The sequence below is a fragment of the Benincasa hispida genome, chromosome 6 (assembly GCF_027475165.1).
Source record: "Benincasa hispida cultivar pf3 chromosome 6, pf3_genome.v1.1, whole genome shotgun sequence".
Classification (NCBI taxonomy): Eukaryota; Viridiplantae; Streptophyta; class Magnoliopsida; order Cucurbitales; family Cucurbitaceae; genus Benincasa; species Benincasa hispida.
In genome coordinates this window covers 54,683,642-54,755,730 of record NC_143483.1, presented here as the reverse complement: position 1 = coordinate 54,755,730, position 72,089 = coordinate 54,683,642, and the positions used below count along the sequence as shown (strand labels likewise).

Genomic DNA, 72,089 nt, shown 5'->3' with positions numbered 1-72,089 from the left:
ATTCAAGGTAAAAAGTAAGTGTTGAGTAGAAATCTTTGAATATAATATATAGAGATCTTCATTTTCTTGAAATAATCCAAGATTTAACTAATTGTTTTCTTAAATAAAATAATGCATTTTAAAATAATTCTATTTGTAATCTTTAAGCAAACTAAATAAATCTTTGTTCGACAAATATTTTCCCCTAATTTTTAGGATTTCAAAATAGAAAGGCAATATTTCTTGTTTATCCCCATCAATTAAATAATAAGTTTAAAAATTATCAACCATTTAAATACATTCGAAGAATGATAAAATTTATGAAAAAAAAAAAAAGAAAAAGTTGAAGAAAGAATGAGAGTCAATGAAAGATTGAAGGCTGCTGGAATAGATGAATAGTCTATGTTAACAATATGTATTCATAATATAAATGAACATGGAGAATGTGAGAAAGATCGTAGACAAAAAAAATATATATATATAAAGGGAAAGAAAAAGAAGGATATAAAGAGGGAAAAAAAAGGATATAAAGGATGTATGGGAAGAAGAGGAGCAAGAAGAACAAGAAGATACTAGAGTATGACATGCACATTTTATCAATAACTTATTGAAACTATAGTGTATTTGTTAGAGCGGTTGAGGATAGAGCGGGGTGCTTGGGTCACCAACATCAGTATACCAACTCAATGTTTAGCCCACTAACTTTAAATATTGGTGGAGTTGAACTGATATATTTTATCAACTCACCACAATTCTCCTTTCTTCCAATATTTTTATTGGCTTTAAACTACGAGCTCTGATGATAACTCTGACAACCAACTTCGGGCTCTGACAACTGCCTCTGATGAGAACTCTAGCGACCAACTTCAGGCTCCGAGACCACCTCCGAAACCACCTCCATAACAACTTCGGGCTCCGACACCGACAGCTACCTTCATGAAGGGGATCACAGCATGTGATCGCTTTCTTTTATTTCTTGAAACAATTCAAAATAAAGTAGACAAGAAAAGGTCAAACAACATACTTTTGCTAATCCAGAATTGCAACAAAATAAGATTCAGTTTGTGAGAACCGCTTCTTGAAAGAATAAAAAGAATGAAAAGAAGAATTTAATTGGGAGAAATATTAGAGGGAGAGTTTTAGAGTAATTATAGAGATCATTCTTGTAGAGAATGTGTTCTATGAGGGCTTCCAAAAGCCCTATTTATAGAACTCTATGGATTACTCATAATTCTATTAGGATAACACTTCTACAAAGATTTTAAATGAAATATTTAATAATATTCAATATTAATAAATATCTACCCAAATAATATTTCATATTAAATGATTTAAAATATTTAAATCATATTTAAATATTTATCTTCTCTCTAATCAATCCAAATTAAATGATTAATTATTTGAATCTGATTTAAATAAATAAATTAATTCTCCATCTAACTATTTAGTTCAATTTTTATTTAAATTAAATAACCTATTTATATGCATCTCATCCAAATAATTAATTAGTTATTTGAATTTTATTCAAATAAATCAATTCTCCCATTATCCATTTAATTTAAATCTTACTCAAATTAAATAATTTATTTATTTATATGGATCTCATCCAAATAATTAATTAATTATTTGAATCATATTCAAATAAGTTAATTCTATATATTATAAAATTATAATTTGAATCTCATTCAAATAAACTTTATAGTAAATCATTGTAAATAATTGTATCCAATACAATTAATATTTTCCGTCATAAATTTGAACATTTCAAATTTTCTTTCAACGTAGTTGATCCTTGTTGGTCCATAGTAGGCTAGCAAGGGGATCTTATGGACCTACCGATTATAAGCTTTGATGATCCAAAATTAATTAATTAAACTTTTTAATCAAATTAACTTTTATTCATCAACTACAGGGCAAACCATTATATCCCATAGTTGAACTCTTATGCACTGTAGGACAAGTTGTCCATGGATACAATCAGTATAAGCAAGTCGATCCTTCATGAGTTGTTCATAATTACAGTTGGGTCGAGTATTTGTTTTACCCCTGAAAGTACATCTTTTTCTTAAGTACCACTAATTCCTCTAATAAACAATTTGTTTATGATCCAACCATAAACTAAGTCTCTCTCGGGCTAGTGAGAGGGTAAGACCCCTTTTAAGATCCGAAATCAGCACTTAAGAAAACTACTCATCTACTTAGCCAATGCGGAAGGAAGCGAATTTTACCTTGTGAAGTTATGTTTCCAGCTCCCCATTTAGTCAAGTCCCCAAAATAGTAGGCTTATTAAGTCGGAAACTTGAGCCATTTTCACCCATGGAAATCAAAAGACTGACCTCACAGACAGGAGTTCATAAATTACTTAGGATTAAAATCGAGTCGCACATGACCATCCTATGAAATATTAATCTCATCAATTAAGGATTTATAAAGAGAGATTAAATATTCATGGTCCAGTCTTATACAAACTCTTTGTATAGGATAACCCCATTCACACGTCTATATATGGATGGTTTGGATCAAACGATTTGTAATTATTACAAAGTGGATTGTATCCATATTGTCACAAGGATAAGGCAGCCAACCTTATCTATATACATATAGACTTTTAGGTTATTTTTTTAACATGATTCACCTGTATGTCAACTACATATATGTTCACGACTTCATGCAATAACCTTGGATTTTTCTAGTTAATGGATAAATTATTATTGCTAAATTAATAACTAAATCAACCAACTAAAAAATTATGACGCTTTATGGCACAAATCTCAACAATCTCTCACTTGCACTGAAACTAGTAAGACATGTATCCTAGGGCATACTCTATACACAATATGATCTCCCACTTGTCCTAGCGAAGAAGAGACATGTCTTGTAACCCTAGATATTGTAGGTGTCTGTCATATATTTTATATAAATCACACCATATGTCATAGAAAGTCATCTTGGTCACTACCATGATACTTGCTCTCAATATGTCTTACTCTAGACATTGATGTTTACTAATATCCTTAGTCGTAGTCTTCACATCACTATTATCTCATAGAAGTGTGATAGACTAACTCAGAACTGAAACATTTTCAAATCTTTAAGGATATTTTATGGCTACACAAAGTTTTGTTTCACAAGCAAAAACAAATATCTTGTGTACCAATCTCCACCATATAGGATAAAATCAATCTTACTATAGATTTCTCTAAATCTCTGTAAGATCTAATGTATCTTGTGAAAGATCATATCTTAACACTATACACAAAATTTCTCATTATCCAAAGATACTTTGAGAAAAATTTTAATTTTGCACTCAATGGATACACCATTGATACAACTAATATAACTAACCAATTAAATGTTAATTCTCATTAATGCATTAATTCTCTCCTACAAAGAGAAGATAATTAATTATCTGTCATCAACACTTGAGGTGTCTTAGGATACTCTTCCTTAGACTTAACTTTACATTAAAATGATATATTTGTTAGGTTATTAGAGAAAAAGAGATAATTATCCAATAATTAATATTATTATAAATTTATATGATAACTAACTTACCATAGTATATTTATAACCTATAGTTTTATATTTCATCTCATTAAACATATAAACCATAGCTCTTTTTTTATTTCTTGGTACTTAATGTAAATCTCATTCACATTAATCCTCCACTTGATGCATCTCATACATCACACCGATCATATCATATATAATCGAATTTTCTCTTGTTAATTTGAACATTTCAAATCAACACCAAAAACTGAATCCATTGAGCTACCAAGGGGACCTCATGGATCTGTAGCTCGAAGCTCTAACGATATGTGAATAACTGACTAAACTCTTTAGTCACGGGATCCATCATCCGTTAACTGCCAGATACTCCACTAAAGACCGACAGTTGAACTATCCTTACTATAGATATATTATGTGTCCATCTCAACCAATGAGAAGTGCGATAACCTTTCTCAGATCGCTCGTAAGTACAGCTGGACCAATAACCATTATGCCTCTGTAGTTACATCTGTCTCCTTAAGTACCACTGATCCCTCTAATGAACATAGGTCATAATCCTACTATGACTGAGTCTTCTCTTCCAAAGAGAAGTTGTGACCACTATATTCAAGCCCTAGAATCAGCCCTTAAGGGAGCAATCTCTCTACTTATCCCTGCTTCGGGAAAGGAGTGAATTCCATCTTATGGATTGAGTTCCCAACTCCCAGATCAGACAAGTTCCCAAAAAGGTAAGCATGTTGAGTTGGTAATCTAGCCACTCTCACCCATACTAATCAAATGACCGCCCTCAAAGGCAGGAGTTCCCAAAACACTCAGGATTGAGGTCGTGTCACCTATGGTCGTTTAGGTGAGATTCAAGTCTTTAGTATCAACAGCGTTATACACAGAGTCTAGTCATCTCGTGGTCCAGGTCTTATACAAACTCTTTGTATAGGACACTCCCGCTCGCACGTCTCTTCATGAATGGTCAGGATCTATCATCTGTAGTAGTTCACAACACTTGTAAATCTCTACAAAGCGGGTTGTATCCGTAGTGTCACCAGGATCATGTATCCTTCCTTAATCCTTATACTACAAACCTATTTAAGTTATCACTTAAGGCATGATACACTTGTATATCTCATATACATGCTTAATTTTTCATACAATAACCATGGAGCTTTGTTTTTGGATATGAGTAAATGCCAAATAAAATAACTCTTATTTTATTTATAACAATGTGTACATTTTACAAACTACGAGATTTCGGAAGAATTAAGACACCAATCCCAATAAAACCGTCATATTAAATGAGAATGTTGAGGATTTGTCGTCTTACAAGAAGGCAATGGTTGATGTTGACAAAGATGAATGGATCAAAGTCATGGATCAAGAAATGGAGTTTATGCACTCTATTCTATCTGAGAACTTGTAGATCAACCTGATAGAATTAAACTCATAGGTTGCAAATGGATTTACAAGAGGAAACTAGCTATAGAATGAAGGATCTCATATCTAAGAGTTTCATGAGCACGTTCGAATCGCTCCGATCTCACAATGACCGAAATACAACATTATAAATTCAACACATACAATTATGCAAATAAACTTTGATTAACAGCATGCTTTGAACAACAAATTAACAAAGGGACAGAGTTCCATACCAGTTGAAGACAATCTTCAATCTTCGAAACTCCAACGCAGCAGAAAACCTCCATGCGATCTACCAACGCCCAGTGGATACGTTGACTGCAGCAGCACGAACAACGCGAACTCACAACCGCAACGGGGACGACATCACCACTAAAGAGCCCCAGGTATTCTCGGAGTGAAAATCCAAAGGGCGGGCTTTGGTGAATTTGGTAAAGGAAGGAGGAAACAAAAATCGTGTAGGCGATAAGTAAGTGGGAGGGAAAACGACGCTATCGCATAGCAGAAGTGCTTATCATTTAGGAGGAGCTACACGATCGTGTAGGATTTACTGAACGATCGTTTAGAGAAGCTATCTGATCGTGTACGAAATAGCGTGCGATCGTTTAGGCGCGAGGTAGACGATTGTTTAGGCACAATGAGCTATCGTATAGTCTTTTGAAATGCTTGAGCGATCGTTTTGCTTTCTACCAATGCACACTCTCACTTTTCTCTTCGAGTGATTGAACGACGGGCGATTCAAAATGAAAACCATTTTCATTTTAACTCATCAATTACAATAACCAACGTTGCCCACTAACCCACGTCCGAACGTGAAATTTGGGTTAATTATCATATAATTAACCAACTAGTTAATTAATAAATATAATCATATATGTACTATAGTATGTTCTCCTCTACTTAATATAAATCATATTTATATCTAATTTCCTCCAAAATAAAATCATATTTATATCTAATTTCCTCCAAAATAATGTATCTCATACATTTAGCTAATTATCTCATATATAATTAGCCAGTCCAATTATATCATATATGATTGAACTTCCTCTTGTCAATTTGAACATTTCAAATTAACCCAAAAACTGGTTCTTGACTTTATCCAAGCTACCTAGGGGACCTAATGAACCTGTGGCTCGAAGCTCCAATAGTATGTGAATAGCTGACTAAACTCTTTAGCCACGAGATCCACCATCCATTAACTGTCAAGCATTTCACTAAAGACCAACAACTGAATTCTTCTTACCTCAGATATATTTTTGTGTCCATCGGATATAACCAATCATGAGTACGATGACCCTTCACAGATGCTCGTAAGTACAATTAGATTAAATTACTGTTATGCCCCTATAGTTACATCTCACTCCTTAAGTATCACTGGTTCCTCTAATGAACAATACAACATAGTCCAACTATGTGTGAACACCTCTCGGGCCAAGAGAAGATGTGTGGCGCCACATCGTTCAAGCCCCGGAATCAGTCCTTAAGGGAGCTATCTATCTACTTACCCCTGCTTCGGGGAAGGAGTGAATTCTATCTTGTGTAGTTGAGTTCTCAGCTCTCAAATCAGACGAATCCCCAAAATGGTAGGATTGAATTGGCGAATTGGCCACTCGCATCCATACAAATCAAATGACCGCCCTCAATGGTAGGAGTTCCCAACTCACTCAGGATTGAGGTCATGTTACCTATGGTCATCCTAGTGAAGTGAAGTCTTTGTCATGAACGGTGTTATATAACGAGACGTTAACACTTCGTGGTCAGGTCTTATACAAACTCTTTGTATAGGACGCCCCTGCTCGCATGTCCCCAACACGAATGATCAGGATCAGACCATCTGTGACAAGTCACAACACTTGTGACCATTCCACAAAGTGTGCCGCATCCGTAGCGTTACCAGGATAAGGTTTCCCTCCTATATCCATATACTACAGACCATTTTGGTTATCACTCAAGACATGATCCACTTGTATGTCACCACATACATGCTTGAGTCACATACAGATAACCAGGGATTTTATGTTTATTGGTTTGTGGTAAAGTAAATAAAACAAATAACTGAGTAAAAAAACAAGATGTGAAGTAAATATCATATATTAATAACACAAGCATTCGTACAAATGTTTACAAACTACAGGACATGAGACTTTAAGGCATCAACCTCAACAGGAAAGATGCAAACCTTTAAGGCTAGACTAGTAGTAAAGGGTTATTCCCAAGTTGGAGGAGTGGACTATGAAGAAACTTTCTCAACTGTTGCAATAATTAAGTCTATACAGATTCTCTTATCTATTGCCACATATTATGACTATGAGATATGACAAATGGATGTCAAGACTGCCTTTTTGAATGGTTATCTTGATGAAACCATCTACATGATCCAACCAGAGGGATTCATTGAACAAGGTCAAGAGAAAAAGGTTTGCAAGCTTAATCGATCCATTTATGGATTGAAACAAACATCAAAATCTTGGAATATAAGGTTTGATGTTGCGGTCAAATCTCATGGCTTTTACCAAAATGTTGATGAGCCTTGTACAAGAAGATAATCAACAGCTCGGTAGCTTTTCTTTGTTGTATATGTATGATATCCTACTCATTAGGAATGATGTAGGTTACTTCACTATTATTAAAGAATGGCTAGCTGCTCAATTTCAAATGAAATATTTGGGTGAAGCACAACTTTTTCTAGGGATCCAAATTATAAGGGATTGAAAGAACAAATCACTAGCCTTGTCTCAGGTATCCTATATTGACAAAGTGCTTGTCAGATATTCGATGCAAAATTTCAAGAAGGGTGTGTTACCTTACAGACATGGAATTATCTTGTCTAAGGTGTTGGGATTGGTGTCCTAATTCTCCCGAAGTCTTGTTGTTTTATAAAGATACACATTGTTTAATTAATGAAATAAGAGTTATTTTATTTGGCATTTACTCATATGCAATAAACAAAACTCCATGGTTATTGTATGAAAAATTAAGCATGTATATGAGACATACAAGTGGATCATGCATTAAGTGATAACCTAAATAGGTCTGTAGTATAAGGATTAAGGAGGGATACCTGATCCTCGTGACATCACGGATACAACCCGCTTTGTAGAGGTTTGCAAGTGTTGTGAACTACTACAAATGATAGATCCTGACCATCCATGTGGAGACGTGTAAGTGGGGGTATCCTATACAAAGAGTTTGTATAAGACCTGGATCACGAGATGACTAGACTTTATATATAACGCCATTGATACTAGAGACTTGCATCTCACTTAAACGACCATAGGTGACACGACCTCAATCCTGAGTGTTTTGGGAACTTCTACTTTTGAGGGCAGTCCTTTGATTAGTATGGGTGAGAGTGGCCAGATTGTCGACTCAACATGCCTACCTTTTTGGGGACTTGTCTGATCTAGGAGCTGGGAACTCAATCCACAAGATGGAATTCACTCTTTTCTTGAAGTAGGAATAAATATAGAGATTGCTCCCTTAAGGGCTGATTTTGGGGCTTGAACATAGTGGGCACAGCTTCTCTTTGGAAGAGAAGATGACTTATGTTCATCAGAGGGATCGGTGGTACTTAAGGAGACATATGTAACTATAGGGGCATAACAGTTATTGGCCCAACTATACTTACGAGCGATCTGTGAAGGGTTGTCACACTGCTCACTGGTTAAGATGGATACATAATATATCTGTAGTAAGGAGAGTTCAGTTGTCGGTCTTTAGTGGAGTGTCTGGCAGTTAACGGATGGTAAATCCCGTGACTAAAGAGTTTAGTCAGTTATTCACGTACCGTTGGAGCTTCAAGCTACAGGTCCATGAGGTTCCCTTGGTAGCTCAATGGATTCAGTTGAGGATAAGTTCTTGGTGTTAATTTGAAATGTTCAAATTGACAAGAGGTATTTTGATTATATAAGATATAATCGGTATGATGTATAAGATACATCTAGTGGATGATTGATGTAAATGAGATTTACCATGGAATAGAAAAAGAACAATGATTTATATGTTTCATGAGATGAAATATTAAAACTATAGGTTATAAATATAGTATGATAAGTTGGTTATCATTTATATTTATAATAATATTAATTATTGGATAATTAATTCTTTTTCTTTTAAATAATCATATGAGTGGGTGGTTATTGGATTCATAGTAACTGTGAGTTTAAAAGGAAAGTGGTTGTCATATTTTCGGAAAGGAGTTTTAACAAACGATTGAAAATTTTTTGGAGATTTTTCTCTCGGTGCAAAGGATCTCACAGTAGTTGTCAAGTAAATACAGATTTACTAAACGATGGTTGGACGAGCTAAACAATCGTGCAGTGGCGAGCTAAACGATCGTGTAGTATTTACTAAACGATCGCATAGTTTTGCTAGATGATCGCTTTCCTAAAGTAAACGATCGTGTAGAGTCTGTAGGCGACAGACCGAGCTAAACGATCATATAGCTTTATCTAAACGATTGGGCATCGACCTATATGATAGGTCTCCGCCATCTCCCATTTGCCCAGTCATGTACGTGATCGGTGTTTCCTTCTTCGTCTGTCTCATACCAAGTCCGAACAGAGCCCACCCTTTGGATTCTCACACCGAGAATACCAAGTAGCCTTGTTGATGGTGTCAGACTCAACTCGACACCGTCGAGGTTTTCTAGAGACCGTTTGTGGTGCTATGGAGGTCGTTCGTGTTGCTGAGAAGTTCGTGACCGAGGCGATCATTGAGGAAGAGCATGAAGTGTTCGTGCTGTGTTCGTTGTGGTGTTGTGGTCGTGTAGATCGAGCGTTCAAGGTTGCTGTTGTTTGATCGTTCGTACGAAAGGGAGCGTGGAGACGCTTCTGCCAATGTTCGTGCAGTTTTTCCTTTTGTGCATTTGTAACTTTCATGCTATAATTTTTGTATGAATTATATAACCATTTGTTTGAAGTCGACTGTAAATGTTTTGTTCATTCATGATTGTGATTTGGAATTATCTTTCTTCCGCTGCTCATGGAAATCTCAGATCCGATTTCCTTCATAAGGAACAATGTCCTAAGACACCTCAAGAGGTTGAGGAGATGAGACAGATTTCCTAGGCATCTGTAGTCGGTAGCCAGTATGCCATGTTATGTACTAAACCCGACATCTGCCATGCAGTGAGAGTAGTACGTAGATATCAATCCAGTACAGGATTTGATCACTGGTCAGCAGTTAAAGCTATTATCAAGCATTTTAGGAGAACGATAAACTATATGCTTGTTTATGGTGCTAAGGATTTGATCCTTACAAGATACACTGACTTTGATTTTCAGACTGATAAAGATTTAAGGAAATCCACATCAGGATCAATGTTCACTTTGAATGGAGAAGTTATAGTATGACGCAACATTAAGCAAGGTTGTATAGTGGATTCCACCATGGAGACTGAGTATGTAGCTATCTGTGAAGCTGCCAAGAAAGCCGACTGACTTAGAAAATTTCTCACAGATTTGGAAGTTGTTCCAAATATGTTCTTACCATCACACTTTATTGTGAATCGTGATAGCAATGGTGTTATGGCAAACTTCAAGGAGTCTCATAGCCATAAACGTGGAAAGCATATAGAGTGCAAGTATAATCTTATTAGAGAGATTGTGCAATAGGAAGATGTGATCGTCACAAAGATTGCCTCATCGGAGCATAATATTATTGATCCATTTACAAAGGCTCTTATAATTAAAGTTTGTTAGCGTCACCTAGAGGGTCTAGATCTACGAGATATGAGTCACCTAAGCTATGGCAAGTGGGAGATTTTATTAGGTATATTGTATGCCTTAGTTTATTGTATTGTATATTGATACTATTGAGGTTGATGCCTTAAATCTCGTAGGGTATTGTAGTTTGTAAACCTTGTATGAACAAACATTTCAATGATTAATAATATTTGATATTTTATTCACTTTGTCTATGAAAATATATGATATTTTAGTTGCATTAACTACAAACCAATAAACTAACATCCAAGATTATCGTTGTAACTTAAACATGTATGTGGAGACATACAGGTGGATCACATTTAAGTGATAATCTAAATGGTTTGTAGTATATGGATAAGGTTGGGTACCTTATCCTGGTGACACTACGAGTATGGCCTGTTTTATAGGTGTTACAAATGTTATAAAGTGCTACAAATGATATGATCTTGATCGTTCATATATTAGACATGCGAGTAGGGATATTCTATACAAATGAGTTTGTATAAGACCGGACCACGAAATGTTTAGTCTCATTATATAACGTCGTTCATAATAAAGACTTCCATTTCACTAGGATGACCATAGGTAACATGACCTTAATCCTGAGTGAATTATGAACTCCTGCCTATGAGGGCGGTCCTTTGATTTGCATGGGTGAGAGTGGCCAAATCCCCGACTCAACAAGCCTACCTTTTGGAGACTCGTCTGATTGGGGAGCTGGAAACTCAACTACACAAGATGGAATTCACTCCTTCCTCAAAGCAGGGGTATGTAGATAAATTACTCTCTTAAGGACTGATTCTAAGTCTTGAACAATGTGGCGCCACACCTTCTCTTGGCCAGAAAGGGGTTTAGGCATAGTGGGACTATGATTTATTGTTTATTAGAGGGATCAGTGATACTTAAGGAGTTAGATATAACTATAGGAGCAAAATGGTGATTTGGCCTAGCTGTACTTACGAGCAATTTGTGAAAGATCATCGTACTGTTGATTGGTTATATCCAATGGACACAGAAATATATTTGTAATGCGAAGAGTGTAGTTGTCGGTTATTAGTGGAGTGCTCGACAGTTAACGGATGGTGGGTAATGTGATTAAAGAGTTTAATAAGTTATTCACGTACCATTGGAGCTTCAAGCTACAGGTCCATAAGGTCCACTTGGTAGCTCAATGGATTTAGTTGAGAATCAATTTTTGGGTTAATTTAAAATGTTCAAATTAATAAGAGGGAATTTAGTTATATATGATATAATTAAATTAATACAATTATATATGATATAATTGATATAATGTATTTGATACATTATAGTTTAATTTGAGGAACAAATATTTGAATATGATTCAAATATATTTTATATGAATAAGATTTATAGTTGTTAAATTTAATATAAATATGATTTATATTAAATACCATAAAATAGAGAAAAAGAACTATGGTTTATATAATGTATATGATACAATATTAAAACTATAAATTATAAATATAATATGCTAAGTTAGTTATTATATTTATTTATATTATTAATTATTTGATAATTAAACCCATTTTCTCTCTAACCACCTTTAATGGAAAGTTATTCGGTTTTATGGCAAAATGGAATAAAATAAAATTTTATTTTATTATTAATCATGTGGATTATTAGACGATTTGAGTGACTACATGATTTCAAGAGAGCCTATGCGATAGCCTCACTTTTTCTAAACGATCAAGAGACTTATCTATGCGATAGCTTTGTCTTCTGAACGATCGTTTTCCTCCTCCAACTCCAAACTTCCCCTCCAACCAAAATTAGCCAGAGCTCACCACTCCTGGATTCTCACACCGAGAATACCAAGGTCACCAAATGGTAGTGTCCTTCTTTGGTTCGAGTTTGTGTTATTGTTTATTGTTGTTCATTTAGAGTGTTCGTGACTTGTTCACGTGTTTGTGAACGAGTTTGAGGGATTTACTTGAAGAAGAGTTCTTCAAAGGTATAATCTCTGAAATCTTATTTATTTATTCAAAAGCATGTTGTAATTCATGTCTTATGAATAATCTTTTTGTTTTACTGTAAATATATGCGTTCAATCGAAATGGGATTTGGACGATTCGCTTCCGCTCATAGGTTCTTTATCAAAAGAGTTCATTCAGATACTTTACCTTACATTGTATATTGATACTTTACTTTCTCAATCGTCTTTTATTATACTTTGATACATTAGCTTTGGATAAGTGGGAGATTGTTGGGATTGATGTCCTAAATCTAATATATCTTGTTGTTTGTAGTTATGTTAACATAAATTATTTATCTAATAAAATCAAAGGTATTTTATTTGACACTTAGACGACATTAATTCGATCTAATAAACTAAGATCCAAGGTTATATGATGTCACTTGAACAGTATGTGGTTGACATATAGGTGGTTTATGTTCAAGTAATAACCTAAAAGGCCTACAGTAAATGGATGAAAGTTGGATGCCTTATCCTGGTAACACTGCGGATACGGCCTACTTTGTAATTGTTACATGAGATGTAAGTGTTACAAACAATATGAACCATATTGTTCTTGTAAAGACATGTGAGTGGGGGTATCCTATACAAATAAGTTCATACATAGATTGGACAAATAAAATAATTAGTTTCTCTATATAACACCGATACTGAAGAAACTAATATTTCACTAGGATGACCATAAGAGACTTGACCTTAATCCTGAGTGAGCTGTGAACTCCTGTTTATGACAGGAGTCCTTTGATCTATATAGATGAGAGTGGTTATGATAGTCGACTCAATAAACCTACTATTTTGAGGATTTGTCTTATTAGAGAGCTGGGAACACAACTACACAAGATGGAATTCACTCTTTCCCGTTCTTTGGGAAAGTAGATAGATTGCTCTCTTAATAGTTGGTTTCGGGTCTTGAACAATGAGGCTTCAACCTCTCGTTGGCCCGAGAGGTGTTAGTTTATAGTTAAACTATAAATTGTTTGTTCATTAGAGGAATTAGTGGTACTTAAGAAATTAGATGTAATTGCAACAGTAAAACGGTATTTTAACCCACTTGTAGTTATGAGCATTTGTGAGGGATCATCGGTCTGTTGATTGGTTATATCCATAGACACAAAAATATATATACAATGTGAAGAGTGCAACATCGATCTTTAGTGGAGTGATCGATAGTTAATGAATATTGATTAATTGGATTAAAGGAGTTTAATCAATTAATCTCATATCATTGGAGCTTCTAATCTATAGGTCTATAAGGTTCCTTTGTTAGCTCACTAAATGATAGTAATAAGGGATGATTTAAGTTGTTCAAATCAAATAAGGGAATTTTATATTAATGAGATTAATATATAATAGTTAATTATAGATATGGTCTATAATCCAAATCATGTAAGAGAAATATATTTGAATAAAATTTAAGTATTAAATATGTATGAATTGAATAGATGTATATATATATAAATATGTGATATTTATATGTTCATTAACTCTATATTAAATATGATTTAATATAGTTATTTAATTGATTAATTAATTGTTAATTAATTGATTAAGAAATAATGGAGTATAGAGTTTAGTATGCCATATGAATCGACATCGGCCAAACCAAGAGCTCCTATTTTTTCTTTAACGAAAACAGGAAAACCAACATCTTTTAAAGGAGTCACTCCAAAAGGTAACGGAGGCATGTAAAGGTTTCCTTTACATATTTATATAAATATCCTCTTTATCTTTACTTGAGATATATGACATTTATGATAATTAATTAAATGTATATTAAATAGGAATTAATATCCGATTATTTAATTAATGTGTCAATTAATTAAATTTTGATGATTTAATTAATTAGTACTAAGAATATAAAGAGAAATACTTAGAGAAAGGTTTAACTCTTCTCCATATAAATATATCTTTATAGCCCATTTAGGGCAAGAGATTTTTATTACACAAAATCTTAACCTCCAAGCCTCCATCTTCTCTCTAACTTCTCTCTAGAAATTCTCTACCTTTTTTCTTCTTGGAGACCACTCTTCCAAGTTCTTTAGAATCCTAGAGAATAGTAAGGTAATTTTGTTGTGGTGTCCTTCTTCTTGGAGAAGTTCGAGATCGTCGATAACGGTGGAAGAGGAAAGCTAAAAGAATTGACAAAGGTGAGTTTTGATTTCTTATCTTTTTCCTCTTTTATAGGATGCTCATGATTTGTTTGAATGTTTATTCAATAGATGCATGTTTAATTTTATTGTTTTTGTTTCCATAAGAAATGAATATCTAAATTCAAGGCGTTCACATGCTTCCGTAGGAATTCGATTATTTTACTATTTACATAAAATAGCAAATTTAATGTTCTTTGATAGAGACTGATAGAAGTCTATCCGTGTCTATCAGTGATAAAAACTGATAGAAATCTATCATTGATACTATGTGATAGACACTGACAGACTAGTCTATTAGTGTCTATCAAATTTTTATTTTTTATTTTTGTAAATAGTTAATTTTTGCTATCTACATGTCCCACAATATAATATAGATTTACGATATGTGTATAAAAAAATCTATGGAATCCAAAATAATAATAATATATTATTTTATCGATATACTAATATAATAATAATATGTCAGGTGATAAAATGTGATAACAATTTTAAATAAATAAAATCAATAAGATCATGTAAAATCTGAAGATTTACAATAAATTAAAATTTAAATTGAGAGTGAAAAATAAAATATTAATTAATTTTGAATCTGTTCAAAAAGTGGTTAAACAAATCTAATACGATAGAAAACTGCCAATTCAAAATTCAAATGGAGCATAAAAATCGCCACGTTTTTCTAACAATTTTGTTAGTTGAAAATGTGATAATTGACGCTTGTCCATTTACATTGTACATACTGTTCCTGATGGATGACCATGTTAAGGGTAGATTGGAGATTATAAAAAAGGACTTCACGTGCATGGCATATATTTTGCCAAAAATCTTATTATTTCCGTACTCTTGCCATAATCCCAAATGAAACATCAAATCTTGCTACTTTAACCAATTTCCCAAAGAAGGAACCGTGGGCTTGGTAATTTGTTTCTTAATGGGCTGAGATGAGGCCCATTTCTTCGCAAAGTCTGAAAGGGCCGATAATACGATTGGTTATTAGGCCGGGTTGTTATTTATTGTAAGCCCAAAACCCGACCCAGTTTAGCATCCTATCCACGTGACAAGTCAGGCCATACCCTAGCCACTGCAAGCTTTTCATTTTGTCTCACCGGCGCCCTCGTCGCCGTGTTCCTCTTCTCGCACCGCCACCGTCAACACTGCCGGCCATTTTTCACTACTGATCATCGCCATCCGTTACTAACGCATACATTCACACCGCTTTTTCTACCGTCGTCGGTCGTCGTTTGTCGCCGACAGTTGTCTGTCACCATCCATCGCCGACGGGAGGGTCTTCGAAGCACTTGTTTCAGCTTGTAAGTTTATATACTTTGTATTTCAGTACAGAGTGGTTATTTTTTGGTTCCTTTCGAGTCTTTTGTTACAAATTTTAGTCTCTCTTTGGCTTTCCTTCAATTCTTTAGAAGAGAATCTACTCCAGTCACTTTGCCCTCATTTCCTATAGGGTAAATTGAAGAATTCATAGTTCGTTACTTTGTACTTACCTCTTAAAGGGCACAGCAAAGGATTTCTGGGTCAGTGTAGTCGGTTCTTACTTTGGAGTTTCTGTTGGGAAGAAATAAAAGCATGTTTAATAACGAGTTAAATGGACTGGGTAGATGTTTTTTATCTTGTCAGGGTTCTTTTTTGGTTCTTGTTGAATAGAATTTCTGTACATTGTTTGTGGATTTAGCAGTTACGCTCACAGTGTGGTTAACACTAGGGGTGGGTTCTTGTAAGCTCTACTTGGGAGTGACTGATATTGTAGTTCTGGCTTGATTGATTTTTTATTACGTAACTTCTCACCACATCAATGAAAAGTATTTCTTGTATAAAAAAAACTACGGAAAGGGTTGTCTTTCTGCTGGTTATTTATTTCCCTCGCAAATGTAAAAAATAGACGTAAATCTCAGCCTGTATTTAGTAACTACATTATTGAATTCCAAGCCTTTTTAGTTAAATGGATTGTAATATTAAGTTAGTTTCCTTTTGTATTTGCAGCTTTGAGATTACCAAGCATGGATGACAGCTTGTATGATGAATTTGGAAACTACATAGGGCCAGAAATTGATTCTGATAAGGATAGTGACATTGAAGATGAAGATGAAGACCTTATGGAGAAGCCTGATGAAGATGAAGGTGCATCAGATGGTGAAGATGCTGGTCCTTCAAATGGTTGGATTACAACTTCCAATGATGTTGATATGGACAACCAGATTGTCCTTGCAGAGGACAAAAAATATTATCCAACTGCAGAAGAGGTTTATGGTGATGATGTTGAGACATTGGTTATGGATGAAGATGAGCTACCACTAGAGCAACCAATTATTAAGCCTGTTAGAAATGTAAAGTTTGAGGTTGGGGTAAAAGATTCTAGGACTTATGTTTCAAATCAATTTCTGGTGGGTCTTATGTCCAATCCAACTTTGGTCCGCAATGTTGCACTTGTAGGCCACGTGCATCATGGGAAGACAGTCTTCATGGATATGCTGGTTGAGCAAACACATCACATGTCAACATTTGATATTAAAGGAGAGAAACATATGAGGTATACAGATACAAGGATTGATGAGCAGGAGAGAGGAATATCAATTAAGGCAGTTCCCATGTCCCTAGTTCTCGAGGATGGCAATTCAAAATCATACCTTTGCAATATAATGGACACGCCTGGCCATACCAATTTTTCTGATGAAATGACTGCTGCTCTTAGACTTGCTGATGGTGCAGTGTTGATTGTAGATGCTGCTGAAGGAGTTATGGTAAGTAAATAAGTCTCAATCCTAGTTTTTATTTAGTTATTTTTAGCTTTATATGCTAACTTTTAGATTTTTTACATAAACAATAGCTGCCAGGCCGCCATTGAATTAGCACATTTCCTTTTTATCTTCACTGTGATTTAAACATTATTTTATATACCAACTTACTTCTACCTGTTGCGGGGCACCTCATTTTAGCATCAATGGAGGAGGAAACCATTAAGGGACTTTGCATAAGTTTTGGATTTGTGTAATCATTTTACTGCAGAATCTAACCATAGATAGAGTTTGGGTTGATCAATCTGCTTTGCATGGAGTTATTTATTTATTTATATGTTATGGAATTATTGATACTGCTGTTTCATGGAGAGAGCACTGAGGATGGGATAAATGCATAGTGGCTTTAATGAGAATGTACTCTACAATCTACAGGTCAATACAGAGAGGGGTATACGCCATGCAATTCAGGAGCGATTGCCCATTGTTGTTGTAATTAACAAGGTTAGCCTACTGGATTCCTTTTGAGTTTTTGTCAGATTTTTGAAAGCTGGATCCATTTCAAAGACCTTCTATACTGATACAGTATTTGTATCTAGGTTGACAGGCTGATTACAGAACTTAAATTGCCCCCAAGGGATGCATACTATAAATTAAGGCATACGTTAGAAATTATTAATAACCATATATCTGCTGCCTCATCTACTGCTGGAAATGTCCAAGTCATTGACCCAGCTGCTGGAAATGTGTGTTTTGCTAGTGCTACTGCAGGATGGTCATTTACTTTGCAATCGTTTGCAAAGCTATATGTCAAACTTCATGGAATTCCTTTTGATGCTGATAAGTTTGCATCTCGTCTTTGGGGAGATTATTATTATCATTCTGACACCAGAACATTTAAGAAAAAACAACCTGCAAGTGGAGGGGAAAGGTCATTTGTTCAATTTGTACTTGAGCCTCTATACAAAATATACAGTCAAGTCATTGGTGAACATAGGAAAAGTGTTGAGACTACTCTTGCAGAGCTTGGTGTTACTCTTAGCAATGCAGCTTACAAGTTGAATGTTAGGCCTTTGCTAAGACTGGCTTGTAGCTCAGTTTTTGGTGGAGCTTCAGGATTCACTGACATGCTTGTTCAGCACATACCTTCTCCCAGGGATGCTTCTTCTCGGAAGGTTGATCATATTTATACTGGGCCTAAAGACTCTGTGATTTATAAAGCAATGAAAGAATGTGATCCTTCTGGGCCTTTAATGGTTAACGTCACCAAACTATACCCCAAGTCAGACTGCAGTGTATTTGATGCGTTTGGTAGGGTTTATAGTGGTAAGATTCAAACAGGGCAGACTGTACGAGTCTTGGGTGAGGGCTATTCACCAGAGGATGAGGAAGATATGACAGTAAAGGAAGTAACAAAATTATGGCTTTATCAAGCTCGAGACAGGGTTCCCATTGCCGAGGCTCCTCCTGGATCTTGGGTTCTCATTGAAGGAGTGGATGCATCTATTATGAAAACTGCAACTCTGTCTAATGTAGATTATGATGAGGATGTTTACATATTCCGACCACTTCAATTCAATACCCTTCCTGTGGTGAAAACTGCTACTGAGCCTCTAAATCCAAGTGAGTTGCCAAAGATGGTAGAGGGTCTTCGGAAGATCAGCAAAAGTTATCCTCTGGCAATCACTAAAGTTGAGGAATCAGGCGAGCATACCATTTTAGGCACGGGAGAGCTGTACTTGGATTCAATTATGAAGGATCTTAGAGAGCTCTACTCAGAAGTAGAAGTCAAGGTATTCTTTTACCCGATTGTCCCACACTTTTTGTTCCCAATTTTGTTTCTCTTTGTTCTCTGATGGATTTTCCTTTCTGTAACCCATTTAGGTAGCCGATCCTGTCGTTTCATTTTGTGAAACGGTTGTAGAGTCTTCTTCAATGAAATGTTTTGCTGAGACTCCTAACAAGAAGAATAAAATAACCATGGTAGGCAATTTTCTAATTTGGCTGTTTTTGTTTATTCTGTAGGTTTTAAGCACTTGGAATGTTATGTGGTAACTCAAATCATTTTTTTTTCTAGATTGCAGAGCCATTGGAGAGAGGACTTGCTGAAGACATTGAGAATGGTGTAGTAAGCCTTGATTGGTCAAGAAAGAAACTCGGGGATTTCTTCCAGACAAAATATGAGTGGGATTTGCTGGCTGCAAGGTCCATATGGGCATTTGGCCCAGATAAGCAGGTAACTTTTGTAGCTGATAATCTCTTTACTAAAATATGTATCTACTAAATATACACAGAAGTTGACTCTTTCTTGAGGGACGGTGAAAGTAAAACTGATTCTTTGCTCACTGCAGATTGACTCTTTTTTTTAAAAGGATAGTTTATCATTAGACTTGTCCTTTTAGTCATCTTTCTGAAACTTGGCATGTGGTAACTCCAACTTTAAGCGTATTGGTAAAAGATTCGGGGTTCAATAAAGTTGTCATTTATTAAAATCAGTCATCTTGGCAGGCCGCAGGCTAGCATCTTTTATAACTATAAATTTGAGATTTTGATAAGCAGCATGTGCTTTGTACTTCATTTTTGTTCTTGATGTTTAAGCTTTTAATCAAATTTCAGGGACCTAACATTCTATTAGATGATACGCTCTCTTCTGAAGTAGACAAGAGTTTGCTGAATGCCGTCAAGGATTCCATTGTTCAAGGGTAAACTATCTTGATGGCTCTCTCTCTCTTTCTCTATCTCTTCTGTGGGAGGAGGGGACCCAGGGAATTAGCTCTTTTTTTTTTTTTTTTTTCCCCTGTTTAATATGTACTTTTTAAACGTTTAAAATTTTGTTGCCTTTTCCCCCCCAATGTAAGTAAGCCGTTTATATTTTTAACAGGTTTCAATGGGGGGCTAGAGAAGGACCACTTTGTGATGAACCCATTAGAAATGTAAAGTTCAAAATTGTTGATGCAAGAATTGCACCTGAGCCATTGCATCGTGGGTCTGGTCAGATCATTCCCACAGCTCGACGAGTGGCCTATTCATCTTTTCTTATGGCAACCCCACGACTTATGGAACCAGTATACTACGTTGAGGTAAAATTTTCATATTTTAATATTTTGTACAGTCAAACATGGGCTTTTTGTGAAGAGTGCTTCTAAATTGTATCGAAACCTAAAATATGTTGACATTTTGTCAACAGTATGTGTAACTTTTCTATTAATGTGATAGACCAACTATATTTAGAAAATATGAAAGAAGAATCAACAAGAAGAATAGGAAGGGGGTACAAATGTAAATGAGGAAGAAGAAGGGAATAAAGGTAGTTAGAGAGAATGAGTATGGTAGGGACCACTTGTGAGGAATTTGTTATTTTTGTTACTAAATTAATATAAAGCAAGGGGAGGGGAGTGAGGGAGAGCAGAGAAGATTTTGATCTAAATTCAGCTTGCGAGCTTGTAAGGAGGAGGTCTCGGCTTCCTAGGCTATTTTGAGCCAAAACAGTAAATACATAACCGAGCATTTATCATAATGTTGAGTAAATTTTTTATTATTTCATTGCAGATACAAACACCAATTGATTGTGTCTCCGCCATCTATACTGTCCTATCCCGAAGGCGTGGACATGTTACAGCTGATGTTGCTCAACCAGGGACTCCAGCTTACATTGTCAAGGTTTTATGATTAAAATTACTTCCTCTTTATCTCAAAATGTTATGGTTCTTGATAATTACGTACAATATATTGGATGTTTTCTTCTCAATTGTGGTGGAGCTGCTGCATTAATCACTGAATAGTACCAAATTTCTCTATAAGGTCTACCATTGTTCATTTGACAGATTTTCGATCTGGACAATGGGGTTTTATTCTCATGAGTAAATTTATAGTATATGAAGGCATGACAGATAGATTCAATTTCTTATGTTTTTTTTTTTCACCTGTTACTGCTTTTCAGGCATTTTTACCCGTTATAGAATCTTTTGGCTTTGAGACGGACTTGCGGTATCATACACAAGGCCAAGCTTTTTGTCTCTCTGTGTTTGACCATTGGGCCATCGTTCCTGGTGATCCCCTTGATAAGAGCATTGTTTTACGGCCTCTTGAGCCAGCACCAATACAACACCTTGCTCGTGAATTCATGGTGAAGACAAGGCGTAGAAAGGTTAGACCTTCTGCTCATTTTTGTTCACAATCTTTTTTATCTGGCATGCAAGGGCGGTTGTATGTTATGCATGCATAGCTTAATAAAGCTCTTTGCAGAATAAACCAACTTCAAAATCTGAAGTTCATGAACGTGCTTTTGGAATTATATGTTCTAATTTCTCGAAGATGGTTCTATTGCCTTGTTAATTATTACTTTTAAACAATAGCTTGAGAAAAAAAAAAAGGTAAAACAGAGAGTTCATGCCTTAATATGTTAGCTGTACTGGGACAGGGAATGAGCGAGGATGTGAGCATAAACAAGTTCTTTGACGAGGCGATGATGGTCGAGTTGGCTCAGCAAGCAGCTGATCTTCATCAACAAATGATATAATTGAAGCTAGCTCATCCAAAGCAATGGTTATTTGCAGCCTTCATCCAAGCATAGCTTGGGCTAATAATTTGTTGGTGAATCCAAGTGTTGTACCATAGTTGTTCTTCACTTCCCCCAATGCCCTGCCTTGAGTCAACAATCATTCTTATATATTAGGAGGAACTAGGAAGACAGGCAGACTGAGATTTGTAGATCTTATCTTCCAGAGAATTTTCCTTTTCTGTTAATTTTGAGGGATATTGAAGCTGGATACATATGTTAGGAATTTTTACTGTGATGTTAGGTGTATGTATTAAACTTGTGATATGAAACAAGGCAGATGACTGCAAATGATTAGAATGAAAATGAAAGAATTAGAACCAATCTCCTTGATATATTCATGTCTTGTAGGTATATGTTGGACCAAATCAGGAATCTGACTTTTGATTTGGAGAGATGATATTTCTCATGAAATCTTATTTTGAATCTTAAAAGTGGTTTTTATTTGGTTTCTTTTTAGCATGCAGTGCTTAAATGCCGTATCTTTTTAGTCGTTTACCTGCATTTATATGCTAGTTGAGTTGTATTTGTTTTGGTGTATGCAATGTTTGTGTATTTTTTAAATTTAGTTTTTACTATTTACAAAGTTAAATGTCAATTTTGATTGATGCATAATGCGTAGAAGAGAAAAGGACGGCATTTGAGTAGTCTTAAGTAGGGGTATTTGAAAAATCCGATGATCCAAAAAAATCGATTAACCCGATCCAATTTATGTAGTTTGAGTTGGGTTGGGTTTAAATAAATGAAAATTTTATGGGTTGGATTGGTTCATGAGTTCACCTAATATAACCCAAATCAATCCGAATTTATTATTAACTTAAATTTTTTTTGTTACTTATAACACAATTATTTATACATTTATTGATTTTAATTTTAATATTTTTTTAATAATTTATTTTTGAACAACTCTTTTTTTTTTCACTCTAGAAAGAAAATTCAGTATATAAATTGAAATTGAGTGGTTAATCTTAATTCAATATATGAAAATAATTAAATTAGATTTTTACATATTTACGTTTTGTTTTTTTAGAACAAAATTTTAAATAAATGACCCGATTAACTCGAACCAACTCAATCTAACCCAAATATTTCATGGTTGGGTTGGATTTGATTTATTTTTTAATAAGGGTTATTTGGTTTAAAGAAATTTACAATCCGAACAATTGGTTTGAGTCTAAAAAATCTTTTAATTCAACCCATGAACACCCTTGGTCTTAAGTTCCCATCTTTCCAAATATTTAAGAAATAATAAAAAAAATTACTATTCTTAAATGACATTTTTTTTAATTGTTGTTATTTTGAGTATTATTTTAGGTAATAAGTTTACGATAACTTAAATTTAACATTCATCATCGATGCAGGATTAAATTTAAAAATGATATTACATATACAACCTCAACTTTTAAAACAACGGGGATTGAAAAGAAATACACAAATCTAGAGATTACAACATATATTTATGTGGTTTCTTCTAATTTTGAAAATCGACTCTGCTAGAATTTAATATAAATGAATCTCTTTTTCCAATTTTAGTAAATAAAATCTAAAGTCTAATTTACTTCAGCTTAACAAAGTACAATCATGAGTTTATTTTGATTTCTATAATCTTTTTTGGCTAAATTATATAAAACGAGGCTTTTGTTATCCCCTCCAGTCAAGAATTGGGACCTTACAATCACTAGCCAATATGCTTTTCTCTCATGTCTTTGTTTGTTCATAGTTCAATATTCTGGCAAAATAAAATAAAAGACCGACTTCTTCCATTTGTGTAGGATAAAGGAGCCTATCTCTCTGAGTCATACTGAGATTTTTATACCTCCATCTATTTTTTTTTTTAATTTAGTTATTCACTAGAGCAATTATGATCTGGAAGTTGATCCGAGACAAGTGTTCGAACTTGGCTTATACATTCTCGTACTATACTGCATCCGTCAGCCAAACAAGTAAGGGATTCCTCGCCCGGTAACAAAACAAGGCAGATCCTTCCTTAAGTCCAGGATACGAAAACAATTCCTCCAAGACTGGTTTGTTTTCCGATAAGGCAGCCCTATAATCGATCAGGTCTACTGCTTCTACGCCTGCGTATTATCACGCACTACTAAAGGGGCCAATTGCGTAATTATGACCTGAGGTATCGAACGAGACCACCCCATAAAATGATATAACCTATTTGTCCTAAATTTTGTACTTTATGACAAAAATATACTTGAACTTTTAAAAGTTTGAAAAATACCCTTAAAACTTTCCAAAACAGTTCAAAAGTACCATTGTTGAAAACTTTAAAAATCTCTTTATTGTTAGTATATGAACACAAATTGTTAATACTCGTTTAAAAAATATCTTTGGACTTTTAAAAATTACATTTAAAACTCTTAGCTTTACTAAAGAAAAATAATAACTTATTTGAAATTTTCTTAAGTCAAAAAAGAATCAATTTTAAAACAAATCATACAAATATCCTATTATTTTTTCATATAAGTACTTTCAATTTTCTCTCATTTGTTCGATTCTCATACCAATTTGTCACAGCAAAATATAAACAAAAATTTCAGTTGAAACATAAAATCTTACAAAAAAAAAAAAACTTACCAAAATGATAAATAACCAAATACTAAAAGAACTCTTCTAAGAGAGAAAATGAAAGGGCAAACGGTTTATATTTATATATTAACCATACATATATTTTTTGATGTTTCTTTAAATTTAAAGATATTTTTTAAACTTTTGAAATTTTAAAGATATTTTTGAAACAAAATACCATAAAGTTTCATCCCATACTGTTAGGTAATAATATTTTTAAACTCGAAAGTTTAAGAGCGATATATTTAGTACAAAGTTCAAGGATATTTAGCCATATTTTTTCAATATACTTCACATGATGAAAAACTGCAAGTTCTTGGCGGTCATTTTAGGTAATCAGCAAAAGAAAACAAAGATATCTCCACCTACATAAGCAAAGATGAATGAATAAGAGACAAACATAACAATTTTATTTACAAAGTAGAGACAATATACATGATATTTCCCCATCAATTTGGTATAATCCTCCATTATTGACCAATGAGAGACATTCAAGAAAAAGGAAGTGTAATTATACAATTCCAAAATTTTTTTTTTGTTTAAGATCCTAATTTCCTCCCATGGGGGCACCCAAAAGAAGCTTAATAAAATGAGACAAGGTAAGAACTGAAACTTTCTACCCCATGAAAATACATTGTGTACACAACCAGAAACTCAAAAGTCTCTCTGGCCAATTCACAAGAAAGAATGTTTTAAAGTTTCTAACCTTCTAGAAGAAATTTGAGGTTCTGAAGTCCCTCAGCAGAAATGCTTCTTCTAAATCTTGGCCTTTGAAAAACTACAGGTGGAGGAGGCTCCAAATGAAAGCTAACCAACACTACTGTTAAATTGTCTGTTGCTCCTCTCTTTATGGCTTCCTCTACTATTTCCTTGCAGCAAACTTTCACATCATTGTGCTCTTGGAGCCTTCTCCGAGCAAAATCGATAGCGTTTTGACTTGTGAAGACATCCCATATTCCATCACTACCTATGATCAAGAACTCGTCCTCCTTTGTCAATGTCATTAATCTAAGTTCGGGTTCAGCACTTAATGGTCCACCTCTTTCACTCATCTCCTTCATTCCTTCAAGATGCCAATCGCCTATAGCACGTGTAACACCGAGCAGGCCGTTTAGGTAATCATCATCAATGAATCCGCCCAAGGCCTCAATTCGCTTTCTTTCTTTTGTGCAGCATGGCCTGTGGTCTTTAGACATTTCTACTGCACACCCTTGTCTTGACAGTACGGCTCGGCAATCGCCAGCATTTGCTACGAGCAAAGACCTGTTTGAATTGAAATGATGACAAATATAAATACTAGGAGATTAAAACCTTTGTATCTAAGGAGAGTGTTCCAAAGAAACTAACAACTGACCAGTATCAATGACGAGCACATTTAACAAGAAAATAACAGAGCTTCAAAGGTACAGAAAATTTTTAATTTTATTAACATATTTTCCCTATGAATCCTAAGGCCACATGTTGACAGAGTATTCCGATGCTGCCGCCATGAAGTTCGAAGTTCAAGAAAAGGAAAAGAGAAAAAGGAAATTGAATGCAAAAGCAAGAGCAAGTGATTACCTTCCAAAGATCATTGCAGTCAGTGCAGTTGTGCCAGAAGATAGAGATGTTTCAAGAGTGCAAGATCTAGCAAAAGCTGCATCAGTCTCCATAAATGACCTTGTGACCACCTTTTCAAGCTCTAAAGGAAAGTCAGAATCTTCAACAATGACTCTCGGCAAGTGGTCACGAACAAATTGTGCAGCGCCTTTTCCTCCATGACCGTCAAATACCTATTTATTCAAGCAAAGCCAATTATTTATGACAAACTAAAGATCGGAAGTTTCTACACTCATGATTTTTATCAAAGCACAGAGCCTAAATCTAATCTCTTAATAAATTATTTAGTCTGATGAAAGCCACTCCCAAGAGGGGGAGGGGCGTAATACAATGATCTCAGTTGCCAACACCTTTCTTGGCACAAATGCAAACCTTACAGAGTGATAGAACTAGATTTAATCAAACGTGTTTGATTCTAATATATGGCTAGAGATGAGCTACAGAAACTAGCTCTACCCGTACCAACAAACCCGAGGGCTTGGTCAACTCCAATTACAGGAGCAAAATTGAGCCTTGATTAAAGTATATCTCCCTATTTACACCATCCATGAACAACCTCAGGCTTCTCCTTAACCCTATTCCTTACTGAACTGAACATATGACAATATGACTATTGAACCCTGCAAGCCAATGCTTCCACACTTTTGTAACTTGCATTGGCTAAAAGTAAATATCACACATATTCCTTGATCTGCTCCTCCTTCCTATATCTAGCTTACGTCAAAAAGATCACTGCCTTGCTGATGCTACCCATCGGAACACATTACCTCGTCCTCAAAGTGGAAAAATGGGAATGGCTACAGGCTACTAGATTTCCTTTTTATTGAAAATAAAAGAAACCCCACTTTCCTAAAATCGTTTTGAGTCTCAACTTTCAAGTGGTATGTCTTATGCAAAAAGGTGTTGGAAGATTTGGATCATGTATTTTACTAATTTGCTTGAAAATTTGGGGTACGTGTCTTGAAATGTATGTTGTCAAATTAGCTATCACTAATAAGCTATCATATGTTGTTATATACAGTATTTGAGGTTGATTAGATCCTATTATTGGATGCGCCCTCCACAAACTTCACCTAACCAATAAATAGGTTGAACCACCTCGCCTATTTTCATCTCACCCAGCAATGGTCGGTCTCTACCACACCAAGCTCAAAGGTTCATGGTTCAGGTTGATTTCTGGTTGGACATTGTACTAGATCCAATCATCTTTGTTTAATCACTTGCACAATAGATTCAGTTTGCTAGAGGCAAAAAACTTAAATAGGTCTCTATGGAATAATCCACTCTATCATATCATCATACCATCTGTGCTTGTGGATGGTAAGATATTACACACTTCAAGATAGTTTTCCTTCATCAAAATAGGCCTTTCAAGGGGAAAAGAAACAGATTCTGTCTTTTCCTGCAAACGACTCTGACCTTCCAATTAACTTGATTCTTTAATCTTCCCACAGTTGCTCAGCGTAGGTTAGGCTACAAAAGACCTTTATACAGTCATAGCTTTTTTCTTCAGCACAATATACATTAAGCAACTTGCTTTTCGACTTCTTGTTAGATTCTCACCCAATTCAGGCCTGCAACTACTCTATGTAAGTCTTAAGCACTCAGCAACCTACATTCTCAAATCCATTCATACAGCATCAATTCAACTGTTCAATTTATAGTTCTCTATGTTCTTTTTTACGTATTAGTTTTCAAATGTAATTGATACAAATTGAGGGGCCTTTCATAGAGATTAGACGATAGTTTAGTTTGATGCTGCAATCTCTATGGGGTTTCACACTTGGCAAGATATCCCGAGTATGGAACCTTTTTGATGTACCAAAAAAAAAAAAAAAAAAAAAAAAAAAAAATCCCTTCGTGGCTAAAATTAGGAGGATTTGGCTCAGATACCACAAATAAAACTTGGCCTAACTAAATGCAGTTTGTTTTATAGTTAAGAGGAAAACTGTCAAAACAAGCTCTACCAAGAAATCCAAGAGTATGATTCCTTCCTAGCTGAACTAATGACAAAAGGCTGTTATATCCATGGACAGAACTAATGTTTATTATTCCCTGTCAGTTTCTCATCTCAAGTGAAGATTATTCACTAGAACTATTAGAGGAAATTCTCAAATCACAGTATGAACCTCAGGAAAAAACAGTTTTACTCTGTTCACAGAACACAATAGTTCATTTCATCTAAACTGTAACTGCAGTACACAAAATATATACATGAACTTACACCATAGAAGGAGACAGCTTCCTCATTCAGAAAACTACAGCCAAACTTCTTAGCCATGTCATGAATGCATACATGAGTGTCCTCCATATAAGGACGCTTTCCGATGTCAGACCATTCTCCTGATCTAAGAGACGGAACAAAAGTAGATGGATTCTCTTTCCTGTCTATAACTGCAGCATCCTCAGAAATGCTTTCAAGCTACAATAACCAAAAAAGATAGGAAAAATCAACAAGTTGGGAAGAATGTGAAGCCAATACATAAAATCGAAGTCACTAGAAGGAAATATTTAGTTTATGCAATGAAAAGTAGTTTCCCGACAGTCAGATGGTTCATTGCCACTTTCTGAGAACAATTCTTCCACACATAACCACATCAAAAGAATTTGAACAAAAGCTCTTCAAGGAGCGGTATTAACAATTAATGTAGAACCAAGGGATCCCACATCATTATAAAGAAGTTTCAACCGACGTGATTCTAGGAAAATCTATAAGGTTATCAGATCAATCAAGCCACAAAAGTGTTCAATTTCAGGGAAGACTTGGTCATTTTGGATCCACATCAAGTAACACAATTTTTAAAATTAATTTTATGGAGCAGGTAAATTCATTCTAGAGTTAACCTTCGTATAACGGAGACCAGGACCTAAATTAAAGGCAATTCAACTGCTCAAATGTATCGGTTGGCGTGGTCAGCCTTTACATGTAGCACTTAAATTTTGATATATGACAAGGCCAACGAACTCTTAATCAAGGTTACACAGATGCATTCTCAGAAAAAAATTTCAACCATACAGTTCAACAGAAAAGCCTATTACCATTAAGTAGTATTCATGAATAAAACAGACCTTGTTGGTTTTTCTTCCTTATCCTTTCCTTTTGGTCCATACCAAGGGAACATAAATTAAAGTAAGAATTGTACAAGCTACGCAAAGAAGAAACTTTATGCTTGAAACTTTAGAAAATTGACAACGGAACCTCAATTAAAACATGAAAGGACTAAAAAATATCAGAATCTTTTAAGAAGCACATTAACGACAAAAAGTTGCCGTTCCTGAAACGTTAGTACTTTCAAATCAATTACAGTGAAGAAAAAAAGAAAAAAGACTAAAATTGAATATTGTCAAACAGATTTGGAAGTACCAACTCTAGATTGAACAAGAGAAGAAACCATCAGATCAGACTAACATAAAAACAAAGCTGAAATTAAATGAGGGAAAACACAAGAAGAGAAAACCACCACCAGTTTATGCACATCCCTAAACACAAACACAAAAAGGGAGAAAAAAAAAGTGACCAAATACATGAATTATCAGCTACATTCAGTTAAGATGAACACAAAAATGGGAGAAAAAGGCAAAATCAAGGAACCCCATTAGAGAATTCCACAAAAGAAGGAATAACAAAACAACTTTTTCACAAATTTTTATCAAAACCCCAACAAGAAAGGGGAAACCCCAGTACGAATCTAAAGGGAAAAAACCCTAGAAATGAGTATGAAGGAAGCAAAATTCATACAGGAAAAGAATTCCCAGAGCGAGTTTGGTCGCTAGTTCCAGTAAGAGCAGGCTCCTTATCAGGATTCCCCATCTGATTTTGCAAAAATTCACAATGCATAGGCCATGGCTTGCTATTATTAACCCCAGAATTTGGTCTCTCAGTCCCAGCCTGTTCTGCATCCGTCACACACATGACGATAATAAAAAGAAAGAAGAAAATAAAAAGGGCTGTGAGAAGTTTGGTGGTTCAGTTTTTCTTCAACTTGGAGTAGGTGGGTATCCAAAGTAACAGAAGAAAGCAGAAAGCTAGAGAGAGAAAGAAAGAGAGAAAACAGAGCAAAAATAATGGAGGGTGAAGAAGATTCTCAGAATATGTCTACTGAAAAAAAGTGAGAAAAGAAAAGAAACGAAAAGAAAAGAAAAAACCCCTGTTTTCAGGAAGAAACAACAAAACAAGAAGAAATAGAGAAGCGCTTTGGAATTGGAAAATTGCTTTAAATTCCAGACTTTTCTATTGAAAGCGTGGCTGGAAATTGGTTGGTTGGGACTGTATAAGCATAATCAGATAACAAATTATACATATATATACCAAAAAGATCAAATTTTTTAATTGCCCTTTAATTGGGAAATGTTCAATGTTTGTAAATTCAATTGCACATTTAAATTTCAAAACTTTTTATGTAAATCTTGCTCCTTTCCTTTCAAAGAAAATTACCCTTCATTTCTTTTTCTTTTTCGAGAGAGAATTTAAAGTTGGGTGATTGGAATCTGATTGTATCCTTCACTTACATAGAAATGACTGGTTGGTTCCCAATAGACAATGATGGAAAAATTACATCAAAAGTAGTTGAAGTTAAAATGGCACAACATATTTTTATACTTTTATCCTCATTTATAGGTATCCCCATTGAGTTAAACAAGTAAAATTCAATTGAGAATCTTTAGAGGAAACAACAACAACAACAACTTGACTTTTGAGCTTTTACAAATGGTGAGTGATTAAATATTTGAGCTGCACGTTTCACATTCCTTGAATAGTGAATGGGAAAGCAAAGTTGAGAGAGGACAACTTTTTATTTTTCTTTTTTCATTTTCAAACTAAAAAGAATTTAATATAATTATAGATATTATATGTAGGGACATTAATTTTTTTGTCACATTACCTTTAGGTTGTAAATTTCTCTCTCTTTCTCTGTGAAATGAATGGTAGCTATTCCATCCCTAGAAGTAGGCATCTATGGGGATAGCTACCTTTACATGACAAAGAGACTTTGAGAACCCATTTTTCTTTTTAATTTATATATTCGATCAAATAATATTATTTTGATAAAAAAAATATATATTTTTTTTTAGTTCAACCACGTGTCTGAATTTGAACCATAGTTTTTTTTAGAAAAATTAGAATTTTATTTATTAAACTATATTTGAATTGTGTGTTTGTTATTGATGAGAGAAATATGATCTCGATGTAAAGTAATTAATGAAAAAGTTGTAGGGCCCATAGAATGAAGAACGAGTACGTGATTAATGAAGGTTATATCCTTTGATGAGATAAACACCTATCAAAGCCTTAGAAGAACAAATATCAGCTATCCTTCATATCTCTTACGCTTGGTTTTTTTCTTTTCCTTAGTTTGTTTCTAAAAAAAAAATCATTTATATTCTCATTTTCAATTGTTATTGTGGGTTCGAAATAAATTTTAGAGGCATAAATCTTGTTATTTAATTCTTTAAAACCATTTAAATTTTTTCATATGTTAAGTTTTGATAATTTTTTATTTCTAAAAATATTTAGAGAAAACTTATTTATTGTTTCTTTCAAATCTGTTTACTGTAAAATTCAATAAAATAAAATAGTCACAATTATGTGTTAACGACAATGTTTAGAAGAATACATAATTCAAAAGAATATAATCGATTAAAATGCTATTTTGGTTCTTTTTTTTAAAAAAAAAAATGTTGCTTTTTATTAGTATTTTTACTACAAATTTTGAAAATATATTAATACATTATATTTTCTTACTTGAAAACTATTATTATTATTTAATTAATTTTGACAAAAATCAATTTTGAAAGATTAAAACTGAACATTTAAAATTATCGAAATTAAAATTGAACAAACTCAAAACAATACGATCTAATATTCTTAACATGTATAATGAGTAATAACAAGCTATTTTAAAATGGATGAACTAATTTAACAAAAGAAAAAAAAAATCTTAAAAAGTAACCCATCACTTTAATAAAATGAAAGTAGATATTTTAGAAATTATTATAAATAGTCATGATTAAATTGAAAGGTCAAATGTTCTTAAATTAGAAGTTTATGCCATTTTTTATTCTGTTCACACTAGCATTTTGTCATATAGGGCCACGCAACACAATCACTAGCCTCAAATTTTCTTTATAATTTTAAATCTTTTTTTATTATTTATTTCAATTTTAAGCTCCCAAAAAAAGGGGCAAAATTTCCTAACATGCCAACGAACAATTTGTGTGCTTGCCCAAAAAAATACATTAATTGAATGGCTAGTTATTAATTAATAGTATTATTATTATTTTATTAATTTTTTTTTTCACAATTACTAATTAAGTCGGTGGGTCTTAATTAAATGACCATAATTGTGACAAAAAGGATATGATAATGAAGGTTTGAGTAAATGGTAGGTGTGAATGAAAGTTGAGAGGAAATTCCATTGGAAAATGATGCATTAATGAAAACGACTTTTTCAATTTAGTTTCTCCTTTTCATATTTGTTTCTTTGTAAATATCTCTCTCTTTCTCTAGAAAATTTTTTTGACAAATATGATTTTTTAATTAAAATATCATTTTAATCATTAAGAGTTGTCAAATTTTAGTATATGTATTTTCAAATGTTCAAGCATTTTCAATAAATCTTAAATCTAGTCCTACTAGTTTGTTGTTAATTTTTTCAAAAATATTTTATTATCCATTAACATTTTTATTATGAATTTCGAAAACATATTTGTATATTATATTTCCATACTTGAACAAATTTTAAAGTGCATGGATCATAATAGTATAGTATAAGATTAGATTGTATTTGATATTTTGTTTAATAATGATGAAAATCGTAGAGTTTAAATAAAATTTTCCAATGAGAGAAAAAAAAAGTTGAAGGGTAAGAGTGTTAGAATTTTAGTCTATATATTTTTAAATGTCTAATTTTAATCCATGCATTTTCAATAAATCTTAAATCTAGTCCTATTAATTTATTGTTGATTTTTTTAAAAACGTTTTATCATCCATTGACATTTTCATTACGAATTTCCGAAACATATTTGCATATTATTTTTCTTTGCATGTAAATTACTATCATCATCATCACTATTATTATTATTATAAATTATTAATATTATTATTTAACCAATTTTGTACTGATTAAAATTAGATATTTGAAAATATAAAGATTAAACTTGAACAAATTTCAAAGTGCATAGATCATAATAATATTTTAACGTGTTTTTTTCCTATATATATATTTTTTATAGTATAAGGTTGGATTGTATTTAATAATAATATTTCGTTTAATAATTATAAAACCCTAAAGTTGAAACAAAATTTTGCAATGAGAGAGAGATAAAAAGTTGAAGGGTAAATTATAAAAAACAATAGTTACAATCCTACTTTCAAATGTTGGAGTTGATCAATCACCTCTTAAATTTATAAGAGTGTTATACCAACTATTAAATATCATAAAATGTCTGAAGTCGTAAAATTTTTACTATCAAATTCAAATTCTTAACATTGATTTTTTATTTTCTTAAATCGTGACGATAATTTAATAACTATCTGAAAACCAAATTGTTTTAAATAGTTATTATTTTAGTTTGGATTAGATTACAAATTTATTGTTCGAGTATGTGTAAATTTTCGATTTTATGTCAATAAAGTTTTGATATTTTCAATCATTTAAAAATTTTATGAATATATCAAGAATAAAATTGAATTTTAAATTTATTATATATATTTGATCAAATTAAAGATTAAAAGTTGTCTTTGTAAAAAAGTAGGTGTTTTTTGCAATAGATTTTAAATTCAAATGGAAAAGATTAGATTAATTAAATTGAACATGAATTGTTTTTTTGTTTTGTTTAAGATGTCAATGTCCAACAATAACATGGGTTTGTGGTCCCATTTTCCTTCCACTATTGATGCATAACAAATACCCCTTTACCTAATATTTGGTTTGAGAAATTTGAATTTATGTAGTATGTAACTTGGATTGCATAAAAAATTGAAGAAATTTGAGTTTATTAAAAATAAAACTCAAACTTTTTGTACTTCGAATTAAAAACAAATTCATATATTAAACGTTGTCTATATTTTACAATCTTACATTATATGAATCACATCATAAATCAAATACCTTTTAAAAAATCGACATTTGAATCAACTAGATTTGGATCCAGTTTTATGTTTCTAGAAGGATGGAATAAAGTGGACTAAATTAAAAATTGTTTTATGGTTAGCCTTATTTCTAAAAAGTATGCAACTTTAATCTTTAATGGAAGATTTTAATTCTCCTTCTATTACTCTTACTACTGTTTAACCCCATGATGTACAAGTTCCTTCAACCATAAACATTCTGTCTTGCAATATCTTTCCCACATTTCTCACGTGATTCAACTTTGGTTCTTTTTCTTCCTTTTTCCCATTTTCAACACTTCCATCTCATACCATTTCCAATTTTTCATATCTTGATCAACAAGAAATCAAACTGCAATCACTTTTTCATATATTCATACGTTCAATCAAGTTTTATTTTCTACTCCTCTTTCTTTAGCTGATTCATCTTATTATTACCAGTTTAGGGTTCCCTGATTAATATGACTATATTGCTTCCTCTTATGGGTCTTCATACCAATTAATAAAGTGGAGGGGACATATGAGTACGCGAAGGGAAGAGAGTTGAGACGAAGATGAATCCAAGTCAACTAGTTTACCAAAGATACAAACAAGTTGAAATAATAACTAGGTCAGTTAGTATAATGGTAAAATTGCTGAAAATATTTTTAAATACTGCCTATAAGTGATAGATCTATCACTGGTAGATTTACATTTGACTATATTTGTAAATAAATTGACTTATTTTTCTTAGTCCAAATAGCTAGTTCACAGCTACTTTTCTAGTTATATTCCCGTTCTAGTGGAGATTGCTTGTTTTCTTGATGAAAATTGATAATACTTGATCTTGGTCTTTGATTAAAAAGTGGTGGCAGGATTGTTGTAGGTTAGCACAAATAGAATTTAGAACGCGCCCTCTTTAAAACAAACAAACAATATCATAATCAAGTACCAATCACAAATATCAAAGAGGCAGCAAAATTGGTCTCTCTCTCTCCCCCCAATCATAACCTAGAATCAATCACATGGAATAGGTTAGAGGCACCAAGAGTATTGGCCTTAGGAAAGAGATTGAGATGTTTAGAAAGGAATTTGATAATTTAAAAGAATATCTACATCCACAACCCACATGGAACATAAATATGGGCCACAAAACAAAGCTTAAAGTGACTACAAGAATCCGGCCTTACCTTGGATGCCAATCAGCAAATCCTTTTTATATACATGCCAACCTAAGAAAGATGCCTTATTTTGTTGCATCTCTAATCCAACAAGAGCCAACTTTTTATGGGGTAGTGCCAACAAAGTAGAGCCTCAGAAGCAAGTGGTGGACCTTGACATTGCAAAATGTTCTCTCTATTGGAAGCAAATATACAGCTAAGTTAAATGTGCAAAGCTAGATCTACTGTCCAAATCAAGACCCTAATGTCATCTTTTCAAAGATCTAATCTAAGTCACACTTCAGTTTTTAATTCGTAATATTAAGGGCATTTTCAATTCAATCATAACAATAATCAAGATAATCCTTGAGATTACCTCCTTATTGTAAGAGATTGGTGAGCCAAACATTTCTTGTTCCATCCATCTTAATTTGCTCGTGCTCAACTTGAGTGACCTTGATCGAACATCCACTCCCAAAGACTTTAACGATTTACAACCAACTCCAACTACCTCAACCATTGTAACAAGACAATTGCCTTAGCAATTTAAACTCATTAATGGGAACTCCTTTATCATTTTCGTGGTTCTTATTGACCATTAGGCTAACCCAACAGTTTCAAACACCATAGTATCCGTAACAATATTAGTCAAATATATCAACCATCTTTGCCTATTAAATAAGTCAAACAAAGATAATTCATAATAATTTTTTGACATCTTTAGTTTAAACCAAACAATGTATATACCCAGATGAGATCATGTGGGTGATCCCCCAAATTTGAACATAAGAACATTGATAACAATTTATTAAAAAAAAGAAAAAAGAAAAAAAAGAGTAAAATGATACAAATTTCAGTGCATTTACTCTATTATTCTTCCACATTAATATTGTTGTAACTTCAAAAAGGCAAATACAAAGGGCAAATGAGTGTTGGGGCTCTCAATAAGGAAAAACATATGAAATTCAACTGGAGCAGTCTGCAATCTCAGATGGAAGACTGAAATCCAAATCACAGTTCCAGGAAGCATAGAATCAGCTAAAAGCACAAACTCAAGAAACAGAAGATGTGCTTTATAAGGACTTGATCTAATAGTTTTATGGCCATTCACAAATATGGGAACACTATAAATTCGAAGAATGCTTTCATTTTACTAATTTTTCCATTTTGGGTTCCAGGCACGAGGTGAGGGGAGGCGAGGGGTAAAATAGTAATGTCACACGATATCGTACAAGGTGATGGGGAGGGGGGTGGGGCCAGGGGAGGGTGGGGTAATGCAAAAAAGAGAATGAAAAATAGTACACTTAATTGGCAGAGGCTGTGGTGCTCCTTGCAACTTCCAAAGTGAATTCCACCATTGATTTGATTCTGTTTTGTGATAATTTTCCCTTCCTAGAAGAAGTTTGAAGGTGCAATTTCAGATTAAGATCCCATCCCATAATCTCTAATCACATTTTGTCGTGTCAATCTTTCTGCAATAGACATAAAAACAAAAGTAACTCTACTCAGCATCACTAATATCATATTTACAATCCATTCATCAATTATACACTTTATAATGTAATATTTTCCCAGACACAAACTATATATTATAAAAGCATTAAGATCCCATTGTGGAGTTCCTAGCTTTCTGTTTTGGAAAGTTCGCTTTTATTTTTTTTCTTTTTTAAGTCTGTCAGACCGCCTCTTGACCATCCCAGTAGGACAAGCCTGCCGAGGAAAATTCGCCTTTATGGAAAACTTTTTATTGAATTAATTTAAATAGTCTAATGCTCAAAGTACAAAAGAAGATACAAAACATGATATTAAAGCTTGGAAAATTCGCTTCTTTAAACACTTAGTTTTTAAATTTTAGAACACTTTTGAAACCTGGAGAAATTTTCCAAAAAAAAAAAAATTCTAAAAATGATAAATTACACTTTCTCATCTCACGAGATCTGCGTGTGCTTTACCTTTCTTAATAAAGGATTTAAATTCTCAGCCAATTTTCGGAAACAGAAATAAATTTTGAAAAGTGCTTTTTTAGTTTATGTAAGCTTAAGATTTCAAAAACGTTTATAACATGCAGATAACAAAAACAGAGACAAAAAAAAAAAAAAAAGGTGAAAGTAGAAGTACCGTTTATTAGCTTAACTTTCGACAATAGAAACCTAGAAACAAAGCCATTCTTAAACAGGGACCTAAATACTATGTTTTCTAATTTCAAAATTTCTGTAGGATTTTAAAAAGTTTGCAAAAGACTATAAAACAAAGAAAAATTATACATGGGTAAAATTTTTTAGGGGAAAAAAAATAAAAAATAAAACCATTTTATATCCGGTATCAGAGACTACCACAACGATCAAACACTCCATAAAAGCCCCATTTTAATGCACCTATCTGTTCATACTTGCTTTTGCAAGTACAATTGACATAGCAGGCATCATATTATACCAACCCCAGAGACAAATTAAAACAACATTATCTGGTGATATGCATGCATGGAATGATTAAAAATAAATAAATAAATAAAGATATCGATAATTTATCAGCAAAAGCACCTTTTGACGTTTTGAACTTGGAGCACCTGCTTCGGAATCAGCACGTCTGCGAGATGTTTCAGCATCCCCATTTGAAGCCTGCAAACCCACTTTTTTAGATCTTTGTGAGAAAAAAAAATGTACATATGAAGATGCAGAATGGAAATTCAATCATGTATCATTTTCAAGTCTGCATGGAATCATGATTTGCAACAGATAAAACCCAGCTTGTTCAAAATTAGCAGCACAATGAAGAGATCAGACGCAGTCTCGTCAGAATTGCTTACTTGTGTAGAAGAATCTGGAACATTTTGATGCTCAGAGGTATTTGCCTCTACTGAAGGCATATCTGGCTCGTTGCCTCGCTGAGATGTGAACGGCATGATTTGGTGAAATATATTGGACAAAAACATTCCTTCATCACTAGTTCTTGATTCTGATTCTTGAACATTTGCAACAGAACTTGATGCCATCGAAGGATGAGTAGGAATAGAACCACTAATCTCCTGGAAACTGGCATCTTCAATGTTGATTTCACCACCAGGAAAGAGAGTCCGAAGAAACTGGACAACATTGCTGGGAACTTGTCGTTCAGATTCCAGGGTACCTTGGGCCCCACCTGTAAAAATATGTTGACGTCAATAATATGTGCATTAGATAACACTAACACCTGTTGCCTTGAAATGTGAGGTAATCACCCTGACAGATAATGCAGTTTCAATTCTACAGCCAAAAGTATCTTTAACTGACCAAAATTTAGTTGATTGGCCGAAGCCTATATTGTGGAACATTATGAGAAGAATAATTAAAGGAATTATCTTCGATGTTTTGCCATTTGAACAGTAAGTTTCTGCAGTGAATATACAAACTTATACTTGAGTTGTAGGTTGTGGTGACCTGATGATCCTAGCAATTATAGACTACAGAGGTGACAAACATTATTTGCTCAATGTGAAAAGGTTTAAAAGTTAACACAACCCTGAAACTAAGTTAGAAGAAAGCTGCCTTTTTATCACACTCATTTCTCGATGCAATTATATAAGCAAGCAACAGAGACAACAAATTACAATATATAATAGGAAAGAATGAGAAACCATGTAGTAGAAAACGTTATGACAATCTTCCAACAATGGGGTACAAGAGTAATAATTAGTATATCTGAAGAGAACCTATAATCTTATGGGCAAAGGGAGGAATTTTTGGAATAGCAAAGTGGATACTATAGGATCTCTCCACATTTCAAAACTAATGGTGAGTTTTTAAAATCCAACAGAAATAGTTACATAAAAGCTAGGGTTTTGCATATAAATGTTAGTAGAGATCTCTCTTTCAGCTCCTTCAGAAGGAAAGAAACGTGACTATTATTTCGGATAAGTTCAGTTTTTTAGTAAAGTTTTGTGATCATGTAAAATATATAATTGGAGTGCTCTTCACGATTTCTTTTGAAATAACCTAAATTTCTAATCAACTTAGATTGGAAACCTTTGTTGTTATTCCCCCCCACCACACAGGGAACACTCGTCCCAAATCCCAAGTCTTTTTTTTTTTTTTTTTTTGGTTGGCTGTTTTGAAACACATCCTGTTTTCTAATAAAATCACAATAATAAGAACAGCCCAAACCAGAACAGATGTATCAATGGGTAAAAGTAGAAAATAATGTGATCTTCTCTCCAAGGAAACCCCAATTATACGACTGCAATTCTCAATTTAAAGGAATAAATAATGCATAATCAGATTATTTATAACAATTATAGGCTAATGGCTCCCATCGCTCCCTTCCTGGCTTTGTATCTTATCTTCTTTTCAATGAATATATGAATTGTTTCTTATTTATAGATGTAGGATTAAACATAAGAACAAATTTGTTAGATATGTCAGGCAATAGAGTGAAAATGCAACGTGAAAAATTCAAAGTTTCAATATTAAATAAGTTAACCTATCCTATGCCTCAAAATAATAGGATTACCATCTCTTGCAGCATCTTCAACATTTTGCTGTTCCACAACAGATTCAAGAATTGTATGTTGCTCACTCTGGAGGCCAGTAGACTGACGCTCTGATGAAGCTTGACTTCCTCGCTCGGCCCTTGCATTTCCTGAAGCAGGGTGAGGAAATCTTCCGAGAACAGGATAGTATAACCCAAATGAATTACCCGAAGAATTTGAAGGTAAGCGGCTGAAGGGTCCAGGTAATGCTGCAACCATGGTCCTAATTGGCACTACTCGCACTCCAGATTCTCCACCCACACTTGGGCCCTCTACAATCCTAGTGGTTGCTTGATTGGTGGGATTTTCACCCACACCTCTGGCTGCTTCTTGTTGCCCCAAAGGCTGTTGAGCTCCACTGCGTTCCTCTGAATTGCCATTTGATGCCGTAGTTGGTGAACCTTGAAATTAATGGAAGCAAAAATGATTATTCTAGACATCCAACAAAAGAAGAACAGCAAAGGAAAGGCTACGCTTGCAGCTTACCTCTTCGAATTTGTATGTCAATACGCCTGGGAAGAAATCCAGAACCAAGACCATGAATTAGTGCAGAGCCAGGCTGCATAGCTCCCATGGGAACTGTACCTAAGCTTGCGTTTTGTTGAAAGGGAAGAGGCTGTTTATAGAAGTCATTATTAGCAGAAGAAGATATGAACTCAACCCTGAAAATAGTCAAAATCCAGCAAGGCACGAAAATATTACCTGAACCATTATAGGATTAGGACCAGATTGGGAAATGAAAACTGCAGGTCCTGCATTAACAACAGCTTCTGACTGCATATCGTACATCAAATTGAAATACATACACCGAAGGTTAAGTTACCATCCAAAAACTGAAACAAACAAAGAGAGAAATGAAGAAACCATATAAATTAAAAGGAAGCCGTGGTGAAAGAATTGGCAGAAACAACATACAGGATTTTGACCCATTCGCAATGTCATCATAGTGCGACCAAGTTCTAGGAGATATGCACCCAGGTTATTAAATAGAACTCCACTTCTCCATGCAGAAGACTGAGTATTCATCCTTAATGTAGGATCAGTAACATTTCTGTGATTCTCCAGTTGCCTTGCGAGTTGCTACCAAGCAAATAAAGCATAAAAAATAAATTGTGTTCTCCTCTTAATTGACAGAAGAAACAGCTAAACAGCTATACGCTCTTATATTATAAATACATTAAAAGGAGGGGGTGGGGTGGGGGAAGGGGGGGAATTGCACTGTTTGCATTCACCAATGAGTTTACAGGTTGAAAGGAAACGTATGAAAAATTAAGGACTAATCATCAAACCCTTGACAGAAGAAAGGCCAAAATTTTACACTAATTGTGACTTGTGAGTATTAGATGGTTTAGAACGCACAAGTAGGCACTCTGAGACTTCCCCTGTAAGCATTTGTCTAGTAGAAAGCATGACTTCAGCCAACGATGCAGGAGTAGGGAAACTTTCTTGGGCAGTGCTTGGACGAGATGAGGAATTAGAGCTGCTTTCCTCATCTCCATGAATATTCGCTTCTTGAGAATTATTTCCTCCAACTCTGCCTGCCAACCATTTCATGATAAACAAATATTGAATAAACACATTAGGAGACTTTCCGTAGGATGACAAGTTGTCAATTGGAACTGAACATACCAATATTTTCGAAATCACGCCTCATATTACCAAGGTTTTGAGACAAAGTTGTCAAAGAATCAGGAATCACCTGCAAACACCAAGAATCACTACCATTTGTTTCAACCAGATGAATTTCAGAAAAAACAACTCATGGAGGGAAGAAATGAAGTACAATGAGAGCCCCAAAATGATGTCAGTAGTCTGTACTTGATTGTTAATGCTTATAGGAGTTCCAAAAAAAAAAATCCAATATAGTATCATTGTTCATCCATACTTCTACTAGAAACTAAGGCTAAACCTTGATTTTCATTACTAGAATCACATAAAGCACGAGCAGTAGTCAGTGGATCTCGGAAAAATTGACTTTTTTGAAAATACATAATGTAAATCTTGAGCTGAAAAAGACTGTGAGTACCTAAAAAATCCCCAAATCTTAACTTACAGGAGGAGGAAACGATCCTAAAGAAGGAATTGATGGATGTCCAGAAGTGCCATGAAACCTATCAGATAGTGGCCTTGAGCCATTGTCACCAGATTGATGCTGGTTCAAATCTATCATCCCAGCTGCAATTACCCGTTCTCCAGATCTTTGTTGGTCAATTTCCTTCAGTCACAATTGATATGAGCAAGATATAATTGTACATACAAGACACAAGATGAACAGACAATTAAGGAAACTAGTTCAAAATGAAAGTTTACCCTGACAACATCCATCCCTTCACTGCCAGTTACAGAATTTGAAAGTCCAATTGAACTTAGAACGGCAGACACAATCTGTGCAGAAAAAAGATAGTGTTTAGTTACACACCTAAAATAGACTATATAAAGAACCTGAAAGAACTTCTTTCATTCTCCAAAGTCATAGCCTGACCCTGTTGATTTCTGGGGGTACACCATCCCCTTGAACAGGCATACTAAAAGTTTCAATCACCACACCCGGAGCCACCCGATTGCTATGAACACGACTCGTACTCGAATTTGGATCAGTCTCTGCAAACAACTTTCAGCAATAAAAATTTCGTCGATACAGCAATAGTAGATATGTCAGTTTTAAGTGACCTAAGCGGTGAAGCAAAATAAGAAAATTCATCTGATTATTATCTGACTGCAATATGATAAGCCAAATATGGTTAAAGTAGGGATTATGGTAGAGCAACATTACAAAATGAGGAAGTACGGGGGACCCTTCTACCCTCTATTTCTGATCAAAAGTTTGCAGGTCTTATTCATAAAACAAGAAGTAAACTTTTGTATCGAGCTAAGAAAGTGGAGATAAAGGGAATACAACCCAAAGAGCATACAGAAAGGTATACCAAGTATAAACCAAAAACTCTGGTTAAACGTCCGCCATAATTTCTACATTCATCATTGAAAATTATTTAATTCTTTCCGAATAAAATATTTCAAAGAACAGCTTTAGACTACATTGATCCATAAGACTGTTGCCTCGGCCTTTTAAATTATGTTGTACAAGGGGAACAACATTGAATAAAAATGTGCTTCCGATTCACTTTGTTGAGTACATGCTGGTTTGAGGACATGACCACCATAGGATGCTTCTTTTCCATAGTACACAAATTCCTGCCAGTTTCTTCGTCCATGATGCTTCTTCATAGTGATGATTTGTATTTAATCTCTTTCTCCTTCCCTAGCACCTATGTATTAAAAAGGTTACACACTCTCCCTTCTTCTTTGTGCCTCCACATTGCTTCCTGATATGAACTGCCTGATCTTCTTTCTAGTATTGGTGATAATGCTGAAATTTTAGACTAGACATAACCACTATACCAGTAGTTCATGCCTCACAACTTAAAAATTATGCAGATCAGATATGCCTAGATATATGCCTCAAGGTTTGCCTTCAGTCTTTTATAACAAACGAGAGTAACCGGTTTTGCTTTCAAGAGATATGCAACAAGGCTTATAAAAAATATCGATTCAGTATTGTCAATGAAGGAATATTTATTTAAGAGTACTGATGCATGAAAGCAGATCGAACCTGGCCGATTGGGCAAAGTCTCTGATGGCGGAAGAGGTTGCCTGACAACCAAATGCAAGGTGTGACCATCTTCAACGTCTACCTCCCATTAAAGAATACCTTAGCATATATTTTCAACTGAAAGATCACGTGATCACAGGATACATAATACTAAATGACTTACAGTACAACATGAAAATCCACCCTACACAAGAGGTTTTTTTTTTCTCTTTTCTTTTTAATGGATGAAGAACACAAGGGCATATAAGAAAAAGCCCACCAAGGCAAACTACAAAAAGGGGCCTCCAATCAAGAGAAATAAGGCAAAACAAATGATTACAAAAAATGCTTGGTGACGAAGGCCCATAAGTGCACCGAATCTAACAAAGAACCAAACCTCACTTGGAGATCTCTAGAGTACTCAAAAAATTCTATTGTTCCTCTCACAAGAAGTTCAATCCAAAACCACATATACAACACAAGCACAGTCCAAGCAGCCTATATAGTATCACCAAAAAAGAAAAAAAAGGATGAACTTAATTCCTAGGTTGATCAGAGATTCAAGCTATTTGTGAGCTTGATACTTAAGAAATATAATATGTCGACACCCAATTTAGTCTGAAGTTGTGTGCAACTGAAAGTACTTTTAATAGGATATATGAAAACTTTTCTTTGAAAATATATGAAAAGTACTTTGATAGACCTTAGCCTCAATTTCCTTATCAACAAGCAGAGGAAGAATTCGAGAGCTCTCTATCCTCTCCCAATCTCATAAAGAGAACCAATTACAAAGGAAATTGTCGAAAGATAATCCCCACCTCAGCCTCAACGGCTTTACATACCTCAATCACCTCCCACTTGGGCCTTTCTAACCAACAATATTCTCTCGGGCCCACTCAGTCTACACATGCTTCTCACTCATATTAGCTCCCCTTCCTCTCACACATTTACGCATGTATACCTTCGTCCTTACAGACGGGTGCTCCAACTGGAATTAGAGAAAAGTAAATGCAATAACCAAAAAAAAGAAGAAGAAGAAGAAGAAGAAGAAGGTAGAGGACACACTAACAGTCCTCCTTGATTGTGATATCCCATAGTCATACTTCCACGGAAAACTATTTTTCTATTTTCGTTAAACTTCTTGCTCTATTCTTATTTCCATATAAGTCAACACACAAAAATACCAAGTAAAATAGGCTGAGTATTCAGTTTTTTTTAAAAAAAAAATCCATGTGTTTTCACTTTTCATTGCACATGCATACGTGGATCTGTATTGCATATATGTATAAAGGGATGAATCACATACTATCTTACAACTCAGTAAAAATCCTAAACAAAGGAGCACTTTAAATCACAAGAATATTAATTCAATCGATGTTATGTGAAAAATAAAGAAATACAGTAAGATCATATAGAGGATACGGTAGGCAGACAAGAGCTGATCATCCTTGAGAACTTTTCCTCGACATATAAGACGTTGTTGTTCTGATAACACACCAGTTACAGAAGCAATTTGTTCTTTCAAAGCAGGGACTGGCATCTATACAAGTTTACAAAAATTAATGATCTGGAATTCTCCATTTTGAAGTAACAGATCTATAAAATAAGTAATGAATACATCTTAAAACATCATCTTGAGTTAATTGATCAGAAAATTAACCGTCCCACAACCTGTATGGCCTCAGAGAAGGTGAAGATATTAACCTGTTTATCCACTCTGAGAGTATAGATTTGTGAATCTAAAGTTTTTAACTTAATCTCAATAGTGGTTTCAGACCCATCAGCCTCACCACAGCTGGTAGTTGCGTCGATAAAATTACTTCCCATACTCTGAAAACCAAAGGAAAAAAAATAAGATACTCACCATATCCCTTAAAACGAACAAAAATAGGGGCCAAAAGCTTGCAATGGCTGACAATTAGTGGCATGATAGATTGCATACTAACACCTTAATTGCTATCCCCAATTAGAGGAATTAAGCAAGCAAATTTTGTGAAACTTATGGAGGGGCATGCATAATGCATATAAATCGTGATCGAAAATTGTAACTAACGCCTTAACTGCCATCTTCTTTTTTTTCTAATATTACTACTGATGAAACATGTTTTTTGGTGTAAAACGTAAAATTAACTTCTTGGACAGCACTTTTAATTGAAATGGAGTACATAAGATTTGATGTGCCAAACCGATGACTAAAAGACATGTCATCTAAATTTCAAAATAATCAATTAGGTCCATCCACCTAAATGAAGACACATTCTCTTTGTTCTATCCTCCTCCAGGTTCTCTTCACCAATGCTAATCGAAGTTGAAAACTTAACATAAGTGAGAAACTCTCTCAATATCCATCATCCATTGAAAACGATCAGCCATTGAATTCAAAAGATACATCATAAGGAAAAACGAAAAGACACAATCCAAGCCCTAAGCTAATTCAGTATTTCCACTAGAGCATAGAAGAGCTCACACAAGTAAACTGTCTAAGATTCAAAACCCAGTTGCGGAAAATGAAAATCAAGCCAAAATAATCATCCTAGGGTTCCAAGAATCAAAACAACAACATGGGGATTCAAGATTCACCCCAACAAGAAAACAGAAAACTTATTATGACCAAAATACATATTGAGAAAAAAAGAAGACAAAACCCAGATGAGGGAAAAGATGGAGGAATCAGAGGAAGAGAGAGTGAGAAGAGGGATAATGATGAATACCCTTTTGAAGAGACGAAGCACAGTGAAGGATGAAGGGAAAAAGGGGAAGATGAGTGATGATTAAGAGAGAGGAATTTGGTGGTTCCTCTATGGAAGGGAAGGAGAAAGAAAAGAAGTATAAAGCGATAAAGGGGGAAAAGGTCAGAGAAATCTTACAGTGAAGAGGTGGGTGGTGGTGATTCTGAAGAAGCGGTGAGACCCTGCAAAGGGAGAGAGAAGGGATGACGGGGGAGGCCCTTGAGAGCTTTGTACTAGCTCAATTTTACGCCTACTGACTGAATTTCTCACGCCTTGCGGGAGAAAAATGGGATTCCATTTTTTTTTTTTTTTTCTTTTTTCCTTTCTGGGTGGAAATCAGTGTGATTTTTTAAATATAAAAAAAATAAACATAAATATCATTCGATATATGAAATTTTTTTATGGGACACTTGCAACTTTAATTTTAAAAAATTGAAAATTAGACGTGTCCCTAAGTTCTGCTTTCTTACAAACATGTAAAAAAAAAACTTTCGTTTAAAAATTTGATTATTATCTGATTTTCATATGATTACTATATGATTGTCACATCTGTAATTAAAGAAAAAAATTTGAAGTCATGAATTTTGTTTATTAAAATGTATTTGTCATACAGTACGATTTCCTCTTTTTTATTTTGTTATCTATTTGAGAGATTTTTTTTATTTTATCTAGTTTTAGAAACGCTTTCAAAATTCTAAGTTCAATTTTGAAAATTTGAAAAAAAAATCAAAACTTTGTTTTTTTTAAAAAAAAATTATTATTTAGCTATTAATTTAAATGTTTGAAAGATGAAAAATGCAAATTTGCTTAAAATTACTCAAAATAAAAAATTTTCCAACAAATGACAATTTTTCTTTATTTTTAGGAGTGAAATTATCTTTATACATCTATATTATTAAAATATTAAATACCATACATTTGATCATATCTCTCTCGATACAATTATATTTTTGTTAATGCACTGTTTTCAAACCATACTTGCAAAGGAAACAAAAATTCAAATAATCTCTATAATGTCTCGAAAGTCAAAATGAAGTCTAAACTTTATAACATCATTTAAAAGTCAAGATTATTCAACATTTTACTTTATCTATCTATATCTAAACTATCTAAATAGGTAGATAAATTTTTTATTTTCCTTTTTGTCCCTTTTAATAGATGGTTATATGGATATTTTAGATAATTTCACAGTTAAATTTTTTTTAAAAAAAAAAACAATTTCTTTTTTCAGATAACCAAATAAAAAAAAAATCACATTTCCCCAATTTTTGGTGGCGAAAGATCGTATTTCTTTTATTTAGAAAAGATTACGATGAAATAAAAAAAAAAAAAAAAAAGTAAACAATGATATTGTGGTTTAAATTAAATTTTTAACAACCCTCGATTTACCTTTAATTTAGAAATCTTTATTTTTTAAAATTATTTTTCGATTAGTTTTTTTAATATTCACTTCAAAACTTTTTTTTTTTTTCAATCCAACATTTGATTCAAAACAAATGATTTAGGCTTGATTTTGAGATTATATTCACGTTTTTTAGAAAAAAAATTATCCGTTCACACATTTACTAATTCAAAAGATTTAATTTAAAATAAATGCTATATCCATTTATATATTAATTAAATATAATTTGATGTCTATGTAAACCCACTCCCTTTCCAAGCTTCCAATCCTCAAATCTTTATTCTCTAATATTTCTATTTCAATTCTAGATCATTTTTAAAGTCAAGCAATAGATGTATATAAGGTCCGGATGATTTAATGTAAAATCTTATTTTAAATCTTTTTGTAGATTATTTTTTTTCACTTTTTCATAATTATTGTAAATATACATAGATACTCACAAATTGAAGATGGTGGATAAGAAGACAACTACTAAATCTGAGGACGACCATTGCTTTCGAGGTTAAGCAAGTGATTCTTACACTTTTCTTTTCTTTTTGGTTTAAATTAAAGGGGCTAGGGGAGAAACTTTTTATTTTTACTTTTGCCCTTTTAGATGATAGTTATAGGTTATCTTAGATAATTAGACATTTTAATCATTAAATAAAATTTCCGCTTAATTATTTAAAAAATCAAAATTTGATAGAAAAAAATGATAATTAATAAATGTTATCTCTAATTCAAAATTTAAAATCAATGTTATCTCTAATTCAAAATTAAAAAGAGAGAGATCATATTCTATCACATAAGAAAGAAACAAATTAAAAACAAATCATGATACTGTTTTTTTATTTTTAAAAGAAAAAATAAATTTTATCTCTAATTTAAATTAAAAGAAAGAAAATTAAAAAGGAGATCACATTTCATCATACTATTTTTTATTTGGAATCACGCTTAAAAGAAAAAATAATTAAAAAATAAAATTTATCACTAATTCAAATCAAAGGAAAAAAAATCGATCACGTTAAAAGAGAAAAAAAATTAACAAATTATGATATTATGTTTGTTGAATCGTAAAAGGAAAAATAGAAAAAAAAATCACATTTTATCCCTAAAAATCCAAAATTTATCACCAACTCACGTGGGAAGAAAAAAAAAATCTTAAAAAATCACGTTACCCATTTCAAATTTTATTACTAACTAATCTTACTTATTTTTTTTTTTAAAAAAAAGAAACTTAAGGAGCAAACTAATATCTACAATTGGTTTATGGTCCTACCAATAAACCGAGGACTATAACTGAGTCACTCTGGAGGAACTCCGTTTATTGGTAGGACCATAAACCAATTGTCCATTAGAGGATTGGAGACTTAACAAGCATTATAGGGTAAAACGATGATTTTGACATAGTTGTAAATACTTACTGACTATGGTTAAATCAGGTGGAAAGAAATAATCTACAAGGAGAGTGCAACTATTGAGCTATAGTGGTGTGTCTCGTTGTAGTTAACGAATATCGATTAATTTGTTTTAAAGAATTAAATCGATTTGTTTGAGATCGTTGAGCTCATGATCTGTAGGTCGATTAGGTTCCTCTACTAGCTTGTTAAAGGAATAAATCTTAGAATAGCGTGTTTAGAGGATTTAAAATGTTCAAATTCAATTTAGAGTTTGGATTACTATATTCCATATAGTCGTTAATTAAACGGGTTTTAAAAGTTAAAAATATTTAAATGAGATCTATATATTAATTATATGAATAAGGATTCATGTTTTGTATTGGGGTTTTAATTAATTAATATTTGATATTAAATTATTTATTTATTTATTTATTTTAAATAAAATTAAGTTTTTTTAATTTAATTTAATTTTATTTAAAAAATAATTTAAAATGGAAAGTGATTTCCCCCCTTTTTCCATCTTGTCTTCCACATATTCCACTTTAATTTGTGGAACATTGAGTGTCAATCTCCTACTTTAATCAGTTTACATGTCCAAATTACATATATACATGATAATTTGAAGAGAATTATTTTCATGCAATATGGCTTTGTGAGTGAAAAATTCTGAAACATTTTCCCCTCAACTCCAACTTTAAAAACCACATCAAATCTCTTTTAATTTGGGTTCATACCCAATCTAAGGCCTAGAGGATAGTGGAGAAGTCCTTGTGGTTGTTTACAACAAATCTACAAAAAGAATTTCGTGGAGGATTGAAGTTCTAAAGGGATTCATCAAAAGTTGTAGTCTTGAAACCCTATTTATGTTTTTTCTATGAATATGCATGCTAATCCACTAAAATTGATGTAGTTAGAGTGCTTAGATTCCTAATAACTTCTGTTTGTTGAATGTTAGCTCCATAATTGGTATCAGAGCATATTTTAAGCACTCAATTTATATTGATTTAGCTTGGTGGGTATTTTTCATAAGTTGCATGAAATAGGTTCTGAAATGGATATATTATGGTTTTTGGTATTAGATTTCTCTTCAATTTTGAAATAATTGTTGTAATTGGCTATTTATTTATGGGTCTTAATGTGTGATTAAGAGTCTATAAATTTATTAGAGTCAATAAAGTCGCAATTAGGTTGTAATTGAAGAAGAATTGAAGCATCATCAGTAACAGGTGAAGTTTATGTCTTACAGCATTGCAACGCTGCCCTTGGAGTTGTTGCAACGCTGTTCTTCAGCCAACCCAAATGAGGAGGATTTTCTTGTGGCATTGTAACGCTGGGATGAAGCGTTGCAATGTTGTTCATCCCAGCCAAGAACATGCACGCGCGACCAGATCGGTGGTTCAACTAGGGTTTAGCTGGTTCGTTTCTTGGAAGTCAGGTTCAACCTGTTTCAGACCGGTTCAGCTTAAATTTCTCCCTTTGAGGTCTAGTTCGGAGTCGGTTTGGGCGGTTTAAGACTTATATTAAGTTATTTTATAATAATTTTAGGCTTTTGTTTGCTTAGAATGCCAAAACTGATCATTTTAGTGTATGTTTAATTATTTTTGCATTTTGAATGTATGTTTAATTAAATTAAATATTGTATGTGCATAATGTATGCCATGTATATTTAAAATCCCACCATAGAAGCATGTTTCATGCATTGAAAGTATGTTATAATATATAGTATGCACGATTTAAGATTTCATGTATTTAATATAAGTTGTTATATTAAATTATGAAATGCTTAATGTATGTTATAGTATGTCTTTAATTTTATAAAGTATTACAAAATGAATTAGACATTTCAAATCTATAACAAAGAAAAGATACATGCTCACCTAGGGTTAATGAATAACAACTTGTTTTAATAATTAAAATAGGTCGTTATCTTGTAAAACCTTGGTTACAAACTTAACCAGTCTATAATCTTGTCTAAGGCTAGAGGTACTTAAGTTGACGGTTTCTAGAACACCTGCTACTTGGAGATTATAGCTGAATTATTGAGCGACGTTAACCCGATTTTATGAGCATACGTGAGTGGAATGGTTTTATCACTTATACATCGTAGGTTAAGTCCAAATATAATCGTTATACTTGGATAATCACCTAGACTTAGGATGTTTTAGCCGACATATACCTAAGTAAATAAATATACCCAATCCATTAGAACACTTCAGTGGGAGATTAATATTATATATGATATATCGTTTTTAAATCTCATATCCCTAAGAGTTCACACCGTGAGATCCATGCTCGGCTTCATGTCACTTTTACTATGACTGCTCCATTTGGAAAGTGTTTGCGTGGGTCAATAACAAAGTGAATAGGGGAAGTTGTTCATAGTAAGTGGGTGGAGGAAATTTGTCAATATATCCTATGGTCTCTTTCATTAGTTTGAACCGTGAGATTCTTATGTTGTGTCTACTATCATTTTTAGGCGACATTAGCTAGTCTTTTTTTAGCGACTATCCCCTTGAAGGGTTGTAACATAGGATTCGGAACAACTCAAACTTCAGAAATGAGTAGTGTTTCTTAGTTCCATTTTCGACATTGTCTTTCATTTTAGGGCCTTATTGATACCTAATGCGTTCATACCATGCGATGAAATAAATGTTGAAAATTGGGTTCTAATGCATTGTTTTATCTAGTTAAATCCAAGTATAATCTCAACTAGAGTTCTGGTGAGTCTAGGGTTGATCTCAGGGATTGCTTTGTTATGAATGCGTTAACTACTAATGTTCTGATCTTGACGCAATTTGAACACTAAACATATGATGGATTTTGATGTTATTCTAATGTTAAGATTAATTTTAGTAATGGAGGCAATGGGGTTTACACTTCAAGTGAAACAATATATGTAATGAATGTGAAATTCAAATGAGAGATGGTAGGGTCGAGAAGAATATTCACTAACACTCCCTAAGAAAATATATAACTCATGCATTCAAGCAGTGCACTCAATATTATAACCTACCCCTTTCAACATACATAGCCACAATATCCTATTTCTATGACGCATGCAATGAGTGCATATTGCAAAAGATATTTCTTTATTTATAAAGAACCTCTCTTCTTGTTTTACGAGTTTTAAAACTCTAGTTCTTTTGAACCCAAATTTAATCTACTTAGAATAATCTCTCGAGTTATTTGAGCAACAATAAGTATGCATAAAACACGTAGAACACATGGTTTAAATATTGCTTAATTCATGTTAGCTACATACTTCTCGGCCCGTAAATGATTTAGTGACTCATAATGAGAATAGAAAAGATGGATGAGGAATGAACTGAACATATTGAGGAAAGAGGTCTTTCAACGTTTATACAACATAAATACAATGAGATAAGGAAATAGAGATAGAGAAACAAGTCGTGGTGTGCAATTTCTTACTTTCTTCGGCTTTATCGATGATTGCTTCACTAGGAGTGTTAAGAATGAGGTTCCTTTTCTGCCCCCAAAGGTGATTCTTAAATTTTCTCTCAAGATTTTCAAATGGTGGAAAGGGGAGTGGAATTTTTGCAGAGTTTTCTTTCTATTCCCCTCGTGTGTTTTGTATGGCGATTTCATGGCGTATTTACAGGCGTTTAGAAGTAGCTTTTCCTCTCTTACTAATGATTTTGCTGATAAGGTGCATTAAATTCCATACCTTGACGCGCCACCTGCTGCATGTCAGAAGTTCATTGATTCTACAATGAAGCTTTCTTATCAGCTACTAGCTTAACCTTTGATTTGACTTCCACCACCCACACGTCATGTCATATCTTATCGTCTAAAGCCACCGACTTGGCCAACTATGCGATCATATATTGGCATTGAGACATATGCGACCACATCGATAGATTTTTTGCACCAAACAAAGTGATTTTTAACCTTTTGTAGACAAATTAGTTTTTGTGTGTGTGATCGTATGATGTAATTATTTTCATGAATTCCTTATCAAGTTGTCGCATTTACAGAGCTTCTTCCAAATTGTTTTAGATAAAGGAGGTAGAATAACTTGTAGACAAGTTATCAGTACTATTCTATGAAAATCTAAAAATGGAGGGTCACACTTACAAGAATTGCTAAATGTTAGTAAGTTCTTGAGCGAAAACAATTACTAAATAACTAAAGGAATCAAGAGTTATTCTAGAATTAATTTTTAGTCAATAATGTCTTGTTTCGGTGAATGAGTATTTGACTGCCCCTCAGTAACTTATATTTTGATTCATTAAAGTATCGTTGCAAATAAATAATGATATCTGGGTACATTATTACTTTTGCTAAAATAAATTTGGATTTAGATGCAATTCCCTAATAGAATTTGTTTATGTTTCAGCATGTCAAATTCAATTATCGAACTTTTAGCTTACTAGAAATCAAACATCAATGCGATACTAGTTGTAGATGATTTAAGGTTCGTTTTAACGGAGGAACGTCTTCCAGTTCCCAGCTCTACTGTAAATCGAAATGTTTGGGATGCATATGGTAGTTGGGTGATGACGAAAAATTAATTACCAAGTCGTCAAGGACTTGATGACTAAAATTAGGTGAACACAATATGAGATGCATGTCTTAAGGTATGCGTTGGTTATCATGCGTCGGTGGTTATGCGTTGGAATGAAACTATGCGTTAACGAATGTATGCGATGACCATGCGTTCCTGTCACAAGTTTTCTTGTGCTCACGCCAAGTATAATGCGAATGCAAGTTTCTCGGGTGATCCGAGGTCGAACTCAGAGACTTGTAGCTGGACGTATGCGGTAATGTGTATGCGGCGGTTGAATAAAAGAATGATGGAGGGGTTTTTATGCTAACACTACTTCTACTCCTAACTAATGAGAAGTATGAATGAGAGGCAGAGACACGACAACTATTGACGTGAAGTAAATGGATGGAAAAATAAATAAAATGTAGAGATGTTTTCATCGCAACCCTTAAGATTGACCGTAAGGGTAACCTCAGCCAACGCAAGCTATGCAATCATGCTACACACACTTGAGCCTATTTCTAGGACGTATGCGATGTGTATGCAAAAGGTCGGGATGACCACATACAACCACCATATCCTACTTCTTGGACACATGCAATATCCTCTCCGCAGGGTGCATACGCTGTGTGATAGCAAACAGAGCTTATTCCTAAGTTCCCCATTCTTGCTTATGCATTTCAATCCACTCTCTCGAGTCTTAGATTTAGATTTTAGATTACTCTTCTAAGTATGGCTAAATGTTGAATTATGCGCTCATAAGACAAGGTAACCACATGAACTTGGTTGACGTAAGATTATTCCTATCTCTTATGAATAATAGCTTACATTGCTTGATGCGACCAACCACTTACCCTTCCGAGTAGTTAGTTGTTGCTAACTTTACTCATAGACAAGCGTTGCGTCCGCCTATAGACAGGTGTTACTACATCTTCACACTAAGCAAATAAGATTTTCTCACACACTCACGCAACGTACACCTCTCGGTGGTTTGCTACATGCTTCATATTCCTATGCCGCATGATTAAGTATGTGATACTCTAGCAATCTCACTAAGTGATCAATGAAAGTTAAGGATGCTAAGTAAAGAAAGATGAAGGTGGAATCGAAGGAAACACAGAAATTCATTGAACATACATTGTATTAATTTCTTAATCCAAAATGTAATACAATACAATATAAGAAAAGAAGAGAAAATGAAAGGACTAGTTGGAAGCAATGACTTGCTTCCAGCAGATGTGTGTCAAGGCTGCCGGTGGTGCCATGGATGGGCGGTGGAGCTGACTCTCCCGAGATCTAGCTCCGATCGTCACTCGAAATGGATGAAGGAGATAAAGAACTCTCAAGCTTTTCTTTTAACGCATTTGTCTAAATCACAAGAATCCGCCCTAAGGCGAACCTCAGGCGAAAAACCTTGGGCGAAAACCCTGGATGATTTGAAATTATGCTTGATGACTTCTATTTATAGAGCTTGATTGCCGACAGCATTAATGGACTGCTCTGATTTTGACATTAGAGGCGCATTGGTCCTTTTCTGAGTCTCTTCTGCTAACGGCGTGGTAGGTGAAATGTCAACATCATCTTTTGGTTTTCTCGAGATATGCGATGATGCGTTCATTCCACAAATCTTGCGTTCATCCCACTATTATGGTTATCGTGTAGCCGCAATCATGCAGTGACCGCATTCACTTAATACCGTAACTTCTACATGATGATTGCAATCGCTTGATGATCGCAACTCCTATTCGATGGATGCATGCAGTTATTCACCACAACACCCATGCATTGATCGTATGCATTCGCCTTTGTGATGGAGAGTTTCTCTGCATGCGGTAGCTCGGCTTCCGCGTTTGCGTCCACTTCCTGCGTTAGCTACAAAAATAGACAATTGAACGCATAATAATGCATAATAATGGGTTAGTCGAGATTCTCAATGCTGAACGCCGCAAACTCTTTTTCTTATGAATTTCTAACATAATTGCCGCATATTCTGCTTAACAGCCTTCATAATTCTAAATAAAAGGCCTAAGATGACATGCATTTCTGTATGTCATCAATAGGTTAGGGCTAATGAAAAAGCCCAAGCCTACATCTTAGCTAGCATATTTGATGTGTTAACTAAGAAGCATGAAGGCATGATCATTGCTAAGGAGATCATGGAGTTGTTACAGGCGATGTTTGGACGACTATCCTCATCCATTCGACATGATGCTATTAAATACGTCTACAATTCCCATATGAAGGAAGGGACCTATGTTAGAGAATATGTCCTGGACCTGATTGTCCACTTCAACATTGCGGAAGCAAACAGGGTTGTCATAGATGAAAAGAGCCAAGTTAGTTTTATTATGGAATCTCTTACGAAGAGTTTTCTAACATTTTGTACAAATGTTGAATGAGCTTCAGACTTACCAATCCCTGATGAAAAATAAGAATCGAAGGGGAACCAAACGTTATTACCTAAAGAAAAATCCAGAAGGGCTCGTCATCTTGGATGAAACCTTCTGATAAGAAGTTTGGACCTTCTAAGGATAAGAGTATCCAAATTAAGAAGAAGGGAAAAGGGAAAAAGAAGACTCCTACAAAGAACAACAAGACGAAAGTTGTAAAAGGAAAATGTTTCCATTGTAATGAAGATGGGCATTGGAAAAGAAATTGCCCTAAATATCTTGTTGAAAGAAGGCTAAAGAGGCAAACTAAGGTAAATTTGATTTACTTGTAATTGAAACATGTTTAGTGGAAAGTTCTCATTTGACCTGGATAGTAGATTCAGACACTGCTAACCATATTTGCACTTTCTTTCAGGAAACTAGTTCCCGGAGATAGCTAACAGAGAACGAGATGACTTTCAAGATGGGAACAGGTGAAGTCATTTCGACTCATGCAGTGGAAGATCTAAAGTTGTTTTTTTGGAGATGCTCACATTTTGTTGGAAAATGTATATTATGTACCAGACATGAAAATAAATTTAATTTCAATCTCCTGTTTATTAGAACATATGTATAAAATTTCTTTTGATATGACTGAAGTGTTCATTAGTTTAAAAGATATTCAAATATGTTCTGCTAAACTTGAAAATAACTTATATATGTTAAAAGCAACCGAGGCAAAAACTAATTTAAATATAGAGATGTTTAAAACAGTTGAAACTCAAAATAAGAAACGAAAAATTTCTCCTAACACCTATCTTTGGCACTTAAGACTTGGACACATAAATCTTAGTAGAATTGAGAGGTTAATAAAGAATGGACTTCTAAATCAGTTAGAAGACAATTCTCTACCTCCATGGGAACCATGTCTTGAGGGTAAAATGACTAAGAGATCTTTTTTAGGAAAGGTCTAAGAGTCAAAGAATCTCTAGAGCTTGTGCATTTAGATCTCTATGGTTCGATGAATATTAGAGCTCAAGGAGGATCTGAATATTTCATTAGTTTTATTGATGACTATTCAAGATATGGTTATGTTTACCTAATGTGTATAAGTTTGAAACTCTTGAAAAGTTCAAAGCACGATAGAGGTTGAGAACTTATTAGGTAAAAAGATTAAGACACTTCGATCAGATCGAAGTAGTGAGTATATGGATTTAGAATTCCATAACTATTTGATAAAACATGGAATTCAATCCCAACTTACTGCACTTGGTACATCACAACAAAATGGTGTAGCAGAAAGGAGAAATAGAACCCTATTAGACATAGTTCGTTCGATGATGAGTTACACCCAATTACCCTAATCTTTTTGGGGATATACAGTACAAACTATCGTATTTATTTTGAACATGGTTCCCACGAAAAGTGTTTTAGAAACAACGTACAAGTTATGGAGAAGATGTAAAGGTAGTTTACATCACTTCGGGATTTGGAGATGATCAACACATACATTGGTGCAAAACCCAAATAAATTGGAACGACGTTCTAAAGTATGCCTATTTGTAGGATAACCCAAAGATACAAAAGGTGGTCTGTTTTATGATCCTTGTTCGTGGTTTCATGATGTACGCTAGGAGTGTATTATAAGTGGAGATGGAAGATAAGATTGGTGTAAATGAAGATGAATGGCAAATAACTTCTCTAGGTGAGAATATTAGGTGATGCGTTACACTCTCTCGCTAATGCGTACAAGCTTTTCCTGAGTTAGGTCCAAGTATACATCTAATTCAGGTTCCTGGTAAGTCTAGGGTCGAACACAGGAATTTAGGTTAGACTTGAAGGAACTCTTATACAAGAGTACCTCTAAGTAGAAGCGGATCGTTCTAAACTCATTGTGATAGAATTACCATATTTACCCAAGTTATGCAATAAACAACAAATTACTGGCATGATTTCAAACTTAAACAACAAGAGAACAAGAAATGCGTACTAGTTAAAGAACTCTTCTTCACCAAAATCTCGCTCTTGTCTAATGAATTGCTCCTCTCGCTCTCGCTGGAACATCCAAATAATTATTCACCAAATCATCGATCATTTACACACAAACGACTCCACATGAACACAACAATGGGGATGACACCACTACTTAGAACCCCCGGTACTCTCGATGTAAAACCCTAAAATGAGTCCGGTAAGGAAGCATAGTTCATCATCGAACGAACCATGTCCAACAAGGTTCTGTTTCTCCTTTCTGCTACACCATTTTGCTGAGGTGCACCTGGTGCTGAGAGTTGGGAAACAATTCCATGTTCTATCAAATAGTCCTGAAACCTTGAATCCAAAAACTATCCACCTCGATCCGATCGAAGTGTCTTAATCCGTCTATCCAATGCATTTTCAACTTTAATCTTGAACTCTCTGAACTTTTCAAAGGATTCTGACTTTCGTTGCATCAAATAAACATACCCATACCTAGAGTAATCATCAGTAAAACTGATAAAATACTCATAGTCTCCCCTGGCTCACACATTCATAGAGCCACAGAGGTCAGAATGTACTAACTCTAGAGGCTCTTTGGCTCAATAACCTTTTCGAATAAAAGGTCTTTTAGTCATCTTACCCTAAAGGCAAGATTTGCACATTGGTAAAGAAGTTTCCTTTTACTCACTTAGAAGGACATTCTTCACCAACCTCTCAATCCTATTGAGATTGATGTGCCCTAATCGAAGGTGCCAAAGTTGGGCATTTTCTTTTGGAGAAACACGTTGACGTTTATTTTGAGTTACGACAGTTTAAACATCTCTATGTATGAGGGGAACTTAATGCTAACGGCCTTAGTACATACAAGTTATTTTCCAGTTTTTTTGTACAAATTTCTACTCCATTTTTATGAATAAACACTTTATCCACATTAAAAATAAAGAGTATATTTACATTGTAACAAACAATTTACAGAAATTAAGTTCCTTTTCTCTGGAACTACAAATATATCTTGTAAAATAAGAAATTTGTTATGTAAAGTCAATTGAACTCCTCCCACAGTCACAATTGAGGCGACGTGCTTGGTGCCTACTCGCATCATCATCTCACCAACCTCCAGCTGCCACTAGGATCTAATCCCTTTTGTTCGCCTTAGCCTTAGCGTTGGCTGGCTTCTTTTCCTTAAGCCAGTAAGGACAATTCCTCTTCCAGTGTCCATCTTCGTTGTAGTGGAAACACTTTCCCTTGTCAACCGATGTTGGATGCCTATTCCGCTGGGTGACAGGTGGTGGGTTAGCAGACGCCTTCCCCTTCCCCTTACTACCCTTCTCCTTCTTCCACTTTCTAGTGTTAGAAGTAGAAAGTGCAAACTTAGTCCTAGAGGTCGAACCTTAATGGAACTACTTTGAAGACGAGGCAACAATTTCCCCACCTCCTTTCCTCTCCTAACTTTTTAGTAAAGATTGGTATGTTTGCAGCTCGTTGAGGAGAGTTGTAAGGGTATAGTCCACTTTGTTAAGAATCGCATTGCTAACAAAGTGGAGGAAGTTTTCTGACAACGAATGCAGGATAATGCTAACCTAACTGCCCTCATCAATCCTAGACCCATTCATCTCCACCACATTGAAGTGGACCATCATGTTAAGCACGTGTTCACAAACAGACATGCCTTCCTCCATTTGGGAGTTGAATATATATTTAAGAGCCTCATGCTTAAGCTGTCCAGGTGGTTGTCCGAACATCCCCCGCAGGGACTCCATGATCTCACGCACTGAGACCATGGGCTCATGCTTCTTGGCCAACACGTCACTAAGACTGGCTAAGATATAGGCTCGGGCCTTCTCATTCGCCCGTATCTAATGCTCGTAAGCCTCCCAAACATTTCGAGCGGCATTAGGAGCTGGAATAGGAGGACGCTCCTTCTTAAGGGCAAACATGAGATCCTTAATGATTAGTATAGTCATCATCATATGTTTCCAACTAGCGTAATTGTCGCCAGTTAACTTATCGACACTAAGCAAAGCAATTGTGGCTGTAGCCATTTTAAAATCATTGCTAAAAAATGAACAAACTTTTATAAGTCTTTTGCTAAACCACATTTTAACACCAATTGGTTTTAGCAAAATAGTTACCAAGTACCCTAAGTAATAAAGACTTCTATTTCGCAATGATGTCTTAATGAGGTAGGACAAACGTCACTGGTGGGGTAATTAGATGCCCTTTCACTGGGATGAGACACTGTCAACCATTAGAGCAGAACCAACTATTGGAATTGAACTTAACAACTACCATTCGTTCGGTTTAGAACTGTTTACCCTTAACAATTTTGCGTAAGTGTAACCCCTCGTTTTTAGCCTCAGAGTTGTGCCCTAATGCGCCCATCGTAGGAAAAAATAGATTAGGACAAGAGACTAAGTAATCTTATCCTATATAGGAGATCAAATAAAGAAACGTGCAAAACTGCCATCCTATAGGGGGACACTCCTAGGGTGCCTCGAGGCAATGCATAGAAACTTTATCCAACCTAACGAGAGAGACTGTGGGATATGCTATCGCTTGTCCCTCTCCCACTTACTATGAACATTCTCTCCATTCACCTTGATATTAACCTATCCAAACACCATCCTTTAGGGGGACACTCCCAGGGTGCCATGAGGCCGAGGATAGATCTCATGGTGACAATAAAGGGAGAAACGCGAGAGATTTAAATGCTGCATCAAATGCCCCAAGTATCTCCCACTGAATGTTCTACCTAGGGGTTCATTAATCTACACAATCTGGCTACTGATTTTAGTCTAAGTTAGTTTAATCTGCTCAAAAACAACTTTTGTCTTTGAAATTAAACAAGTTCAAGTAGTCACATTAAACTCTTTAATGGACTGTCCTCAATCTTGCATGCATACATCAAATCTATCTAATTCACCTTTTCAGGTAGGTTCCTAGGTAGGGGTGTTCCGTTTTCGTCACCTTAAATACCCCAGCCTGTTAGAATCGCCTTAGACAAAAGGTCCCTTATAGATAGATTTGCTACATTTTAACCTTTTATTAGTCAATTTAAACTGATTACAAGATTAAAACCTAAGGCTGCTAATCATATTAGAACCGTGATCTTAGGTCTATCTCCACTAAGTTTTATAACACTTTTAAAACCATGATTCAAACCTAAGTTGGTATGCACATCTTCCTTATTGATTTTAGTTCTAATTTCCTTATAATCTTTATAAAAGAAACAACTAAAACCACATTGCCACACAATTAGGTATTTATAACACTTATAAATTTAACCTATGTGTCATGCTTCATGCAATGTCCGTTCATTACTATACATAACTTTTACATACGAGTAACGAACCAAGCACACATGCTCTATACACCCTTATACTATAACACTTATAATATAAAGATGATGCATGCCTATGCTTTATGCATGCATAAATATAACTCTTATATTATATGATGCATGAACATGCTCTTACGTAATTTAAATCATGCTTCTCTAAATCATGACACTTATAATAAAGAGATGATGCATGACCAATGCATAATCTAAGGTGGGATTTCTTCTATATGGCATACCATATGACATATAAATAAATATACATCCTATATACATTCACAAAGATTAATGGACCGGGATAAACCACCTCAAAAACCAGAAAGAAAAACTCTATCTATTACATTTTCTATTGAGCAAACCGGTTCATAGGCGAACTAGGTCTTGAACCGCCCAAACGAAGCTCCCATCGATTAGTAAACGCGGCCAGGTATATGATCGTTTAGCTACGATCGAGTACCAATAACTATGCGATAAAGCATGAGGTACCCGATCGTTTAGCGCACATGACAAAACACGTGAGTTCTAAACGATCGTTTAGATGATAACGTAGCTGTAAAGCTCGATCGTCTAGACGATCACTTAATAAACGATATGTAAACAATTTACCCTACAATCATTAGTAATGAAACAATGTAGCTTGTTGAGCTACACGATTGTCTAGTGTGCGCTCGTAACCTGCTCTTGAGTATCCGATACTCAACGATCGTCTACCCCATCGTTTACACGACCCAACCAACGCTTGGTCATCTTTATCCTCGAAGAACAACAACCCTTTCCTTGAAGCTTCTTCACGAACGACTCACAGACTCCAACTCTTTGAAATTATAGACTCGATAGCAGTTAATATGCCCAAAAACGCAGGGGCCCTTACAATTAACTTCAAATGTAAAAGAATTTAAACAATCCAGAGGCTTCATCCCAGAAACTCCATTAATCCCACATCCACAAACTATTTAATGCTTAAACAGAGAGCGAACATACTTTTACCCACTGAGAAAGTAAATGCAATTCTTTGCATCAATGAATTTGGAATATTAGAACCTGACTCTGATACCAATTAAAAGAACTCTTATACAAGAGTACATCTGAGTGAAAGCGGATCATTCCAAACTCATCGTGACAGAATTACCACATTTACAATCTAATAGACAAGTTATGCAATAAACAACAAAATACCGGCATGCTTTCAAACTTAAACAACAATAGTACAAGAAATACGTACCAGTTGAAGAACTCTTATTCACCAAAATCTCGCTCTCGTCCAATGAACTGCTCATCTCGCTCTTGTTGGAATGTTCAAGTAATCGTTCACCAAATCACTGGTCGTTTACACATGAACGACCTCCACTCGAACACAATAATGGGGATGACACCACCACTTAGAACCCTCGGTATTCTCAGTGTGAGAATCCAAGAGGTGTGGGCTATGTTGGATTTGGTAGAGGGAAGGAGGAAAGGAAGATCGTATACCACGACCAAACAAGTAGGAGAATATCGGGTCTATCGTATAGATAATGCTTGATCATTTAAAAGAAGATACACGATCGTTTAGTAAATAGGCTATGATCGTATAGATGATCGTTGAGCTAACGCTCGGGCATGCGATCGTTTAGGAAAGAGCTAGACGATCGTTTAGCAAATCCTATACGACCGTTTAGAAGAACGCGCGTGTGTATACGATCGTGTAGAAACTCTAAGCTATCGTGTAGGCTCTCGGTTTGCTATGAGATAGACTGTATACACTCCGTGAATGAATTACCGATATTTTTGCAAAATGAAAACGATTTTCATTTTATTCTTCAGTTAGAAAAACGAAATGAAACCTCCCACTATCACATGGTTACAAGAGAAAATGTTGGTACAATTGTCCTATAATTGTCCAATTAAAAAAAAATAATAATCATATTATATTCATTAACCTATAGTTTAATAACATATAAACCATAGTGTTTTCTCTTCCACTAGATATAAATCATATTTATATCATTTTTCTCTAAATAATGTATCTCATACATAAAATCAATCATATTATATATAATTAACTAGTTTAATCATATCATATATAATCGAACTCCCTCTTGTCAATTTGAACAATTCAAACTGACCTAAAAACTAATTCTCAACTTGAATCCATTGAGCTACTAAAGAGATCTTATAGACCTATAGCTCGAAGCTCCAACGGTATGTGAATAGCTAACTAAACTCTTTAGCCACGAGATCCACCATCCGTTAACTGCCAAGCATTCCATTAAAGATCGACAGCTGAACTCTTCTTACCACAGATATATTTATGTGTCCATCAAATATAACCAACCAACAGTACGGTAACCCTTCACAGATGCTCGTAAGTACAGTTGGGAAAATTTACTGTTTTGCCCCTATAGTTACATCTAACTCCTTAAGTACCACTAATCCTTCTAATAAACAATACAATATAGTCCTACTATGTGTGGACACCTCTGGGGCCATGAGAAGGTGTGTGACACCACATCGTTCAAGCCTCAGGATCAACCCTTAAGGGAGTAATCTATCTACTTACCTCTGCTTCGGGGAAAGTGTGAATTCCATCTTGTATAGCTGAGTTCCCAACTCCTAAATTAGATGAATCCCCAAAGTGGTAGGTTTGAGTCGGCGATCTGGCCGCTCGCACCCATGCAAATCAAAGGACCGCCCTCAAAGGCAGGAGTTCCCAACTCACTCAGGATTGAGGTCATGTTACCTATGGTCATCCCAGTGAAGTGAAGTCTCTGTCATGAACGACGTTATATAATGAGATTATAACACTTCGTGGTCCGGTCTTATTCAAACTCCTTTGTATAGGACACCCTCGCTCGCATGTCTCCATATGAATGATCAAGATCAGACCATCTGTAGCAAGTCACAACACTTGTAACTATTCTACAAAGCGGGCCGCATCCGTAGAGTTACCAGGATAAGGTTTCCCTCTTATATCCATATACTACAGACCATTTTGGTTATCACTTAAGACATGATCCACTTGTATGTCTCCACATACATGCTTAAGTTATAAATGACAACCAAGGATTTTAGTTTATTGGTTTGTGGTAAAGTAAATAAAACATCTAATGTTCAAAGACAATAAGTGAAGAAAATATCATATATTATACATCACAAGCGTTTGTTCAAAACTGTGTTTACAAACTACAGGACACGAGAGTTTAGAGCATATCCCCAACAAGACTAACGCAGGCCTTGCTTTGCAACAGATGTAGACGGGTTCTAAATAAATGTTAGAATTGTTTTATCTATACTATTTTACTGCATGCATATAAGAAGAAACAAGAGTTCAAGTGAAATATAGGGTTCAATGAAATAATGGTGCTAAGTGATAGGTGAATGCATTGATCCAAGTAAAATGAACACGAAAGAGTGTAGGTAGGGATGAAGATGAAAAATGCTTGTTTACAATCAAATGTATATCAATGCGTTGGGTTTCTGTTTATCTAATTATTCAACATTTCTCAATGCGAATGCCACATGTTCCTATCTCTAGGGTGCATGCATTGATTACAGAAAGCAGTGAAACACAAGTATTTTTTTCTCTAAAGCTACTGTGCGTTCTGACTTGATGCGTTTCTAGCTATCATATTCTCTTGAATGGTTTTAGTTGAGATAACTTCAACTAGATGATCAAAATGATTAAAGCCTTAGAATTTTAGGATGCACAAAGTCACAAACGCATTTAACACAGTAGATTGTACGCAGAGGAAAATGTGAATGGATCAAATACACGATTTTATAAAAAACGAAATTGTCTTTATAATAGCAACACTTAATCGCATGATATGATGAATGGAAGTAAAGTAAAAAGAAAAGAGTCAAGCCGCAGAATTCAATTTCTTGTCCCCTTTGTCTTGATCTTAATGTGTGTACAACTAACTTGTTAAAGAAATGAAGAAAAGTTCTCTCTCGAGCTTTGTTCTATTCAATTCTTCTTGATAAAAAAATGGCAATGGTTCTTTTCCTCTTGTGTTCTTCTTGCAGCAGCAAAACTACTATAATCTAAGCTCTAAGATGCTCTATCTATGTTATCTACTTTCTCCAGTTGCATGTCTTCTATCTATAGGCGTTTTCCCTCAACAACTTGTGATATGACAACATTAATTTTCATGCCCTGGTTAGCCGCCTGCGATTTTAGTTGCATTTCAGATGCCGACATTCAAATACCCATACTTGCAAGTGGTGATTTGATAGGAACAACACGAACCAATGTATGTTCTATGCATTTGTATCCTTCAGATGCATGCCTTTGCGTTAGTTGAACCTGTGACACTTAGTGAATTTTATTGAAATCCTGCGATGAGATGCGTTAATGACACAGTTTTATCAAAAAGAATGCTTTTGTAAAGGCTAATAATGTTTGAAGAATTCCATGCGTTTTCCTTTAAGATAGATGGGATTTTATCATTAAGAATTCTGATTGTTCTAACTTTCGAGAGACAATAACTTGTATTTCTACAAGTTATCCCACCCCTAAATTTTGAATAATGCTCATCCTCAAGTATTCCAAAAATAATTCTTTATCATCTCCTTCATCTTAATGCATTGGCTTTACCTCTCATCATGCTAACTTGCAAGTATTAGGTTTGGCATTTGAAAAAAAAATACAGGTTTGTTCCTTCTAAGAAGCAAAAGAATGCATCTTATCCCGAATGCAACAAGCCTTTCGTCAGTGACTCCTTTTGTTTCCCAAAACATTCTCATCTTTCTAAACCAACAATGCATTGGATGCTTCTTTTATAAAATAACTTTTAAAAAGAATGTGAGTTGTTTCAAGATCACCCATGCGTTGATTCAGGTAACCCACCTTCGTTTTGGCTTGCACCCACGGGTGTCATGCGAACATCCAACTACGGGTGAGTGTCCTTCAAAACTAAACTCATATCTTAGCATTTGTGTTTCAAGACGATACTTTTTCTTAAGCTTGATAGTGGAGTTGGGATGCGTTGGTCTTGGATACTTAACTTTATTTTGGCCTTCCCCACTGGGTGTCATGCGAGCATCCAACTACGGCTAAGTGCCATTCTCAATCTTAACTCTTGTCAACTTGAGGTTTTCTTTTATGAAGTCCTGATAGAGGAGTTTTCCTATTACCTCCAAACTTATATTAATTTTTTTTTTTTTTTTTTTGTGGGAATGCATCAACTTGGACCTCCCTAACCCCCAAATTTTAGAGATCAACAAGAACCTTATTACTGAAAGAGAATTATAAAAAAATGCTTTGAGATTTTCAAAAGGAAGTTTGAGATGAGGTTTGCATGCGCCATAGATAAACATATGCTTGATTTTTTTCAATAAGTTCAGATTTGATTTTTCTTAACGCCTAACTCTAGACTTGGAAGTTTTACATTAGTAATATCATTGAGGTATTAAGTTAGAGCACAAGACAAGAAAAAAATCAAGGAATTAAGAAAGGTATACACAGAGCAAATGCAAGGATGAAAAATGAAAACATCTCATTCAGTACTTAAAAGAACGCATTGGGATTACTCATACAAAACTAACTTCTACAAAAGATTAACTAAAATTCATAAAACATCCCCAATTTTTTTAAAATTATTATTATTATTCTTAATTTAATATATAAAAAGCAATCAAAGCAAGGAGAAATTTAAAAAAGAAAAAAAAAAGCAAATCAATAGCATAAAATACATAAAGCAAAAAAAAAAAAAAAAGATGAAGAGGAACCGTCCCTAGAATATATGTCTGATCAAACGCAGGGGGGCTTCAACGCGAGCTTCAGATAGCTTCGTGCAGCTCGAGGGATGATTTTTGACGTTGGAGATTTCCTTCAAGGTAAGGCTTCACCCGCTGCCCATTTACCTTAAATGCATTTGTACCATCCTTTCATGTGAGTTCCACAGCTCCATGAGGAAAGATCATTTTTATGATGAATGGACCTGACCACCTGGATTTTAATTTGCCTGGGAACAATCGCAAACATGAGTTAAATAATAAGACCTTTTGACTAATATAAAATTCTTTCTTACCGGTGCGTTGGTCATGCCAACGCTTGGTCTTTTCTTTGTAGATCTTGGCATTTTCATATGCGTTAAGCCGCCACTCATTGAGCTCGTTGTGTTGCAGCTTACGATGTTCACCAGCGATCTCCAAATTCAGATTTAGCTTATTCACTGCCTAAAATTCTTTATACTCCAATTCCAAGGGTAAGTGGCATGTTTTTCCAAATAGCAAAGAATAAGGAGACATACCTACTGGCGTCTTGTAGGCAGTTCTGTAAGCCCATGGTGCCTCATCCAACTTCTGTGCTCAATATTTCCTGGATGCGTTGACCACTTTTTCTAATATAGATTTAATCTCTCTATTGGATACTTCAGCTTAACCGTTGGTTTGGGGGTGGTATGCAGTAGCGATTTTGTGCCTAACATCATATTTAGCAAGTAATTTAGAAATGATACGATTAACGACATGTGTACCCTCATCACTTATCAGTGCCCTAGGCATTCCAAAGTGCGTGAAAATTTTTTTGGTAAGAAATTTTGGAACAATTGTCTCATCATTCTTGGCACACACTACAACCTCGACCCATTTTGATACATAATCAACTACTAACAAGATGTACTGTTGTCTGCAAGATAGAGGGAAAGGTCCCATGAAATCAATGCCCCATACATTAAACAACTCAACTTCTAATATATTGTTCAGAGGCATAACATCCCCTGAAGAGATATTTCAGTGCGTTGGCAGAGATCACATTTCAGCACATACTCCCTTGTGTCTTTAAAGAGGGTGGGCCAGAAATACCCACTTTGAAGAACTTTTGCAGCAATTCTTTGTCCTCTGAAATGACACCCATAAGAAGAGTCATGACATTCAGCCAGGATGCGTTGTGTTTCAACTTTTGGAACGTAAGATGCATAATATGTTGAGGTTGATGCCTTAAATCTTGTAGGGCCCTGTAGTTTGTAAACACTTGTATGAACAACATTTTGTGATTTATAATATATGATATTTTATTCACTTCAGTCTATGAAATATTTGATATTTTAGTTGCATTAACCACAAACCAATAAACTAAGATCCATGGTTATCGTTGTAACTTAAACATGTATGTGGAGACATACAAATGGATCGTGTTTTAAGTGATAACCTAAATGGTTTGTAGTATATGGATTAAGGAGGGATACCTTATCCTGATGACATTACGAGTGTGCCCCATTTTGTAGGTGTTACAAATGTTGTAAACTGCTACAAATGATCTGATCCTGATCATTCATGTATTAGACATGCAAGAGGGGATATTCTATATAAAGAAGTTTGTATAAGACCAGAGCACGAAATGTTTAGTCTTGTTAGATAATGCTATTCATAATTGAAACTTTCATTTCACTAAGATGATCATAGGTAACATGACTTTAATCCTGAGTGAGTTGTGAATTCCTACCTATGAGGGCGGTCCTTTGATTTGCATGGGTGAGAGTGGCTATATCGCCGACTCAACAAGCCTACCATTTTGGAGATTTGTCTGATTGGGGAGTTGGGAACTTAGCTACACAAGATGGAATTCATTCCTTCCTTGAAGCAGGGCTAAGTAGATAAATTGCTCTATCAAGAACAGATTTTGGGGCTTGAACAATGTGACCCCACACCTTCTCTTGGCCCGAGAAGGGTTTAGTCATAATGTGACTATGATCTATTGTTCATTAGAGGGATCAGTGGTACTTAAGGAGTCAGATGTAACAAAAGGGTCAAAACGGTAATTTGGCCCAACTGTACTTACGAGCGATTTGTGAAGGGTCATCGTATTGTTGATTGGTTATATCCAATGAATACAAAAATATATTTGTAGTGCGAAGAGTGCAGTTGTCGGTCTTTAGTGGAGTGCTCGATAGTTAACGGATGGTGGATATCGTGATTAAAGAGATTAGTCACTTATTCACGTATCGTTGGAGCTTCAAGCTACAAGTCCATAAGGTCCCCTTGGTAGCTTAATGGATTCAAGTTGAGAATCAGTTTATCTTTAATGCATAATCGTTTTTGTATGATTGTAAATGTATGTGTTCTTTCACAATGGAGTTTGGAACGATCCCCTTCCGCTCATAGGTCCTCCATATTTAGAGTTCCTTCAATTGGTATCAGAGCCAGGTTGTTTTGATTTCCAAACTCCATTGCTGTATTGAATGTTATTTACAGTCTTAGTGAGTTTTAAGTATTCTGCAATGCATTTAAGTGTTAAGTGTGGTTGTGGATGTTGTTGATGGATGTTTACGGGATAATTGCCTCTGTGTTTAAGCTTTCTTTACTTTTCAAAAGTTAATTTGTAAGGGCCCTTGCATTTTTGGGCATTATTAACTTGCAATCGAGTCTATATTCATTTTTTTGTTTGTTTGAGTCATTTGTGATGAAGCTTCAAATGCAAAGGGTTGCTGTTCACTTCGAGGAAGAAGACGAATCGTTGGTCGCATCGTGTGGCTCAAGCTAAATGATCGTTTAGATTTGGCTATGCGATCGTGTATAAATGTTCTACTCGATCGTGTAGTATTTGCTAAACAATCGCATAGCTAATGCTACGCGATCAAGTAAAGAGTTTACTCGATCGTGTTGCATTGGCTACTCGATCGCGTAAACGCTTGGGGTAAACGATTGTAGAGTATATGATAATTGACGCATGGCATGCATGCTAAACGATCGTGTAGGCTAGCATGCTCATCACATAGTCACTAGCTACACGATCACTCGGTATACAATACTCGACGCTTGCTACTCGATTGTGTAGCCAATCATGCTCATCGCATAGTCATTGGCTGCACGATCACATGGCATGCGTTACTCGATAAGTGTTGCACGATTGTGTGGACTTTCATGCTCATTGCATAGTCCTTAGCCATGCGATTAACGCTACACGATCGTTTATACTCGATGTGTGTTACTCGACGATCTGAAGGAGAGCTACACAATCAAGTGACAAGGCTTCGCCTGGGCGGTTCAAGACTCGTTTCGCTTGTTTGAACTGGTTGACTCGAATTATTTTGTAATAGTTAGCTTTTATTTGTTTTCGATTTTGAGGCATATTATCCCAATCCATCAATTTTTAATGAATATACATATGATGTATGTTTACTTATATGCCATAATGTATGTCATATAGTTTTAAAACCCATCATAGGTTATGCATTTTTTCATGCATCACTTTATATTATAAGTGTTATAACATAGTAGTTTGCATGATTAAATTATATTAAAGCATGTTCATGTATCATATAATATAAGAGTTATAATATATGCATGCATCAAAGCATATTCATGCATCATTTTTATTATAAATGTTATAATATAAGGATGTATGTTAGCACGTATGCTTAGTTCATTACTTGTTATATAAAAGTTATATATTAGTAACGAACGAACATTGCATGAAGCATGTCACTTAGGTTTATTTATAAAAGTTATAAATACCGTGTGAATGTCTAGCTTAGCAATGTGGTTGGTTTTAATTTTTTCGTTTTTTATAAGATCTATAATTAAAATCTATAAGAAAGAATTGCATGCAAACTTAGGTTTTATCATGTTTTAAAAGAGTTTTAAAATTTGATTGAGATAGATCTAAGATCACTATTCTAATGAGATTAGATACCTAAGTTTAATCTTTTAATTTGGTTTAATAGGATTAAATTGACTAACAAAAGATTAAATATGTACCAAATCTATCTATAAGGGACCTTTTGGCTAAGGCTGGTTCTGGCTAGGTCGAGGACTTAAGTCGATGGAACATCTCTACTTGGGAACTTACCTGGAAAGGTGAATTAGATAGATTTGTTGCATGCATGCAAATTTGATGAAAGTCTGTTAAAATGTTTAATAAGACTTGAATCAAACTTGTTTAATAATCAAAAGCAAGTGTTGTTTTTTAGCAAATTAAACAACGAATTAGTTAAAATCAGTAGCCGGATTTACTAAGTTAATAAATCCCTAGGTAGAACATTCAGTGGGAGGTAATTGGGGTATATGATACTTCATTTTACCTCTACACGTTTATCCCTAAAAAGTTCACACCGTGAGATCTATCCTCGGCCTCGAGGCACCCTAGAAGTGTCCCCTTAAATGATGGCATTTGGGTAGGTTAATACCAAGGTGAATGGAGAGATGTTCATTTTAAGCGGGAGCGGGACGTGTGACAAGATATCCCTCGGTCTCTCTCGTTAGGTTGGATAACGCTTTCGTGCATCGCCTTGAGGCACCCTGAGAGTGTCTCCCCTAAAGGATGGCTGTATTTGCACAACTCTTTATTTGATCTCCAGAAATGGATAGGGTTGCTTTAGTCTCTCGTCCTAATCTATTCTTTCCCTACGATGGGCGCATTAAGGAGGGACTCTAGGGTCTGAAATGAGGGGTTACACTTACACAGAATTGTTAAGAATGTTAACAAATTCTGGACCGAAAAATGGTGACTGTTAGATTCAATTACAAAGAGTTGTTTCTATCTAATGATTGAGATTGTCTCATTCTAGTGAAGGGCACTTGATCACCCTATGATGACTTTTGTCCTGCCTCACTAGAGCATCATTGCAAAATAGATGTCACTTAGGGTACAAATAGAACTATTTTGCTAAACTTAATTTGTGTTAAAAGTGGTAATGCAAGTAGACTTATTAAGTTTGTTCTTTTTTTAGCAATTTTTTTAAATGGCTACCGCTACTCTTGCATTATTAGTTGCTGATAAATTGACTGGCGAGAACTACGCTAGTTGGAAAAACATGATAAACACGATACTTATCATCGATGACCTGAGGTTCGTCCTTATGGAGGATTGTCCTCCTATTCCACCTCC

The 72,089-nt window shown here is 34.6% G+C and overlaps 3 protein-coding genes across 7 annotated transcripts; 1 reads left to right on the top strand and 2 right to left on the bottom strand.

Annotated features, from left to right (window-relative positions):
* Positions 1–15,615: 15,615 nt before the first annotated feature.
* On the top strand, positions 15,616–22,379 carry LOC120079749 (110 kDa U5 small nuclear ribonucleoprotein component CLO). The gene is made up of 11 exons (XM_039034113.2): positions 15,616–16,060; positions 16,746–17,503; positions 17,933–18,001; positions 18,097–19,290; positions 19,382–19,480; positions 19,575–19,733; positions 20,114–20,199; positions 20,379–20,577; positions 21,047–21,157; positions 21,438–21,644; positions 21,918–22,379. The coding sequence occupies exons 2-11, from the start codon at positions 16,763–16,765 to the stop codon at positions 22,014–22,016; spliced, it is 2,964 nt and encodes a 987-aa protein (XP_038890041.1). The 5' UTR covers positions 15,616–16,060; positions 16,746–16,762; the 3' UTR covers positions 22,017–22,379.
* Positions 22,380–24,796: 2,417 nt separating this feature from the next.
* LOC120079698 (putative protein phosphatase 2C 27) lies at positions 24,797–30,922 on the bottom strand. Of its 2 annotated transcripts, XM_039034014.2 has the most exons (5): positions 29,974–30,513; positions 28,459–28,656; positions 26,196–26,407; positions 25,342–25,898; positions 24,797–25,000 (listed from the first exon to the last, which is right to left on the bottom strand). In XM_039034014.2, exons 1-5 carry the CDS (start codon positions 30,145–30,147, stop codon positions 24,972–24,974), a joined length of 1,170 nt encoding a protein of 389 aa, XP_038889942.1. In that variant the 5' UTR covers positions 30,148–30,513; the 3' UTR covers positions 24,797–24,971. The 2 variants fall into 2 exon arrangements, with proteins under 2 accessions (XP_038889942.1, XP_090170561.1); XM_090314435.1 differs by lacking the exon at positions 24,797–25,000 and having other exon boundaries at positions 25,024–25,898; positions 29,974–30,922.
* Positions 30,923–36,612: 5,690 nt separating this feature from the next.
* Positions 36,613–46,648, bottom strand: LOC120079611 (Ubiquitin-like superfamily protein). 4 transcript variants are annotated; one of them, XM_039033848.2, is made up of 16 exons: positions 46,444–46,648; positions 45,281–45,406; positions 44,999–45,116; positions 43,598–43,675; positions 42,470–42,588; positions 42,298–42,372; positions 42,041–42,202; positions 41,617–41,686; positions 41,347–41,525; positions 40,903–41,067; positions 40,690–40,761; positions 40,474–40,603; positions 39,969–40,388; positions 38,290–38,621; positions 38,024–38,112; positions 36,613–36,955 (listed from the first exon to the last, which is right to left on the bottom strand). In XM_039033848.2, exons 2-16 carry the CDS (start codon positions 45,401–45,403, stop codon positions 36,928–36,930), a joined length of 2,160 nt encoding a protein of 719 aa, XP_038889776.1. In that variant the 5' UTR covers positions 45,404–45,406; positions 46,444–46,648; the 3' UTR covers positions 36,613–36,927. The 4 variants fall into 4 exon arrangements, with proteins under 4 accessions (XP_038889776.1, XP_038889778.1, XP_090170560.1 ...); XM_039033850.2 differs by having other exon boundaries at positions 38,024–38,101; XM_090314434.1 differs by having other exon boundaries at positions 38,024–38,101; positions 46,288–46,580.
* Between the last annotated feature and the right edge of the window lie 25,441 nt (positions 46,649–72,089).

Coding starts and splice junctions, on each gene's coding strand:
- LOC120079611 (XM_039033848.2), bottom strand. CDS start 45,403: ATGGGAAGTAATTTTATCGACGCAACTACCAGCTGTGGTGAGGCTGAT. Junction 45,117..45,280: donor CTCTCAGAGTGGATAAACAG/GTTAATATCTTC, acceptor AAACTTGTATAG/ATGCCAGTCCCTGCTTTGAA. Junction 40,389..40,473: donor TGACATACAAATTCGAAGAG/GTAAGCTGCAAG, acceptor ATTAATTTCAAG/GTTCACCAACTACGGCATCA.
- LOC120079749 (XM_039034113.2), top strand. CDS start 16,763: ATGGATGACAGCTTGTATGATGAATTTGGAAACTACATAGGGCCAGAA. Junction 18,002..18,096: donor TTGTTGTTGTAATTAACAAG/GTTAGCCTACTG, acceptor ATTTGTATCTAG/GTTGACAGGCTGATTACAGA. Junction 21,158..21,437: donor CTCCAGCTTACATTGTCAAG/GTTTTATGATTA, acceptor ACTGCTTTTCAG/GCATTTTTACCCGTTATAGA.
- LOC120079698 (XM_039034014.2), bottom strand. CDS start 30,147: ATGTGTGTGACGGATGCAGAACAGGCTGGGACTGAGAGACCAAATTCT. Junction 28,657..29,973: donor GCTCTGGGAATTCTTTTCCT/GTATGAATTTTG, acceptor TGGTTATTGTAG/CTTGAAAGCATTTCTGAGGA. Junction 26,408..28,458: donor AAGCTGTCTCCTTCTATGGT/GTAAGTTCATGT, acceptor TTGAATAAATAG/GTATTTGACGGTCATGGAGG.